General features: G+C 37.8%; 3 protein-coding genes across 4 annotated transcripts; 1 reads left to right on the forward strand and 2 right to left on the reverse strand.

The window, feature by feature from the left end:
* The first annotated feature begins 18,293 nt into the window (after nt 1–18,293).
* Nucleotides 18,294–20,817, forward strand: LOC145097012 (alpha/beta-Hydrolases superfamily protein). The gene is made up of 6 exons (XM_079034469.1): nt 18,294–18,720; nt 19,064–19,175; nt 19,272–19,365; nt 19,594–19,771; nt 19,860–19,929; nt 20,365–20,817. The coding sequence occupies exons 1-6, from the start codon at nt 18,323–18,325 to the stop codon at nt 20,674–20,676; spliced, it is 1,164 nt and encodes a 387-aa protein (XP_078890595.1). The 5' UTR covers nt 18,294–18,322; the 3' UTR covers nt 20,677–20,817.
* A 66-nt stretch (nt 20,818–20,883) lies between these two features.
* On the reverse strand, nt 20,884–33,578 carry LOC145097010 (histone acetyltransferase HAC1-like). 2 transcript variants are annotated; one of them, XM_079034468.1, is made up of 18 exons: nt 33,455–33,578; nt 31,541–31,871; nt 31,061–31,169; nt 30,589–30,901; nt 30,041–30,508; nt 28,271–29,931; nt 27,894–28,190; nt 27,502–27,780; nt 27,259–27,387; nt 26,832–27,032; nt 26,609–26,751; nt 25,453–25,765; nt 24,998–25,137; nt 24,169–24,247; nt 22,793–23,185; nt 22,467–22,684; nt 21,304–21,420; nt 20,884–20,971 (listed from the first exon to the last, which is right to left on the reverse strand). In XM_079034468.1, the coding sequence occupies exons 2-17, from the start codon at nt 31,726–31,728 to the stop codon at nt 21,309–21,311; spliced, it is 5,043 nt and encodes a 1,680-aa protein (XP_078890594.1). In that variant the 5' UTR covers nt 31,729–31,871; nt 33,455–33,578; the 3' UTR covers nt 20,884–20,971; nt 21,304–21,308. The 2 variants fall into 2 exon arrangements, with proteins under 2 accessions (XP_078890594.1, XP_078890593.1); XM_079034467.1 differs by having other exon boundaries at nt 20,884–21,420.
* Nucleotides 33,579–42,082: 8,504 nt separating this feature from the next.
* Nucleotides 42,083–43,665, reverse strand: LOC145099334 (uncharacterized). The gene is made up of 3 exons (XM_079036918.1): nt 43,203–43,665; nt 42,335–42,836; nt 42,083–42,269 (listed from the first exon to the last, which is right to left on the reverse strand). The coding sequence occupies exons 1-3, from the start codon at nt 43,663–43,665 to the stop codon at nt 42,083–42,085; spliced, it is 1,152 nt and encodes a 383-aa protein (XP_078893044.1).
* Between the last annotated feature and the right edge of the window lie 28,424 nt (nt 43,666–72,089).

The following is a 72,089-nucleotide window of genomic DNA, read 5'->3' on the forward strand; positions in this document are numbered from 1 at the left end:
GTTAATGTGTCGGTTAACCACACACGCCCCATCAACGACTTGGTTAGGTGCAAAGTGTAATTTCACTGATTAGCATCAATTTCACATTTTCCTAAAGTGACTAAGATTGGGAATTTATAAAAGGTTTAGTTACTTTATATTTATCATTATACTTTTAATGAGAACTATAGTATTTGTCCTACCCGTTCGGCAAACGACCATCCACTAGTCAAGGAAGTGGTGGGTGAGAGTGGACACCCATTAAACCACCATTTTATAGGCAGTAACCTTATACCCCCTTATAGACCGACTTTGTGAATGAGACCTACTAACGGTAAAACCGACTTGTCTTATACATATATATAAATATTTAACCTATAATATTATAATAGTATAATGGTTGAATTTTAACTTTTAAAATTCTAAGGTTTGGAATTAAAGTTTTATTTAGTGAGACTTTACAAATTCCAAAACTTGAGGGCACGTTTTGAAACTTGTCAAAACTTTTCAAATCCATAACATATGAGTTTAATGACATCTTTATTAGAAAAACCTTTCATGTTCCATAACATCCATAACTTGAGGACAAGTTATGGAGTCATTTAAACATTTAAAACATTTTTTAACTAACATAATAAAGAGCTCAATTTAGTGGTTTGGTCTAGGCTTTACGATTTAATAATAGGGAGTGTGTTGGTAGCTTGTTTTGTAATAGTTTACGGTTGTAATGAGTTTACGACCATAAACACCTTACGGCCGTAAACTCTTCTCGGTTGTGTGGTATATAAATAGTGGGTTAGCCAGACGTTTTGTCGTTGTTGATGCCTTTAGAGTTCACAGCTTCCATCAAGTTGTACCAGACGTTTATTGCTATAAAATGTGTGCAAGCTTGGTTTGTTCTCCTTTTGTGTTTATTATTGCTTTGTGCGATTGTATTTGCTTTTGATCTCTGGTAAGATTCGTTATTTGGACCTTACAATTGGTATCAGAGCAGAACCAGTGTCAAAGGCATTCTACAATCGATTTTGGAGCGAGGTTTTATTGGACTGTGAGCAAGTTCATGCTTTTCTGCAAAAGAATTTTTGCTTTCATCGAGAAACTGAAATAATCATTGTTTACGGCCCAAGCTTACGGTCGTAATCCCTATTTACGGCCGCAATCCCGTCATAGTTCTTCAACCGTGAATTGCTTTCTTGAACCGTAAACCCGAAATCGAAGACCGTATTCTTCAACCGTAAAACCTTGGACCGTGAATCTAAATTAAATTCTTGCACCATGAACCTTGAACCGTATTCTCCTCTCAACCGAAAATTTTATAGTTTACGGCCGCAAACTCCGAGTTTACGGCCGCAAACTCATTTTTGGCAGTGAACTCCTTTTGACAGTAAATCGGATTTTAACTAAATCAGTTTATATTTTAATTTGAATTTTAATTAATTGTTAAAAATGGAATCTCAAAGTCAAAACCACTTTCAAGAGCTTGATGTTGTCATGGGTACCACCACGTGAATTCCAAGGTTAATGTCTGCTGATGGGTTTCCTGAATGGAAGTACAGAATAGAGAAGTACATAAAAATGAAAGATTTCAAGTTGTGGAAATGCATCATCAAGAATCCAGTTAGAGTAACCACTACAGTTGCGGGACAAGTGGTTGATAAGAAAATAGAAAATTACACTAATGAAGACTTTGAGAGTGTGGAGGAGCAGGAAAAGGCATTGGCCATCTTGTCCATGGCCTTGTCACCAGACATTGCTCAAGGGTTCAGAGAGTATACGTCGGCTAAAGCTTTGTGGGAAGCCCTGATTGAGGTGTATGAAGGGAACGAAGATATGCGAGAGAGTCACCAGGACATGCTGCGACAACGTTTTAATATGTTTAATTATGTTCCTGGAGAGACCCTTGAAACACAGCTACAGCGGTTCACAACTCTCAATACAGAAATGACTGTGGCTAGGATTTTCTATACAAAGTCAGAAGTAAACAAGAAGCTGCTGAATGCTCTCCCAAAATCTTGGGACATGAATGTAGTTGTCATTAAGAAAACTAAGGATCTCAGCCGCCTCTCTCTCGTTGAAGTGATGGCAGTCATCAAGGCGTGTGATATTGATGACAAGTAGCGGGAAATTAACCATGTGAACTCATATTCAGCTGCGAATCTTGGCATCTCCTCTAACAATTCTCTTTCATCCTTTTCTGTTTCTCTTCCCTCTGCAGGTTCATCTTTTAATCAGCTCCCTTTGCAAGCTCAGATTCAGACTTTTCAAACTCCATTGGCTTCCTCTGCTTCAGCCATGCCCCTCTCGCAGAATCAATCATTTATGGCTGCTCACGCTGCTTCATCCTCAACCGGAGCTTCTTCTTCAAAGGGAAATGAGGGCGATGAGAATCTTGCACTTGCTTCAGGGCTTGTCAATTGCTACAATGCGCTTGTATCCGGGGATCATCCACATCAATTTTCATTTGCCGATCTTGATCAGATTCACCCTGAAGACGTTAAGGAGATGGATATTACATGGCAAATTGCCATGGAAGTCTTTAGGGAAAAACAATTTGCCAAAAAGACTGGAAATAATAACTGGGGAATGAGTGTTGACAAGAAGGTTGGGTTCAGCAAGGAAAGCTACGATGTTTCAACTGCCACGAGCCAGGGCATTTTGCTCGTGATTGTCCACATCCAGACAAAAGAGAAAATAATGATAGGACAATGGTTTCAATAGGAAACAATCATAGTGGTAATCAAATAAACAACGAGAAGGCTACGGTCACTCAGTCATTTGATTGGGAGGATCAGATGCAAGCCCTGAACCTGTCCGGACGTGAAACTGCCCACCTGGCATAAGTTTGTAATGATACCCCGGCAGAGATTGTGGCAGTTGAAGATAAGATGATGAAGCTGTAGTTTGCATTGATGGTATCCTCTTCTAATGAACCTAATTCAACCGAGGTAAATCTTCCATCATGCTCTCAAGCCTGTATTGATTATGTTGAAACTTCACATGAGAAAATTGAGACATTAGGCAATGAAGTAGAAAATCTTAAGATTCTTCGTGAACTTAATGACAAATTAATAAGGGACGTAGAAGACCTTAGATATGAAGGGTACCAACTTAGAAAAGGCCAGAAACCACTCAAAGCTCAATTGGAATCGAAAATTAAGGACTTTAGGAGACTTCAGGAAAACTACAGTAATAAATGTGAGAATTATGATTATGTAGTGAAACAGAACGCTGAACTAGTGGATGAAATTGAATCTTTGAAAGGGAAATTTGAAACCGCCAAGCTTGATGTTAGAAAATATGATTTTTCAAGTAAGGTAGTCGCAAATATGATAGACCACAGTATGCAATTTAAGAAGAATCAATCAAAAGGTCTAGGGTATAACCATGTGCCCCCTCCTTTCAATCATTCATATCTGCACAAGCCTCTGTCCAAAGAAGAGATTGCCAATGAATCATTTATGGTTTATGGCAAGCCATCTGGTTTTATTTCAGGAGGATTTATTAATGTTGAAAGTACTAACATTTCTACTTCTCCTGCAGATCAATCCTTGAATTAGTCAAAGCACGAAGTTGAAGGATATGTTTCTGAAAATAAAATCAAGTCTAAACCTGAAGTTTTAGTTTTAAATAATAAAAATATGTTTTCTGATGTTTCAAAAGACAATGTTTTTTGTGGTGGTGTTTCTATTACTTCTGATATTGTTTTGAATGGTTTGAAAAAGTCTGGTTTGAACAATTTGGTTGACAATTTGGATGTGTGTGATAATAATTTTGAGAAACCATCAACATCACAAACTTTTCCATCTAATGTACCCTCGCTTGCCTCACAACCTAATTCATGTTCATGTTCTTGTGAGAGAAGCAGGGGTGATAGTATGGAAAATAAATCTGATCAATGTAGCACAAGTTATAACAGTAACAAACAGATTTGTTTTAATTATGGTGTTGGTGGTCATATAGCTAGAAATTGTCAAAATCGTATTTTTGTACATTTTGAACATCCAAGAGGAGAGAACGAATTCAGAGGAAGGTCTTTAAATAGAAAGTCCTTTAGAAATCGTTCTCGAAATGATGATTGGGCAAATGAACGGAGTAGAAAACGAGCTGTTTTTCAAAAACATAAAAAGGTTTTTCATCACCAAGTCCCAGGCAGTTTGCCAAAACCGAGCACGGCCAAGCCAAGGTCAGATTCGTCAAGAAGCCACAGTGGGTCTTCAACCAACTCTGGTAGAAAACTCACAGGCTTTAAGCAGACTGATAAACATTCCATTTCTAAATCAACTGGGGTTTTTAGGAAACCTAATTATCAATGGCTGCCCAAACTTGCTCCCAATTTATCATTTGTGTCCTCTAAGAAATCCGAGTGTTATAGATCTGAAAAGGCATCGGGATCACCCAGGAAGGTAATGACCTGGGTTCCCAAAACTAATTAAACCCGCACATTTTGCAGGGACTGTTGCGGGGAAATGTTGTCAGACCCTGGTTCATCGACAGCGGCTGTTCCCGGCATATGACGGGAGATATCGCCCAACTGCACAACATTCAATTATTTATTGGGGGATATATCTCTTTTGCGGGTGGAGAAGGTGGTAAAATCACTCAAAGAGGAACTGTCTCAAATGGGGGTTTAAGTTTCGAGAATGTTAATTTTGCTCCCGAGTTGAAGCATAGTTTGTTAAGTGTTTCTCAGATCTGTGACAAGGGATATTCTACGCATTTCACTGACAAGGAATGCATGATTCTCAAGCCAGGATTTTTCATCCCAGAAGAGTGGATTCTCGTAAAATCTAAAAGAGATGGGAATACCTATATCATTGATATGAATAGCAATCTTCCAGAACAAGTTATGTGTCTTTTCTCCAAGATCTCCGAACAAACTGCAATGTTGTGGCAATGAAGATTAGGTCATGCTAATGCAAAGAACTTGAATCGTCTTGCGAAGAATGAGATGGTCTGTGGATTGCCTGTCAAGGACTTCATCACGTTTGAAAAATGTGTGTCATGTGCACAAGGAAAGCATCATAGAAAGCCACACTTGCCAAAACAAGTCAACTCAATTAGCCAAGTGCTTCAACTGCTACATATGGAATTGTTTGGTCCAGTAAACGTCCTCAGCATCAACAGAAGTTCTTATTGTCTGGTTGTGATTGATGATTTCTCTCGGTTTACGTGGGTTTTCTTTCTATCCAACAAAGTTGGAGTTGCTGATTTGATCAAGAAGTTCATTGTATTAGTTGAGAACCAAACTAACAATCGAGTGAAGGCGCTTCGTACTGAAAACGGAATAGAGTTTAAGAATTATGTTCTCGAGCATTTTTGCGCAGAAAAGGGTATACTGCGTCAATTCAGTTATGCTCACACACCCCAACAAAATGGTGTTGCTGAAAGAAGGAACAGAATGTTAAAAGACGTCGCAAGAACGATGATGTGTGATTCAAAACTACCAGTTTTCTTTTGGGCCGAGGCGATAAACACTGCCTGTTATGTTCATAATCGAGTGTTGATCAACAAAGCTCAGATGAAAACCCCGTATGAAATTTTCTATGGTCACAAGCCATCAGTCAGTCACTTCCGTGTATTTGGCTGTCCTTGCACCCTTCTTCACTTAGATGACAACCCGAAGCACAATGCAAAAGCTGATGATTGTTACTTTGTAGGGTATGCTACTCGCACGGCCTATAGAGTCTACAACAAGAAGACAAAGCAAATTGTGGAATCGTATGACGTGTGTTGGTTGGAAGAAAACGAGACGAACGCTAGAGTGGGTCCGGATTGGCTGTTTGATTACACATCCCTATTCAAATCAATAAATGTGTCTTCGAGTGGCTCATCTAGATCTGTTTCTGGTTTGAAGAAGATTTCTTAAGACGAAGACGAAGAAGTTGTTTACAGATCTCCATCTGAATCCCCCTCTTCATTCACAGAGAAGTCTCCGGTTTCATCTGAGGGGGAGCCTTCTGCTACACCTAAGGGGGAGTCCGCTACTACACCTCAAGGGGAGTCGTCTATGCAACATGATAGTCCTAAATCTTCAGTCCAAATTGATTCTCCAGATGCTGAAACTACACCTCATATTTCAATAGAGAAAGAGTTATTCCCTAATGATGCTTCCGCTGTCTCTTCAACTTTTATGGAACTACTCTTTCCTGAACTTATCTCAAATGAGTTTATAGCAGAGCCGTCTGGAGCGACTCAATCAGCAAATGAAGGAGGTATTGATATTCACACTCTTCCTGTCTCTCTCAATGACATCAGCCAAGAAATACCTTCAAGGATTCAACGCGATCATCCGATCGACAACGTTATTGGTCAGCTAGGTGATGGTGTCAGAACCAGAAGTCAGAGTGGAGATGTTAATGCTTGTCTTTACCCTTGCTTCATTTCTCAAATCGAGCCCAAGAATGTTGAAATGGCTCTAAATGAACCTAGCTGGGTAGATGTAATGCATGAGGAACTGCACCAATTTGAAAAATTCAGTGTTTGGAAGTTAGTTGAGCTGCCAAAGGGCAAGAAGTCTCTTGACACACGATGGGTTTATCGCAATAAGCAGGATGATTCAGGGGTTATAATACGAAATAAAGCTTGATTAGTGGTTCATGGGTTTCGACAAGTCGAGGGTCTTGATTACACTGAAGTTTATGCTCTAGTAGCTCGCCTGGAGGCTATTCGTATCTTCCTAGCATGTGCTTCCTACATGAACTTTACCGTTTATCAAATGGACATCAAGAGTGCCTTCTTGTATGGTAAGGTGAAGGAAGAAATCTACGTTGATCAACCTCCTGGGTTCGTTGATTCGAAGTTTCCAAATCATGTCTACAAGTTGGATAAGGCGTTGTATGGGTTACATCAAGCTCCTAGAGCGTGGTATGCAACTCTAACAAAGCACTTGCTCGAACATGGTTACTCTCATGGCACTATCGATCAGACCTTGTTTATCAAGCATGTCGAAAAGGACCAGATACTTGTACAAATATATGTCGACGACATTATCTTTGGGTCAACCAGTCCGCAGCTCTACAAGGAATTCCAAGGTGTAATGAAGAAACGGTTCGAAATGAGCTCGTTAGGAGAAATGACCATGTTTTTGGGGCTTCAGGTTAAACAGAATTCAACCGGAATCCTGCTACATCAAGCCAAGTATGTGGAGGATATTCTTGAGAAGTTCGAGTTTCACGATGCTAAATCTGCTTCAACACTAATGGCTGAACGACCTCTTCTGACTCTAGATCCTGAAGGCGAATCCGTAGATCAGACTCTCTATCGATCGATGATCGGATCGCTGATGTATCTTACTGCAAGCCGACCTGACATCATGTTTGTAGTTTGTCAATGTGCATGTTATCAGGCTAATCCTAAACTTTCACATCTTATTGCTGTCAAAAGAATTTTTCGGTATATCAAAGGCAGCCCAAAATTGGGTCTTTGGTATCCGAAGAATTCTGAATTTGATCTTTATGCTTTTACTAACAGTAATTATGGAGGCTGTGAGCTTGACAGGAAATCAACCTCAGGAGGATGTTAGTACCTAGGTGACAGACTAGTTTCGTGGCAATGCAAGAAGCAACACACTGTCTCAACTTCCACAACAGAGGCGGAATACATTGTTGCATCAGCTTGCTACTCTCAAGTTATCTGGATCCAACATCAGTTGTTGGACTACGGTTCGAATTATTTTGAAACCCCCATTTATTGTGATAATGAAGCTGCCATTCAAATTGCCAAAAACCCAGTCCAACACTCTAAAACCAAGCACATCGACATTAAAATTCATTTCATCAGAGACTGTTATGAACATTCGCTAATCCGGCTGGAATAGGTCCACACTGATAATAATGTGGCGGACTTATTCACAAAGCCATTTAACAAAGCTCGCTTCGATGTGCTTGTAGGATTTCTGAAAATGATACGTTTTGAGGATTAAGTTTTTTTATTTTTATTTTTTTCTTCAACTCAAATTTTCAATTTTATTTTTATTTTTTATTTTTATTTTTTAGCTAATTTTTTAATTTTATTTTATTTTTAATTTCTTTTTGTTTCTTGTTTCCTTAGGATAGATTAAATTTGCGCATTTTTTTTTCTTTTATCTTTATTCTCACCCATGCACAAATTTAGGGGGAGAAATAATCAAAAATCCAAAAACAATAAAAAATCCAAAAATCCAAAAACAATAAAAATCACAGAAAATTAATATATATATATATATATATATATATATATATATATATATATATATATATATATTGCTGACAGTTTCGTTTGTAGGTGTTGTGACGGGAAATGAAATTAGCAAGTGATAACAGGCAATCTGAATCGGCGTAACGTACTTAAGTTGAATCGTCTACGCTCTGTGATCGATGCGCTGGTAGGCACGAAAGATTTTAAATGGACTTGACTAGGGAGAGTTGAACCTAATGAATTTAAGGACTTGACAAATTTGGACCTAGTTAGATCCGTTTAACCTGATTTCACGACGCTCGGATAGGTTGAGCAGAGAGATATACATGGGAATCTACCGGTCACATTAAATAACCCGTATCTAGAACTGTGGATTCACTTTTCCTCGATGTGTGGATTCTGTCATTAATTCCGGTTGGATGGGGCGACTGGTAAATTCCGATAAATTATTTCTGTAGAATATCATTTTCTTTCTTTTTGTCTGTTAGTCATATGTTGTCTCCTTTGCGTGACTTCCAATCCGACCTGGTACACAACATATGCAACTCTATTTCTCTGCATGTTATATATATGAATTCCTCTTATCTGTTAGTCATATGTTGTCTCTTTTGCGTGACTTCTAATCCGACCTGGTACACAGCATATGCAACCTTCTACTTCTCAACCCCTTTGAAACAATAAGTAATAGAATTCTGAATCTATCCTCTCTCTGAATGGTTGTCTGCTCGCCCGGTGTAAGGAGTACTCTGGAAGTCCTTGATGGATGGGGCATGCCAGGAAGTGGGAAACACGTTCTAGTACACTTAAAATTGAACACATACAGATTGTCTGTAGATCTCGCTGCTCGATTTAGGTGGACAACAATATCCCTGGTTGTAGTCAGTTAAATGGTCATAAGAAAAAATTATTTAAGAATTAGGGCCAATCATGATAGTAATGTTACAATTAGATATATGCATGTATCATGTCATTGGTAAAATATCCAAAACTGTCACAAATTTTTTTCGTGTTTAAGTGGACCACAATACCGGTGATCGATCAGACGAAGATGTGAAGATAAGGGTACCGACAAGTAGAATAAGACTGTCCAACAACTTTGATCCCAACGTCACAAACTCAGTCACAATAGTTAAATTTTTGTGATTATGTTTTAGTCGAAGTTAAATTATTTTATTTTTTTTTTGGTTTTTAATTTTAATTTTATTTTATTTTTAGCAATTAAATTTCTTAAGTTTTTTTATTTTTAATTTTATTTTTACTTTCATTGTACAAAATTAAGTTTTTATTTTATTTATTTTTATTTTTTTATTTTTTCTTTAGTAAAAATAATCCTCAGAAAGTTTTTTTTAATTTAACTGTGTTGGAATCTGCTTAATACTGGGAAGTTATCAGGTAAATGGTAAAAAGGGTAAATAAAGGAGTTTACAGCCGGAATCTCCTCACTCTCAAGATTCCGGCCGCAAACTGCTCTCCCACCCTCTCTCTCTCCAAAAAAAATTTGTCAAATCTCGCAAATCTAATCCGACAATCTTGAAGGTAATGAGTTCTAGATCCTAAATATGTATTTTATAGCGTGTTTCACCGTGTCGTTTGAGCAGAAATCGAATAAAATGGTCCGACGGAGCTTACGGCCGCAAGCTTGGGCCGTAAACTTTGTTCTTCGGCCGTAAACGTATTTTGACCGTGAATGGATTACGACCGCAAACATTTATTGATTATTGTGTTGTTTTGTGACCATTTTCTCTCGTTTAAATGTGTTTTTTCAGGTGATGAACAAAATTGGTGTTGTTCGGCCGTAAACACTGTTCTTGGGCCGTGAACTGTGTGTGACCGAGAACATTAATTTTCACATAAATAATTTTCGTTTTGACCAAATTTTCTAAATAAAACTTTTCTTTGGATCAAAATAAAAATTAAATATTTTGGATGTTCATTTGGCATTATTTTTGTATCTTACTTATTATAGTTGAGTGCAGGAAAATGACAAACTTGAAATTCGCGGATATGCACAATCTTGCTATTGTGCTTGCAGATCCTCCAGGTGTTCATTCAGACCTACAATCAATGATTCACAGGCTTCGGGAGTGCTGTCTGGCGTCCGCTATCACAGTAAACCCTGTTGTGTATCAAAATTTAATCAGAGAATTCTGGGCAACTGCCAACGCGAGTATGGATAATGACGGTCATTTCACTGTAAAAGCTATGGTTCAGGGTCGTGAAATTGTGATCAACGAAAGCTTCATCAGAGACACGCTGCAAATTGACGATCAACCTAATTTCCCTACGGAGATTGGGATTGAAGACACACAAAGAATTCTCGAAAGGATGAGCTACGAAGGCACTTCACCTCCGACTTTAAAGAAGCTTTTGCATCCATATTGGAGGTTTTTGGTGCATGTGTTCGTCAGCTGTGTTTCAGGGAGAAGATCAGGAGCAGACGAAATTTCTAACCGAACTACTGGTGCACTTGTTTCTCTTGCTGCAGGGGTGAAATTCAACTTCTCAAGATTCATCCTGGATGAGTTTGTTATAAACATCAGAGCCTCAACTCGAGATACTTTCTTGTTATATCCCAGATTTGTTCAGTTGTTTATCAACACTCAGTTTCCAGAAGTGAGAACAGAGGGTGAAACTCTAGATATGAAGTCTTTGGGTCCTCACACAGTAGGACTCATCAAGCAAAATCGAAGAGGAAAAGTTGTTTTTCGAGGATTGTACCCTCTTGAAAAATTTGGAAAGTTCACTGAGCTGGATGAACCTACAGAATCTTATGGTTCATCTGATCAAGCTTCTTTTGAGCCAGCATCTACTGAGAAGTCATCTCCAAATAACATTGTCATTGATGTTTCTGAGGATGAAAGTACTGAAAATGAAGATACTCCCACTCCTGATGCTCATGTGGCTATGGAACATGACAAAGTGTGTGATCGTGCTCAAGATGATGATCTAGGAATGAATGTAGAGATTGGGGAGAATATTGGGGGAGATAAGAATGATTCTTTTAGTGACCTTGACCTCACCGGTTTTGATCACGATGATATTGCTGCTTCTTTAACCAGTAGTGCTAACTTGGTGTCAAATGAGAATCTTGACCATATCTTCAACAATGTCGATGATGTTGTTCTTCCGACAACTGAGACAAGGGAGACAAATTAAGTTTTTGAGACTACAACCCCTACTACAGGTCAAATGGCAAGTGTTTCAATTCTAATGGAGATGGTTATGGGATGTTACCCTCCTGTTTCTGTTTCTCCTACCACAGAGCCATTTGTGAGTGATTTTGCAACGACACAATCTGATCAACCCCCATTGAAAAGACAAAGAATGGATCCGAGGCAGGGTAAAGTAATTGCAAGACTTGTTAGCAGCCTCCCAGTACCACCTACTACTACCACTACTACCAGTCTCACCACAAAAAAGATGTTTGCTACGGGTTCGGGTACTGCTTTTTATGTTGGTGGTCCCTCTGTTCCACCAGGTTTTTCTACTCCTCGGTTTAATCGTGATGATGCTTCTAAGAGATTAGCCCTACATATGGCTGAGGAGCAACTTTTGACGCCTTCCCCTCGTGGTAAAGGTGTTTCTATAGGAGGTGGTGGTTCTAGAGGAGATAACCTAACTATTTTCGGACTCCAGAAGGAAATATCGGTACTGAGTCAGAAAAATATTAAGCTAGATATCCAAGTGTCAGAGCTTCGAGCTGAAAATGAAAAGCTTAGTATTCAAGTGTCTGAACTTTAGTCTGATAAGTCGAGCCTTGGTGTGCAAGTAGCTGATCTTACAAAGGATAAAGAGTTGAAGTCCAAACAGATTTCTGATCTTCAAGATCACTTCAATCTACTGACTTCAAGTTATTTTGAATTGAAAAAGAAGCTTGAGGAAGACTTTGGAGATAAATACCAGACATCTGCTGAAGAGTACAAGATCAATCTTCATGTCCAAGCCTTTCCAGTTGTTTTGCCTACCGGTCAATCATCTGGAGTTTTTAGTCATGTTGATAATGAGCCTCCTCAAGCCCCCCATGTGTCAGCAACCATTCGTAATGCTCAGGAGGTAGTAGTTAAGAAAGGACAATTATTGTTTAAAAGGAACCCTAATCAAAATGCCTCTTGGGATGAACCCTTAATTACAATGACTGACCTTGAAGTAGTTCATTTCAGGGATACTTTTGGTGATCGGTCAGGAATTGTTTCTTGGGGATTTCATGATCCCCTCAAGATGTGGATAGTGCTGCGGAAAAGTGGCAACTCTGAACTCTACAAAGATAGTCACGATTTCAGTTCATTGACTAGGGTTGATTTGACGGAATTGTCCCGAGCTCCCTTTTCAAATCTTACAAACAATCCGCAAATGACCCAGTTCAAGCATTTTCTTGAAGATCAAGTTAAAAGAGGGTTTCTTACAATGCAAATTGCTGAGTCTGTGATATTTGAGCATCTAGATGTTGTCGATCACGCAACTGATAAGCCTTTGTAGGTGGTGATGTGGCCTGCAACCAAGCAGGTCAAACAATTCCCAGTGCTTCAAACCTATCAAGACGGATCTCTCGGATCAATGGAGTGTTGGGTCTTTGATGAGATCACTTCTGGTGAGGTCATCAAGCTCAATAATGGGCGCTTTCGACGCTACGATCAAAGATATTTGTTGCAGTTTCGAAAATGGGATATTCATCATCTTAGCAATTTTCAGATTTTGGTTGCAGAAGATATTTTTGAAGATGGTGCGAAGGTGTACACAACGATGGTTGCAGAGATTCTCAACAAACGAATGTGGAATGGGTCGATGGGGCAGGCGGATGTCATGGTGGTTACCAAAGGTTAACTTCGAGCTAGTCCAAACCAAGGGGGAGATTAAAGAGCTCAATTTAGTGGTTTGGTCTAGGCTTTACGATTTAATAGTAGGGAGTGTGTTGGTAGCTTGTTTTGTAATAGTTTACGGTTGTAATGAGTTTACGACCGTAAACACCTTACGGCCGTAAACTCTTCTCGGTTGTGTGGTATATAAATAGTGGGTTAGTCAGACGTTTTGTCGTTGTTGATGCCTTTAGAGTTCACGGCTTCCATCAAGTTGTACCAGACGTTTATTGCTATAAAACGTGTGCAAGCTTGGTTTGTTCTCCTTCTGTGTTTATTATTGCTTTGTGTGATTGTATTTGCTTTAGATCTCTGGTAAGATCCGTTATTTGGACCTTACACACAATAATCAAATAATTCATAGAAGATCAGTCAAACTCATATGAACAAGACAATATAAATCAAAACAAATTTCATGTAATTAGCCTAACCATGTAAACTAATACAAAACATGAAACTTTTGACAATTATCTTTTAAATTGGATTAGCATGATCATTACCACATCAAAACAGGTTTATAAGTTCAAAAACAGTTTAGGGAAATGATCCTAGTTCAATTCCAGCCTTAAAACTCGAAAATCTGCACTCTGGAGCACCAACTCGTCGAGTGTATGAACCAACTCGGCAAGTTGGTCAAAATTGTGAAGGGACTCTGTGAGTTCCCCAGTGGAATTGGCGAGTCCACTGTCCAAAAAGCTGAAATTCAATTTTTAAAGCATTTCTAAGCAAGTAGCATCAAGTATATTGGAAAACAATCCTAGGCTCTGATACCATTGATGGGTTTTGAGCATTCTAACACTCTTATGGTGTACATGCAACCCTAGATGATTTAGATCGATGTTTTCTATAATATACATGCAAACTTTCAAAATTCCAAAGCATCATCCTAACTAGCATACAATGGAGTAACTATACTACAAAATTCTAGTTAGATGACATACCTATTAGTGTAGTTAAAACCTTGAAGCTTTAAGAGCCTAGCACGAATATTGTGAATGCCTCAAATGGAACCACAAATCACCACCAACAAATGGAAGAACTTGAGAGAATATAATATGCACTCAAAATCGGCTAGCACTCATACAAGAACTCTAGGTGCCAATTTCATGAACCAAAGGGCTTCTTATATAGTGTGGCTCCATTAGGGTTACACCATGCAAACCCTAATGTGCATGACTTTCCACATTCTTCATGCTCCATGGGTTTTAACCTACATGGAGTATCCATGGGTCACCACATGGGTTTAGTCCATCATAAGGAATCATGGATCATTAGCCCACTTTATAAGAATGAATGATTTACACAATCAATCCATATATATTTAATTAGTCTCTTTTGATCACAAAATTAATTCCAAATTAATTCTTGATCAATACTAATTAAACAACATGATTTCATATTAATATATTAGAACTTATAATATATTAATAAATCATAAATAACCTCTTCTCAAAAGTCTGTCCTTACAAATTGTTCTTGTGAAGTGCAACCCAAATGGGCCATGCTACTCTCGGGTCAAGTACATACCAAATATAGTTATGGACTTAGACACCTCATCCAAAAAAAAGTACACTTAGTTGGGTTTAATTTCATCTGCACTTTAGCTAGCGTTTTGAAAGTTTCTTTCATATCGTGGAGCAATGTTTCTTCATTACGACTCTTAACTACCATGTCATCGACATAGACTTCAATATTCCTGCCAATTTGGTTGGCGAATATCTTGTCCAATAGCCTCTAATATGTAGCACCTGCATTTTTGAGCCCAAACGGCATTTTCTGGTAGCAGAAAGTACCATTCTCGGTGTGGAAGGCAGTTTTTGCTTCATCTTCTCGTTTCATCTGTACCTGATGGTATCCCTTGTATGCATCAAGGAAACATTTGAGCTGAAAACCTTCATGAGATTGGACTTTTTGATCGATCTTTGGGAGAGGATAACAATCCTTTGGATAGACGTTATTAAGATCTGAGTAATCAATACACATTCGCCATGACCCATTGGCTCTCTTTACCATGACAGGGTTTGCTATCCTTATCGGGAACATTACTTCCCTGAGTATGTCATCATTAACCATATCGGCTAATTATGTGTTTATAGCCCTGTTTCGGTCTTCTGCTAGGCCCCTCTTCTTTTGTTTAACAGGATTGCTTCCAGGTGTGATATTAAGGTTGTGTTCTATAACCTATCGATCAAAGCCTATCATATCTGTTGGTTTCCAGGCAAAAACGATGGAATATTGCTTCAGGAGTGCTACCAGTCGCTCCCTGGTCTCGTCTGATAGATGAGCGCCAATTCGCATGAGCTGCTCCAGATATTCCATGTTTATTTGGCGTTTTTCGGTGGAACATCCCTCCTTCGACTTCTTTGGTGCTCGCACCAACTTGGGAGCGGCTATGATCTGGTGGCAATGTTGCGCCCTGGTGTTTGCAGCGATGATTGTTGCTAATCCCTGACGCGTGCTAAATTTAACTATGCCATGGATCGTCGATGGCACGAAATGCAGTAAGGAGATTGCCGACCGTTCAAGAAAAATATTGTGTTCTGTTGGATACCAGATCACAGAGAATTCGATTGTTCTTGTGATACAGTCCTTCTCGACGTGACTGACCAATGTTAATGGCATCCGAATAGTTCCCAACAACCACAAACTATGTCTGGTGAACCCTACCAATGGCCCACCGGTTGGGGGATGTAGCCCCTCCCTCCATGCATCTAGTATTTGCCTGAAACAATGCTCATAGAGTATATCGGAGCAACTACCATTGTCAATGTATATTCAATAGATTTTCATGTTACGAATGAATCCAGATATGAGGAGTGGATCTCGCGGATCCCAGTTCGATGGTCTGGGATCGCTGCTCAAAAAACTAATATTGAGTAGATTTCTCGAGATTACCTCTATCTCGTCCTCCACTTGGTGATTTGTGTTTCTCTTATGAGACTTAGAGATAGTGAGTACCTCTGCACCGTCATATGGAGACTTCTACAACAGATCGCGATGCGATATCGCTGTCTGAGGCAGTGAACCATCCAACAGCAGTTGCCGAAGACTACTCTGGAGTACTGGCTCTGCTATTTCTGCCGTAATCGGTGGGATTTGTGCCATTGGCACCTGAATTGGGGCCTGTGTTCTATACTAACTGTGGCGTTCGTTGTTTACCGTCACTGGTATTCTGAACAGGTCTCCCACTACAATCGCAGATGTTGTTGGATTTAGATCCTCCTTTTGCAGATGACCATCGTTGTTTATTGGTTGTATCACTCTGAGGATACGTCCGGATGGCGCCAAATGTTGTAACATGCTCTTCAAGGGGTTGAATGTTGGATGATGTATCAGACCTCAATGTTTTCCTGAGAATACAACACAGAAGAATCGTTAAAGGACGTCCGGGAGTTCTCACGGGACGCCTCTCCTACGATCAAGTTAGTTTTCTGAGAGAGAGTTTTAGGGTAAATTCTGTGAGGAAGAAGATGGATCCCTTCCTTGAGCTAGAAGAGATCCTTTTATACCTGTTACTAATGGATCGTGTGGACCTTGTCCAGTGAGCGTGAGACGTGGCCTCCTCTTACTGGGAGTATTATGCCCATGCTAACTAACTACCATGTGACGTCAATTATGGGCTTCACCTAGGCTTTTTGTCACGTCCTTATTGGTCGTGAGCGAATGAGAAGATCACATGGGATATTCTTTCCTCATGAGGGGAAGTGAACTGTCACTCCGGTGTTGGATCACTTAGGCCAAGACCGGGTCTTGGCTAAGGTTCTAGCGTGATAACGTCTCGTTTATGCTTTCTGTTATATTTAACGTGGTCATACAAAGCAACATTATATATATATATATATATATATATATATATATATATATATATATATATATATATATATATATATAACAAAATAAAATAACTTTAAATCGAAGTATATTTAAAAGTAGACTGGAGTATAATAAAAATATATACATATCCATACGATTTGTACAAAATGGTGTTACTCTAAGACGTTAGTAATGAAATATAATCCAAAGATAATGGTTAAATTATAGGTAAAATATTTAAAAAGGTAACGAAGTTTTTAAAATGTATAAAAAATATCATTGTTGTTTTTTTAGTGTACAAAATACCACTGAACCGACTATTGTAGGTAACCATCAGGTTATCCGGTTTCCAAAATGTTCAAAATATATCATTGTTGTTTTTTTAGTACAAAAATTACAATAAAGTACACTGTTTGTAAACAGAATACCAACGAAGTACATATGTGTTCAAATAAAACTTTAGGGTAACCGTTACATCAGGTAAATGGAAAAATAACTTAAAAGCGTAACGAAGTTTCCAAAATGTTCAAAAAATACCGCATTTGTTGTTAACTTCGTTGTTGCCGGATTATGTAGAACACGACCACCAGAGATCATGCACCGTCATATCAGTTCACAACAGTTGTGCAATATCTTTTATTCCCTCACTCGATCGTTCTTGTGGTAACATGAGAAGTAAGTTGGTAATAACCTTAGTTAAACGTTCTTGCTTCTCAATCGCATTATATGCCTCAAACCTGAAACATATATATACGGTATATAGATACACATATTGTACATCAAAGTTAGACATTCATTAGTGTTGCAGCACAAGAGAAGCACAAAGGAGAAACAAAGGTGACGTTATGTTATGAGAATTCCTAAATGTAGATGTAGAGAATAAGAGTTATGTGTTTTTTTATGATTGTATTTAGATACAAATTGATCGAGTAAGGGAATGAAAGAGGGTACACAACTTTTGTGAACTCGTACGATGGTGAATGATCTTCGGTGATCGTGTTCTATATAATCCGGAAACAATGAAGTTGACAGAAGTTGCTCTGAAAAAACAACAATGGTATTTTTTTGAACATTTTGGAAACTTCAATGATATTTTTTGTACTAAAATGTGTACCTTGTTGGTATTTTATGTACAAATGGTATAGTTCAATGGTATTTTTTGTACTAAAAAATAATATTAGTATTTTTTGAACATTTTAGAAACTTCGTTACCCTTTTAAGTCATTTTTCCGTTTACCTGAGATAACCGGTTAGCACAAGGTTTTATTTGAACACATATGTATTTCGTTGATATTTTGTGTACCAAAAATGTACTTTAATGGTATATTGTGTACTACAAAGAAAGCAACAGTCTTTTTTTTGTACATTTTAAAAATTTTGTTACCTTTTTAAGTCATTTTCCCTAAATTATAACGTCCTTTATTCTTAGGGGTGTAAAATGAAACATACAATTGGTACTAGAGAAAATGTTAGGAATTAACTAAATAAAAAAGAAACAAAAAATGGCAGTGGCGGTAAAGGCAACAGCTATCCTTCAGCGACAACCACCAGTTCCGATACTTACACAACGCCGTGCGGCAAACTTGCTTAATGTTCGCCGGAAAATCATCGGCGGAAGTTCTTTCGATGGAATCAATCTGAGTAAGAGTTATTCTATCTCATCGGCTTCTGGAATTTGCAGGAGTACAAGCGCGAGTGCTACCAGCGATGAGATAAGAGACGATGAGGTTTTGCCAATTACGCCGTTGGAAGTGAATCAAATCAAAGATAGGTGCAGTAAGTGGGAGTGGAGAGGTTACACTATTAATTACTTGAAATATGAAGGACAAAATTGTCAGAAATCAAACCCTCCGCTGCTTCTTGTTCATGGTTTTGGTGCCTCTGTTGCTCATTGGCGCAGGTATTTGACGGATTTTCTCTTATTCTGATGTATGAATGTTCGATAATGATTTGGATTTGGTATTTCCATTTCATCTATGGAAATGGGGCTACCGTTATCTTAAACTCCATATTTACCAGGAAAAAAAAAACATAGTGTGGATTCTTAACATTATGGAAGAAATTGATAACTAGTTCTACAATTTGAAATTTGGTTTGATTAATGATTAGCTAGTAAGTGATTAATCAAATTCCTAAATTTGTTTCTTCGTTTCCTATGGTAAGTAGTTAAATTTGCAATTCTCCCTTACTGGCTGTTTTAGCAAATGGTTGAAGCTGTCTTTTAAAGTTTGAGATTGTACCAGGAATATCCCAACTTTGGGTGAGACCAATACAGTTTATGCCATTGATCTTCTTGGTTTTGGTGCTTCTGACAAGCCTGCTGGCTTCGAATACACCATGGAAGCATGGGCAGAGGTATATGTTTAATTGGTTGAAGTTTGGTTATTGTTGTATTTACAAGATTCAATCTTATGCACCACCTAATAATAATAATAATAATAATCATAACAGTTGATATTGGATTTCGTGGATGAAATTGTCCAAAGGCCTACAGTGTTGATTGGGAACTCTGTTGGAAGTCTTGCTTGTGTTATTGCTGCTGCAGGTGTGTTGTGTGTTTTTTATGTGCTTTTAGGGCCCATTTGTTACACAGTGAAGACAAAATATAACATTTTGCACTGTGTTTGGACTGGATTGATGTCCGATGCGTTCATAAGGGAAAAAAAATGAAAGTGGATTGTTATAATAGAAAGAAAATGAAATTACGATGCTTTAAAATACTAATAAATAAAAGTTGCTATTTCTTCACCTGCATTTCATTTTGTTGAAGTAGATGGTCAGCAGTCACAGGTTGAAGGGCTTGTTTTGCTCAACTGTGCGGGTGGCATGAACAATAAGGCGATAGTTGATGATTGGCGAATTAAGCTTATATTTCCTTTATTATTGTTAATTGATTTCTTGTTGAAGCAAAAGGGAATTGCATCATTCTTCTTTGAACGTGTCAGGCAAAGGTTCTCTATTTTCTTGCTTCATGGATCTGTCATTCTCGAGAATATTACTCCTTTTTTTTTAATATAAGTTATTGTGCATTTTATTCAGAGAGAGTCTTAGAAACATCCTATCATCAGTTTATGGAAACAAGGACTCTGTGGATGAAGATCTCATACAGGTATTATTTGATTTAATTTTACTTAATGCAGGAACAACACTTTCTTTATCCCATCTTTGCAATCCTTTTCCTTTTTTCCTCTTTGGTATGATTGAGTCGTGAAAAGGATGAAAAATGGTTCATTCCGATGATACAAAGTTGTTTGTGTTTGTCTGATTGAATGGAATGAACCTTTCGTTCCTTAGGGTCTTTTCTTTTTTGCATTCCATCATGAAATGAAATAGAAAACTTGCGGTGTAACCAACTTCCATTTATACAACTTTTAATAACCTTTTAAAAATAAATAAATTGAAATTTTGTTTTCTAAAATGAAGTAGAAAAATATGCTTCTATTACAAATCTTATTTGAGTTTTAAAAACATCTGGTTAACTTTTTATATTTCTTAATAAAAGATTAACTGATGATAATTAAAAAATTTGTTAAACTTGCAACAGATAATCAGGGAACCAGCACTTGATGAAGGGGCACTGGATGCGTTTGTGTCCATTGTGACAGGGCCACCTGGGCCAAGCCCGGTCCAATTGATGCCAAAAATTAAACTGCCGGTCCTGATTCTATGGGGCAATGAAGATCCGTTTACGCCTCTTGATGGGCCGGTTGGTAGATACTTTTCATCATTACCATCTCAAGTTGAAAATATTAGTCTTTATGTATTAGAAGGTGTGGGACATTGCCCTCATGATGATAGACCAAATTTGGTCCATGAGAAGCTTGTCCCATGGCTTGCTACTCTTCCTTCTTCATAGAAACTTTCTTTGGATTCCCTTCTTTTAACTTGCATTTGTAGGTATTTATACGTGTGTGTATAAATGCATCAATTTGTATATCAAGCTTCTTGTATTATATATATGTGGAACTCCACGAGAAATTAATAATATGAAAACAAACACAGCCCACCCTCAAAAGGTAACAAAATACATTTATGTTATGGGAATACAAATATAATCATAAAATGTCGAGAAAATGTAATAATGTATTAGCACCACACCACACCATGACATGTCATGTAGTGTCCGTTGATTCCTTTTCAGCTTTAAACATCTACAACAATTGTTTCAAATCAATAAGTACAAGTGAGTGTACAAGTACAACAATGAACAAAGGGAAGGGAATGGGGACCATTTCATTTTCATCATTATCTTGTTTGTTTCTATGCGATGCGTGCCTATACTATGCTTTTAAAAGCTCTCTCAGTCACCTTTTTCATTTGGTTCATCAAATAGACTTCAAAATTGTTCAGATAACAATATGATACATACAACCTGCACTTGGGAGTTGGAAAACAAGCGAGATGCCTTGCCTTGCCTTGCCTTGCCTGCTGATAAGCATTTTTTTTAATTAATTAATATATATATATATATTTACAAGTTTACCCTCTTCAGCTGCCATCAGCAACTTCGGCCGCACGCTGCCTCATCATCTCCATTACAGCGGCCCTCCGCCGGCTATCAGACTGTTGTTGCAGTCTTCTCAAATGTTCCTTCAGATCTCTGTAATGTGGAATCAAATCAATGTATTTATTATACATATAAACAACAGGGCCAAGCCCAACATATATATATATATATATATATATATATATATATATATATATAGCAACCTAGTTTACTAATTGCAGGGAATAGCAATCTACTTTACTATGTACTTAAATTGTCCACCCATAATACCAACCTACATGCACTTTATTTGTGGATAACAAATAGCAATGTACTTTGTTGTTATACATAATAGCGATGTAATTATGATATTTTACCCATAACAGTACCAAGAGTTTTTGGTGGATAATAGCAATGTACTTTCTTATTATACATAATTATATTTCTTTACTCATAATGACAACATACTTACATTTTGCAACCATGATGGGTAATATACAATACTAACTTTATTTTTTTTACATATTGCTATCATCATTATAAATAAAGGGTAAAGAACTGTAGGCACATTGCTATAAAATATTAAAAGAAATGTAAGTAAGTTGCTATTATACAACATACTTACATATCACTACCAATATGGCAATATGGGTAATATACTTTAATATGCAACTATCGATACAGAAATGCTTAAACATTGTTATAATGGGTAGAGAATTATTGCTATTATATTATAGGATTAGGAAACATATTATGGGTTACAGCTATTGCTTATTGTTGGTAATAGTACATTGTACATGCCTATTATAGGTTTACTCTTGCTACCAATATGGACAACATGCTTCATTTTCCACCTATAATACTAAAATAGTAGTCTGCTTATTTTTTATCCATAACAGCAACAAACTTATATTTCCTTACCCACAATAGCAACATGATTGCAGTTTGCCACCAATAATGATAATATACATATTAATATTATCCGTAAGTACATTGCTATAATGGCCTACCAATATCGGTAAAAAGATTAAAGTTGGTTGCTTTCTTTCCTTTTTGAAACGTCAACTAAGTTGTTGTACTAGTTTAAGCAAATTTGAAAATGTTGTTGTAACGAAGAGGGGGAGATGGAGAAAAAAGAAGAAAGATAAAGAATTAGAAACCTGCAGCGGGGTACATGACATTGGGATTCTTTACATGCTCGGGCATGGAGTTGAAGAAGATACCACATTTTCTTACAAAGAACACACCCACCGGATGCACGTACTTTGCACTGTATCCCATGTCGGAAAAGTCCCTTCACCTTCCGACAATTCGGGTACTGACAAAGCGGAGACCGACACTGAGACGCATGTACAAGCAGATCAAGCATTTTCCTAAGCTGCAATGCAATAAAATAATCATCCACAACAAAAGATTAGCAAGTAAGTAAGTAGATGCAAATTGCTATAGCCTATAAGGAGATTATATTTATATTTTATTTTTATACCTGAACAACTCGTAGTTGTCGGGCTTCTTTATTTTGTGCATCACGTTCGGCAATGGATGGATGAGTTGTCAACTTATGAGGATGATCGACACCTCCATCTTTATAATAGCAAGCATTGCAGACGTCAAATTCTGGGCAAATCTCACAGCGCCAACCTTGACCTGTTTCAATGTCGTTATGACATCGGTTGCATGTCATTACGAATGCAGGAGCGGTTGGATTGTGAAGATGGTATAACACCATCATTGAGGAATGTTTTGCACGACGAAGGGTGTCGTATTGGTAATGGTTTCCTTGGCACAGGCTCAGAAAAGCTTGTCGCGTGTCGAAAAATTCGCTTTCCAGAATCTCGTCTTTATCTTTTGTATCTGCTGACACGTCGTCGATTTCAATCTGCACAACACAACGCGCGAATGGAATTTCTTAAATCACTTTCGTCCGCAGGAAATGGAACGCAATTCCATAATATATATATATATATATATATATATATATATATATATATATATATATATATATATATATATATTGTGTTTATCTATTTAATGGGTTAATGTCGTATATATGGGCAAAATAATCACCATTGTTTGTTTTTAATTACTATCCAAGGTAAGCAACTGGAACCTTTTGTTCATAAAACACTTAAAAATAAGGGTATTTTATGAACAGAAAAACAATCTACTTGGTTGTCTTCTGATGCTACTTTAAAACAATTTGAACACCAGAAATGCTGTTACCCATTCATATGACATTGACCTTATTTTAATATATATGAGGATATTTTCGTCTTTTAACAAAAAAAAAAGGAAGAATGTTCCTTCCACTCCCTCAGGAAAGAAGAAATCCATTCCGTCCATTTGACAACCAGACACACCATGGAATTGAATCTCAAATTTCAATTCCATTCGAATCCACAAACCAAAGACATCTTTATAATAAGGGAAAATGGCAACCAATAACACAAAATTTACTCGTTAGGTCACTCAAGTTTTAATTGCATTTGCACCCAATAAGGAAACAAACTTTCAATTTGGTTTTAAATACCAACTTTAACCGGTCACATATGAGACAATGGTATTTTAATGTTTCCGCAATTAAAACTTAAGTGGCCTAATGGGTAAATTTTGTGGTATTGGTTGCCATTTTGGATCATTTTCCCTAATAATAAATGTTAGAGCTGACAGCCTGTTTGTTATGCAGCACAGGATGCATTGTACTACGACTGCATTTGGCAGGGAATGGAACTGGACAAAATTTGCAATTTTTTATTTGTTTTTTGTCCCACCCAAAGACTTGTTCTTAATCTTTTGCACATGCCCTCCTCGTCAAAAATAACTATAGAAAGCTTTTCCTGTCCCATGTAAGGAGAAACTTACAGGATAAAGAGGATGTTTCTCCCTATGATGAATAGGATGTCTCTCCCTATCCTCGAGTGTTTGTTCAATTTCATAACACCTGCAAATCATAATCACAACCAAACATTACATACATTTTAAAAACAAAAACAAACTCCCATTATGTATTTATGGAGAAATATTAGGGTTTAGGTGTTTATGGATTAGGATTGAAATGTTAGGAAATTCTATAAATAAATGGGGCTTCGGGTGAGGAACTAAGGATTGAACTGTTTGTCGATTTTCTGTTCATGATTACTATATTTCTGTCTTATCATTCACTCTTTCTATTTTCACATACTCCCTCATCATCCACAGATAATAAATAACTGATAAATATATATAAGTTTCAAGCTGACCACAATGCTAACTTCATATATATCTTATTCATTTTATTTATTAATGAAAAGCTGGCATGGAATATATTGTCTTTGTCAAAATGGAAATAGCGTAAATGCAAGAAATAGCGGTGTACTTCCATTGATTTTTTGATTATAAAAGCAACCTAATTCCATTATTTCCTATGACAGAATTCTACTTGAAATATCAAACCCAGTTAGAGCAATGTCATCCAATTTACAAAGCATGTTCAATACTATAATTGGGTCGATTGTCTTATTAAGAAAAAAAAATGCAGAATACAATCCTGTAATAGAAAGAGATGAAAGTACAATTCTATAATACACAAATAAATAAAAGTAGAGTGTTATTTTTTGAATTTATCCCAAACCGGAACTGGTTAAAATTATAACAAATAAACTGATGCACCAGAATATGTCAAAATGGAAATAGTTCAACCGAAAGTGCTTACTTATCACAGAGCTGAAACTTTTTGCACTGATTGCAAACCCAACGTGTTCCAGATACCATGAGGATGCAGCAATGAGTGCATGCATGCTGTAAGTGAACCATAATGAAATCTTCCTTCATTGGGGAAATTGTTTCACCAAGCTGTACACCAAACAGATTACAACAACAACACAAGTGTAAGAAAAAGAATATTCAAATTTTGCACTCTGGTCCAGAAACAAATTAACGAAAGTAAACAGATTTATTTTAAATTTTAATCTGTCGGTTTGTTATCTTTGTTTTTTTTAATCCAGCATGTGTGCATATTAAGGGTATCATCGTAAGACCAATAATAAATTAAATGATATTTTAACCAAAAAGCTCTTTATTTCAAGGGTGTAGTGTTAATAGATTTTCTTAGAATTCATGCTTGTTAAATAATAAATAGGTTTAGTATAAGATATGATTGAGAGTTACCCTATGCATGAGTAGCAGATCTTTGGATGCGTTCCCAGTAAGATCGGTTTGACCAGAAGCTTTGAGAGCTCTTTTGTTTAGTGTCTTCTTTATGGATCCTTTCCTATTTTGCTTTCTTCCATCCTCTTCCTGACGAAGCTGATAGATTATATCCTCAGCAGCACCAGGCCAATAGTCTCCATCAAAATATGGCAATCGAGTTGCAGTCACCTTGGCTTTACATTCACCAGAAGACACAAAGAAATGATCGTATAGATTAGTCAGATCTACTACAATATTTTCCTTTGTAGCTTTTCTCAACATTGACAGATACCTGATAGTCATACACAAACAAACATAATCCATGTCACATAAATGCATCAGTAATACTACTAACTTCCTGCCTCTGTTTGCTTGGATGGAATGAAATGAGTCAATTACATTCCATGACCATGTTTCGTTGGCTTATAGGAAAGGAATGAGTTTTTTAAAGCTCTACTCTATACATTATTTAACTCTAATTAATGGAACTTTTATTTACAAACTAAACATACTAAAAGCTCACTAAAATCCAAATAAAATTAATTAAAAAAATGTATTTTCTAGTTATTTTTAGAAAATAAAATTGTAATTTAATTTAAAATGCAAATAAGACACTGAAAGCTCATTAAAACTGAAATAAGATTATAATATAAAAACAATGTATATTTGTAGCTCTACTTTGTATATTATTTATTACTGAAAAAAAAAAACTGTTTACAAACTAAAATTTTAAACATACCATTGAAACACCCCAATATGATTATAATAGAAAATACATATTCTAGTTGTTTTTGAAAAAATAATAATTTGAACTATTTTATAAAAAGATATTCTCTTACATAAATAGAAAAAGGGCACAAATTTTTTCTGTTTACAAACTAAAATTTTAAAAATTCTAAAAGCTCATTACAACCATAATACGATTGTAATAGAAAATACATATTCTAGTTGTTTTTAAAAAAAAAATTGCAAACCTTTTAATAAAAAAAAATATATCTGAAAAGTTTACATAAATAGAAATGGAAGGAACCACATTTGCTAAAAAAGTGATCCATTCCATCAGACTTCCAATGAAATGAAGCATTCCATTCCTTTCCCAACTCTATCTATCATACCAAAAGAAAGTAACACTCACCATTCTCTTAGTTTATCAGATTTTGGTGTCTTCTGGATTTCAGGATGGCAATACAAGATATAATCTTCCCCCTTCAATGGAGGGCATGCCCAAATATAGCAACTTGTGAAACCACGTAATTTGCAATATTCTAGGTAACCTATCTGGAAACAGAATGAAATAAAATTGGTTATTTTTTAATCAACCTAATATGCAAGATCTAACTCAACAGAGACTTACTTACCAGAATTTCATGATATACAAATGTACGAAGAGCCTCCCCTGTCACAGCCTTAATCTCAGGCCTGAAGTACTTGACTGAATCCAGATAAGAAAGATAAACACGCCGATGGTTTGGCTGCGGACACTCTGCTCCAAATTCTTGAACATACATACCAAATAGACACACTTCTACACCTTCAATTTTCTGAAACAACAGAACTACCTAAAACAAGAAAAGCCTAGTTTAGGGATTCACATACATACCAGAACCACAAGATAACGGAATGCGTAATTTGAATTTAAACTTTTTATTTTTTTTTTTCTTATTAAGTCACAAAACTTAGAAAAATCCATCCAATGATAGCTGTTTGGAATTTGGGTAGATTTTAGGAAGAGATGCTATAATAAACAAATCAACGAAAGTGGTACGTTGCTTGCAGTTGAAATACCTTAGACTTATACCCAAACTCCACAGGGTAATTTTCCTCTTGAAAGATCTCAAGAAATCGTTGCTTGACTTCCAACTTCTTGTCCACAGAAGAGACCACTCTGACAACAAGTGCTTCTGCTCCAGGAACCTGACAATAAAGAAAATGTAAGATACATACTTTGTTCATTCACAATGTATGGTATGGAGTTGTCTTAAATAATGTCCTGGTTTCTGTTTTTGGGATTATAACATCACCATTCACCTCATCATAAGTTTTCCCATAGAACCTTGCACGCTCTAGTCTCTCCTGCTTCAGTTTTCCAAACAACCTGCTCTCTATGTGATCACTGAGTATGGTTCGAGGTAAATCTTTTGCTCCAAGCACAGCACTCTGTGGTAGAGGCATCCGCTCTCCTCTTTCAACTTCTTCCATATAACAATTTGGACAAGTATAATCTGCTTGCCCCCCATCATTTCTTCGACCATTAAATAGCGCACATATTTGATGCTGCCAGGCTTCACACCTGTCACATTGAACCCACTGCAGTGCAGATGGGACCCCACAAGAAATTAGAATATATATATATATATATATATATATATATATATATATATATATATATATACACTTATATATAAGGGTACACAACATACCCATTCTTCAGTCTCCTCATCATTTTTCTTTTTCTCAAATCTAGCTTTCAAAACATTAGTTCCATCAACATTGATAGTGTCTCCACGGGAATCGTTATAGCATGGAATGCAAAAGTAATGTCGGGTATCACCAGTTCCAACAGTGTAGAACATAGCATTTCTCTTGATGCGAGCACCACAAGGTGTGCAATATATAGGCGGGGGTTCAAAACTGAGCTTTTCAACAGCACATAGTTGACACGAGTTCTCACTCATCGAGTGTTCCAGAGCTTGATTCTTTTCTACTTTTGCTTTGCTCTGTATAAAATGAGAGATTCAAAAACAAACACAAAACAAACACAGCTCCATTATCCATAAAGTAAAATGCAGATTCTGACCTGGCCAACCCACTGCCTGAGACCTGTTATATGCTCACGAACCTGCTCTGGTGTAAACAACTCAATCATTGATACTCCCTTTATTTTTGGCTTCCCAGACTTGGTTCCAGTAGAAGGTTCTGCAGGAAGTGATGTACTTTCCTGTATAATAGGCTGGACCACCTCCACCTCTTTCTCAGTCTTAACAACCTCCTGCTTAATGTTAATGGGCACAACAGAACTCGCAGGAATTTCCACTTTTACCCCAGTAACAGTTGGAGTATTCGTGTCACCAATTTCAGCTTCTTCTTCTTCATGGAATACTTCCTCAACGACAGGAGGTGGTACTGGTAATGGTAATGGTATGACAGGATTTTCACTTTCGGAAGCTAGTGATTGTGATGATGACTGCTCTATTTTCATCCTCTTTAAAGTTGGATGTAGATCTTCTGAAGTTTCAACAACAGATGGACTCATCTTGGTATTATTATTGTTATTGTTATATCTACTGGTGCCACCATTAGGATGTTCACAGGATCCATTGCCAGAATTAGAATCTGTACGGTGGCTCCCTTTCAGTTGCACAAAACGTTTGACTGGGACACAAACAGGACAAGTTGAATCCCTACAGTGCCTATGATGTTGAAGTAATACCTTTGTCCTAGGACAACGAGGATATTGACATTGAACCAAATCATTACATGATGATATATGGTTCAACAGCTTTTGAGCAGTGATGCAATTGACTTCTGGACATTTCCCTGGTGGGTGTGAGCATTTACGAGCATGCCGCAAGAACAATAGCCACCTTTGTTGATTCTTGAACTGCAATTCACGGTTTAAATTAGCAGAGTTTGGCGGATCTACTGATCTATTGGTGGTGATTTGATGTGTGATGGATTCTTCTGAAGAAAGATTGTTCCTCTGAGCTTGATCTTGCCCTGCTATTCTTTGATTAAATTCTTGTTGGACATTATTATTATTATTATTATTATTATTATTCTGGTTTGACACGTTGCCCACTACGTCTACGTGGGCCACTTCTTGAGATCTCGAATGCCATTGGCCCTGCAGCCCAGTTTGAGTGTCAACAAATTGGTGTTGTTGAAGCAATTGCTGCATCTGCTGTGAAGTGTCAGACACCCCCTGAGAGCCTGGTGCAAGATTCTGCAATTGGCTACCCATGCTATGGTCTTCCATGGAGTTGTGTTGGAAGTGATTAATTGTCTGGGAAGACTGAAAATGGTCAGAGACCTGTGGCTGTAAAGCTTCACTGTGACCCCCCACCATTCCAGGCTCAGATTTTATTTGACTGACAGGATCATGTGGCTGTGGCAGCAGCTGAGACTGACCATATGACAAATGCTGATTCTGCTGCATCTGTTGACTTTGATTTTGAACAAGTTGTTGTTGTTGTTGTTGTTGAAAATGAACAGCCTGCTGAGATTGCATAGGAGTCTCATGTAGTGAATGTTGAGACCTGAAATTCATCTTTTCTGCCTGCTGCTGAGTATTGAGCAAATTTGACTGATTCACCATCAAAGGAGCACTCGTGTTATGTAGTGCATGCAAGCTTACTGGATTCATGTTTTGATTATTCATCATTGATGTATTTGAGGTTGTGGGAACATAAAAGTTTCCGGTTCGAGAAGAGTCAGTGGTGCTACTCCCATAACCATCACCTGCAAAGTATACGTATTAGGTACCCCATCAACATTAAGGAGGATACTACAGTGGCAAAAGCAAACATGTCAAAATATATGTATATATTCAGAGAGAGAGAGAGAGTACCCTGTGACATGTGTTGTTGATGGACATTCATGTTCCCATAATGAGAAGGTGTCACATAGCTTTCTGAGGTTCCTGAACCATTCATCATAGGTGAATTATTGGCCATCATTCCTAATCCATTGTTTATTGAGCCATTTGAAAACCCATAAGCTTTCTGTTGTAAACTAGACCTGATTCCACCACCCATATGGCTCCCAAGGCTATGTAATATGCGACTGTTCTGGCCACCAACTTGGTGCTTCTGGTTCATTGGCTGAGATACCATTGTTGAGTCGATAGTCGATAGCCCAACAACATTGTTGGACATATCTGTGTTCATGTAAGACTGATTACTTGCAGCGTTACTATTATTAAATCCAGGAGTAGGCATCATCTGGCTGCCCATTCTTTGTGCACCCATTGATGAAATCAAACTGTTTCCACTGGAAAACTTTGATGTTGACTGTTGATAACCATTCATCAAACCTCCTGCCAAAGTGGATCCAATGTTTTGATACAGAGTAGAAGAAAAGTCGATAATATATAAAATAATGAGAGGCAAAAATTACCATCAGATGACCCCAAGGAGCCATTTTGCATCCCACTGGAAATTCGGGTGGTATTAGGTAAAAGGTTTCCTGTGTTCACAGGTGATGACATCATGCTATTACCACCACCCACAACAAAGGAGTTATCCATAGATGATGTGGCCATTATATTTGAGTTCCCACTTTGTGGCATACCCGGATTTGGAATCATTGTTCCCATGGGAACAGAAGTATTGCCTTGTTGCTGATACTGTTGATTTTGGTTGCTCAACGGGAGGCGTCTGATTAGAATATGTAAACGGTTTTCCAATGTATCTAAATTCATGTATTCCTCCTAAAACATAAAATAATAATTCATAGTTATTACTAAAAAGTGAGTAAAGTTCAACTGTATATTTTAGTCGGATATGTTTCCTGCTATCGACTACATCGCACTAAAGAGATGGTCGGATTCTTTCAAAATTCAATGCAAAGAAAACTAGAAAGATTTTACCTTTGTGGTTGCAGTCTTGAACAGGCCTTCTTCTAAGCGTCTAACAATGTCCATCACCTTCTTTGGAGCTATCTCTTGTGTTTTTTGTCGCTGCATTAAGAATTCATAGCTGGAGAAGAAGATTTAAAAACATTAAGAGTAGAAAAAGATCAAATTAGACACACACACAAAAAAAGATCAGATCTACCAAGCAGGCATGATGGATAATAAATCAACACAAGGAGGGGAAGGGAGGGGGGGTGTAACTATAATCACTTGGTATTGAGATGAAAGAGGGACTAGTCACATGCCCTTACAGGAAACCGAACCAGGGCTAAGCTTATCGAGTCTAAAACTAGGTCAGCACTAAGACTAAGAGCATAGAAAAACAACAACTTTTGGTGAATAATTTAAAAAATAAAATAAGGGAAGTAACAAAGAGAAAGGAAAGGAACAAGCAGGCAGACATATAGTTTGTTTGTTTGTAAATGAGAAACTTACATTCTCTCCTGTATAAACTGGCGAGCCTTGACAAAACCAGGCTCCATACTAAGATTATTACGCTGACTTCCAGGGTTCTGCATTATGTTCTGCTGCTGTGGATGTGGTATGCCAGGCAATGATGTCCCACCTTGGTTGGGTATCTGCCCAGAGAACTGTCCCGATGATATATGTGTCTGCAGATTCATTGTCACCTCACCTACTAGATATGAATATGATATGCTTCATAACAAATGTCACATCTCACATTCAATCCACCAACACTTGCTTGTGAATTGTGATGCCTATCTATGTATTACGTACTTTCAGCTTCAGTTTTCCTGAGTACAAACTGAAAGCCAACAGCAAAAGAAAAACTTATGAGTGTCTTTCCATTATTATTACAAGCCAATTGGGAAAGTTAAGGAAGAAATAAGCATACTACTTAGCCAAGTGTTGATAAGTACCATACTTGTATCATGTGAATTATTAGTTGTTTTTGCACTTTACAAAAGCAAATAATGGGTAAAACCCAGCCTAACATGCCTTCTGAGTTGGATAAAGCTCAACTTTTACACCTCTAGATATATCCAACATTGAATTTTATTTTATAAATTTAAGACATAAAGTCTTCTAACTCTCTAGTCTCTAGCAATTGAATATTAACATGCCGTCATCTGAAACCAACACCTTGTAACCTTGTGCAGTAAACTTAATGCACACATCTATCTCATGTTTTATTTGCATGCCTGTTGCTAACAGTGCCACTTTAATAAGTTCAGAATATGATGTTATGGCTGAATTATCCAGCTCAATACAACATTAGAAAGAAATCAACAAAGCATTTCCCATCTCATCGCAATTAACTGCATCATAAATCAAACCTCCAACTTATGAAGTTGTCACGGGAATGCCAAACAGTGGTGAGTGCTAAGATCACTCCACTCTACCATGGGTAATGGGCCAACTCTTACGATTCAAAACTACAAAAAAAAATGTTTTTTAAAGTAGTATTATTGTTAAATATTACACCCTTCTAGCTGTGTTTTTTCATATCCTGAGTGATCCGAAGGCATGCATCACCTTTCAAAGATAAGTCCACAAAAACTGAGATACATCAGATTCCATGAGTCCTTAGTGGACAGTGGTCAGTTAAATCCACAAACACTCATCCTTCCAAAGAGATAAAAAGTACTACAAAGCACTAACTACATATTTGATTACTTCTATATCCAGCAAAACATGATAAACATCTCACGTTAACAACCCCCAAAATAATTACATTCCCTTTCTTTTCAAAAAAACTACACTTCAGACTTCAGGTGCCAAACAGGTTAACGTGATAAGGATTTTCAAGTTTTAAGGAATAAGCTGCTAACTGCATTGACCTTCAAAAAGGTATAAAAATTATTTTTTTTTCACTTGAAAAGTATTAGATTTGGCATTAAAAATGAAATTCGCTCTTGTTTTTGGAACAGAAGTGGTAACCAACTTTAATCACTACACATTTGAATTCACATTCAAGTTTTGAACTCATTAAATCCTACACAGCAAGTTCCCAGCAAGTTACATCACATCAATGACACCAAGAAAACATATCTCGCAATCTGATTTCCATGAAAAATGTCAAACACTAGACTTCAACGCGAATCTTAACGACTAAGCACGATAAATCCCAAAACTGAACCTCCAAACCCCAAAATCCACATATAGCAACCCTGGATTAATCTTTCCTTACATGAGCTAAAATATGTTATCAAAATTATTGAAATCAGCAAGCAAATATATTAAAGCATCCTTCTATGCAACAATTACATTCAATTACAAGAAACCCTAATTAAAGCAATTATTCAGCAAATTGGAATGATGCAAATGAAAAGATTCACAGTAATGAAAGAATTATTGAAAACTTATGTATAGAAACAGTGCACATACCTTAATTTGTTGTTGGAAGTTGAGCTGTACGTTGATGAGCAATTAGAGACGCATTTGGAGACTTGCAAAGACAAGAGAGAAAAGGGGTGAAAATTGTCGGGCATAGTTATAAAAACTTATAACCCGATAAGTTTACCGGTTTTCCGGGTTTGGATTCAAATATCACTTTGGTTGCTGCATCGTGCCTTACTCCAAACGACCCGTCACCCACTTCGAGAGACCTATTATTTTGAGTAAACTACAACATTAGTCCTTGAACTATTTTCTTATCTACAGCTTTAATGCACTAAAATAATTTCTTGCTACTAAAATCCAAGAGAACCATTTTTAAGACTAAATTACAAACATGGTCCATATAATCCTTAATTTTATGATTTGTTTTTCAGCGGTCAAAGCAAATCATGTGTCTCACACATAAGGGTAAATTGGTCTTTTTGGTTCATATACCTCTATTACCGTCATCTTTAATGTGTAATATGTAGGGGTGCAAACGATACAAGTTACTCGTGAGCTAATCAGGATCAGCTCGTTAAAAGCTCGACTCGAAACCGATTTTAAACGAGCTCGAGCTTAATATTAAGCTCGTTTATTAAACGAGCTCGAGCTCGAGCCTATGTCACACACTCAATTAGTCTCGCGAGCCTAAATGAGCTTTTATATAATGTAATTTTTATTATTTTTATATATTAAAATAAAAACATATTTGGGGAATTAGGAATTTAGAGTATTAATAAACAAGCTTCTTAACGAGCTCGAGTCAAGCTTAAGCTTATTTAGGCACGTCGAACAAAAACGAGTCGGCCCCGAGCCTGAGCCAAGCTTGTATAATTATTTACAAGCTCGAGCCGAGCTCAGTACAAGAAAGCTCGAATCGAGCCAAGCTCGAGCCTCGTATAACTTAAATGGGCACGAGCCGAGCCTGACCAAGCTCGGGCTCGGCTCGGCTCGGCTCGTTGGCACCCCTAGTAATATGCATATAGCTCTAAGATTATATTACATCAATCCACGATCCTTAAGTTCTAATTATGCATATTCTAAAATATTACAAGGATCGCCAATCTTAGTTTCGGATAACCATTTCTTGTAGTAGATAAGTGGTTGTTGATTGAAAATGGTGTGTAAGATACGAGGTGAATGGATGTGAAAAGTGTGTATAATATGTTAGATATATCTAAAATATTGATTTTTTTCTTATTTTACTTTGATTTTTTTAGTAAAAGTTTTGTAATTAGAAAAAGGATCTTGTTAGTTTTTTGTTGTGTTTATTTTTTATCTGTAGATGTCAATGACAATATTCTTGGCATTCATCATAGAGGGTTTTTCTTCGACTCACTAATGGTTGATTTTTTGTCCCTTTTTGTTATTAAGTTATATGCAATTTTGCATCAAAACTAGGTTATTTTAAAGAAACCTCTATGTTTTATTATCTAAAAAAACAAATGAAGATTTAGAATAGAGACTTATTGCTCTTAGAAATGATGGGGTGCCCACTACTTTGTGAAGTATGTGGTGCACATAGAATATTTTTAAGTGTGCATAGAAAGAGGAAAACATAATCTTAACATTTATTACTCACCCTACTAATATTATCATTAAGGAGATCAATGAACTCATGTCTTTATAGCTTAATATGAAACATTTTTATTTCATAGTGTTAACATCCATAAAAAAATCATGCCATTTTAGAACTTTGTAAATCATTCAAAACCAATAATTATTACAAATTTGTTTTCAAAATGTTTTCGTGCCAGATATCCCATAATCAAATCATAAAAATATAAGGAGGTGCACGATCACGGCTTCGCCTTCCCGCGATCATCAGAATTAAACAAAATCAACAATTGTAAGCCCGAAGCTTAGTGAGTTCCCCCAAAATACCAACGCTATACAGTCATAATCATATCATTGCAAATAAACAGCATGCATAATGAGTCATCAGCCTGACCGAACCGCCTCGCATGGCCATCAGTCTATCTTGACCGCTCTCCAAGGCATCGACACCTCTGGACCGTCTCACAAGGCTTTTAGCCTATCTGGATCGCTCGCCAGGCCTTCGGCATGACTAGTATGCCCTAATTGGGCTTGTATTGGTGCCTTAGACCCTGTTGATACATTTATTAGTGATAGTACACTAATAGATTTGGATGAACCTAATAATTACAAGGAAGCCATGGTAGGCCCTGAGTCTGCTAAATGGAAGGAGGCTATGGACAACGAGATTCAGTCCATGTATGACAATCAAGTGTGGAACTTGGTTGACAATGTACCAGGTCGTAATACAGTTGGGTGTAAATGGACCTTTAAAAAGAAGACCGACATGGATGGGAAAGTACACACCTACAAAGCAAGACTGGTGGCAAAGGGCTTTAGTCAAATTCTGGGAGTTGACTATGATGAGACCTTTTCACCATTAGCAAAGATTAACTCTATTAGAGTTTTGTTGGCCATAGTTGCGTTTCATGATTATGAAATATGGAAAATGGATGTCAAAACCGCTTTCCTTAATGGAAAGTTGACTGAGGATTTTTACATGGCTCAGCCAGAGGGTTTTGTCGATGCAAAGTACCCTAATAGGATGTGTAAGTTTGAGAAATCCATTTATGGATTGAAACAAGCATCTCGTAGATAGAATCTTTGCTTCGATGAGAAAGTCAAACAGTTTGGTTTTTTGAGGAACGAAGATGAGTCATGTGTGTATGTTAGGGCTAGTGGGAGTACAGTTAGCTTTCTGGTGTTGTATGTGGATGACATACTACTCATAGGAAATGACATCCCAACTTTGCTGGAGGTTAAGTCCTGGCTAGGGAAGTGTTTCGCTATGAAGGACCTCGGAGAAGCTGCCTATAACCTAGGGATAAGGATAATGAGAGACAGGAGTAAGAGACTAATTGGACTTAGTCAAAGTACCTACTTGGATAAGGTGTTGAAAAGATTCAACATGAAGAATTCCAAGAAAGGGGACTTGCCGATCCAGTACAATGCCAAGCTGAGTAAGACTCAGAGTCCGAGTACAGAGGCTTGGATAGCTGAAATGAGTCGATTTCCATATGCTTCCGATGTTGGCTTGATCATGTATGCTATGACTTGTACTCGCCCTGATGTAGCCTTTGCTTTGAGCATGGTTAGCAGATTTCAGGGAAACCCTAGCATGGCGCACTGGACTGCGGTAAACAATATTCTCAAGTATCTACGGAGGACTAAGGACTGGGTCCTTACCCTCGGTGGCAGTAATGACTTGAGAGTGGAAGGATATAGTGATGCTAGCTTTCAAACTGATAGGGATAATTTATGCTCTCAGTCAGGCTGGGTCTTTATCCTAAATGGAGGAGCAATTACTTGGAAAAATTCCCAACAGGAGACAGTAGCTGATTCTACTTATGAATCAGAGTACATAGCAGCGAGTGAAGTAGCGAAGGAGGCCATATGGCTGAAGAACTTCATCGGAGACCTTGGAGTTATGCCAGCTAGACAAGAGCCTATGGAAATTTTTTGTGATAGCAATTGTGCGGTTGCCTTAGCCAAGGAGCCAAGAGATCACGGTAGATCCAGACACATTGACAGAAAATACCACTTCATAAGACACAAAATAGAAGAAGGACTCCTCGTGGCAAAGAGGGTATCGTCAGAAGAGAACCTTGTAGATCCCCTCACGAAGGGACTGACTAGGGTTAGGCATTTGCAGCATGCAAGAAGCATCGGGCTGAGAGACAATATTAATTTTAATAATTAGATTTCTGAAACTTGTAAAATGTAATTGACATTTGATGATTAAATAAAAGTTGTTATTTATTTATGAGTAAAGTGTTACTATCTTATGTTGATCATTTTCTGTTGTTTCAATTTTGCATGTTTTGACTTCCAGAATAATTATTTTATTCAAACTCTCCACAGTCGGTCATATGTCGGAAGTAGATATGAATCAAGACTGTCATGAAATTTGGCTTGTAAGATTTGTCTAAGGTGCATTAGACATAACAATGGTTGCTACAACATTCATGAGTGCTCATAAGTCCTGAGTATTAGATTAAACCCACGCTCGCTTGTATCACTTCATTGAATTTATCTCGAGTGATCGCGAGACGGTAATATCATATACATCTTCAAACCTATAGATATGAGTTGTTGATTGTGATTTGGTTATCCATTGATTGTACGAAACCGCATCAGTAACTTGATGTCATAAAACGTGCTTTTGTGCATAATTCAACAAATAGTTAGTACAAGCATATGAGTCGAAGTTTATTTGTTCCTTCTAGCGATAGAAGCGATATTTGGGCCTCTCGATGATTTGATTTTGACTTATGTGTCGGGCCCGGTCAGAACCTAATTGATGTGTTCAATTTGGTTCTATGTTAGACAAATCAGAGTTCGAGAAACAAATGTTGGACAATAAGTTAGACCATGTTTCATGTGTTTGTCTGGCTGATATCTTGAGAACAGAGAAATATAAGATCACTTATCTAAAATGGCGCTTCATAGTTCGACAGAGTTTTAAAGAGCTACGATTGCTGGTTGGTTCCTAAAGTTATACTTGCAACTATAGTTATCATACTTATCCAAGTGGGAGACTGTTGGATAAGGTGTCTAAGTCCGTAACTATATTTGGTATCAACTTGACCCGACCCGACATGGTCCATTTGGGTTGCACTTCACCTAACAACTTGTTTGGATATACTTTTGAGAATAAAATGCATGTGATATATTAATATCTTATTGGTTATAATATATTAATATGATATCATAATTATTTAATTAGTATTGAGCGAGAATTAATTTAGTGATCAAAAGGAGCTAATTAAATATGGACTCTTATTTATATATATGGATTGGGCTAAGATTTATTTAGGATGGGCTAAGAGTATATGGAGTCCATGGATAGACCATGGAGCTTTTAACCCATGGATCCTAGGTAAATGAAGAGTCATGGGTATTAGGTTTTAACCCTAATCCTCCATACTATATAAAGGAGTCCTTGGTTCTAGAATTGACACTAGTGTGTGTGAGCATAAGTATGAGCCAATTTATATAGTGTTCTTATTCTCTCAAGAGTTTCCAAATTGTTTTGGTGATTTCTGACACCACTTGAGGCATCCACATTATTGGTGCTAGGCTCATAAACTCCAAGCTACTCACTACAAGAAAAGGTATGTAATTCTATCTAGAGTTTTTGTTATTTGTGTACCTAAGATTGCATGCTAGATATGTGAAGGATTTGGAAATCATTTTGCATGTATAATAGAAAAAGCATAGTTCCAAAGCTTCTAGGGTTGTATGTGCACCTTAAGGTTGTTAGGATGCTCAAAACCCATCAATCTAAGGGGTTGTTTTGGTTTAGGGAGAGAGTAGAGCTGATTCAGGGTAGAGACATTTCAGCTATCATCCGACAGTGATGTGAGTTTCCTTCTGGTTTGAACGTGTCGAAAACACCAAGGCCGGTCTGTATATGTTATTTGTATACTAGTACAAAAATGACTTACGGTCACACTTTCCGAAAAACGGCATGTCACACTTTTTATTAAAAGTGTGGCCAAAGGTCATTAAAAAATTTTACAAAATGTTTTTGGATACATTTAAATTAGTTTGTGTGGTCATTGTATAGATAATCAAAACTTTAACCACACTTAATTATACAAAATGTGACAAATATTAGTCACACTCGAACATTGAGGCCATAGGTCACAATCAGCCACAGGTATCGATTAAGATTGTCATACTTTTTTTTATAAGAGACAATAGATAAACGTATTGTGACATGAGGCAGTTGTATGTGTGTCTATAACCTGGTGCATTTTTAGACACATAACTGAAAAAGTAGCTAAAAGGCGATACATATGGTCATACTAAATATTTGTGTGTCTATAGGGCAGTTCAATAGGGCAGTTCAGTACTAGTTGTACTTAGTTAACGCAAGAAAAGAAAACAAGTTAGTATTGGTTGTTTATGGTCACGTACCTTTTTTTATGTGTGTCGAAATATGATGAATTGGCTTTGAGAAGAAACAAATATTGTGAGTGTATGTAGCATTTAGTTATGATTACAACTATTATATGTGTCTATATGTAAATATAGTTATAAAAGAACAATAATGTCTTATCGGTATAATTTGGGGTCGTTCGTTGAATATGTTGCTATAATTATGTAATGTTCATTCTGGTTGTACTATTGTATTTGTAAGTTTAAAGAATAGTCTTCATAAAATGAAAATTTGTTGCTATTAAACTGAAATTGTTTTCTAGTTAAGTTATTATACAACAAAATGACAATTTTAGACTTTTTGGAAGACTCATAAATTTGACCATTTTTATCTTTGATATCATTTGGCAGAATAAAAAATGAACAAAAAGGTCAGTCATGCCATTTAAAAAAGTACATTGCTTTTTTTTTCCAATTAATGTGTTGTATAAATTAATAAATAAAAATTGAATGGTAGTTTTGTAAAGTTACCTTAACAGAAATAATTTTTGAAAAAACCAAAACAAAAAATAAAAATAATAAAAACAAAAACTAATACCAATATAGTTGTATTGAATAAGAGCCATAAGAAATGACTAAATTGCCCTTTTTGTCATATATTATTTTAATTGCACCAGATCATACACCATTAAAAAATGAAAAGACTACAACTTTCTTTAACAGAAAAATATGATAAATAAATGAAAAGAATACAACTTTGTCTAACATTGCATAACGAAAGTACATTGCTATAATATGCGGTTTATGTTATAACATGTCATCCACCATTACAGTAAAAAACTGAAAAAATTAACTTTGTGTTATAACAATATTGCACCAGAAAAGTTTGATCGTATAATATGGTATAAAGATATTAAGGAAAATGCATCGTCATTTTTTTGTCATTTTCTTATTCTCCACGTAACGTTAGGATCAAGGTTTGGCCTTTCCCTTCTACAAATAAAAATAAATTAAGATCATTATATGTTAAAAGAAGGAAAAATAGTATCGCTACAAATGTAATTCATGACATTAAGAAACACATATCGTACGTATAAGAATACCATGACAATCAGTACGAAAATAATCATTTTCCTTCTGCAAGTCAAGTGTGTCTACACATGGCAATATATTATAAGTATGAGGAACTACAATACTAAATTCTTCATCTACATCCTCATATGTATCTCTGTAATTTTTGGGAGGTGTGTTGAAGAAAATAGACATTTTTTGATTGAGCGGGTTTGTCACGTAAAATACTTGTTGTGCTTGTGAGACCAATATGAAGGGATCACCTTTATGGCCTAATCTTTGTAGTTCAACTAGTGTGTACCCCAATATATCCTTTTTTTTACCCCATTTCTACTGTCAACCCAGTCACACATGAAAATTGGAATTTATTTAAAATGATAATCTGGTACCCATATCTCTTGTAAAACACCATAATAAGTGTTTTTGGCATATGTTACAACTTCTTCACTGATGTGTGTATCAGTTGCAACGACACTAACCCCACTGTTTTGGTAAAATTTATCTTCACGAGCTTTTGTACGAAAAGTATATCCATTAATAGCATATACATCGTATTTAATAATGTTCTTATTGTGTCCATGTGAAATCCATCTCATTGTCTCTGTTATACTTTCTCTATAGACCCCTAACTCTCTCTCTACCTGAATAGTAATTAGATTATGAATTTAAGATATAAAGAAATACATAACAAAGAACACAACATATATGAAAACAATATACCTCCTTTCGTAACCAATGACCAAATGTATTACTGTGCTCTTGTTCTAGCTGTGCCTTTTGTTTAGTAGGGTGTTGATGTTGCAAAGATTCCATGTGTCGTCTGTCAATACATTAATGTTAATATTATAACAAAAAAAACATACATGTAAAAAAAACTTACTTGATATACGAGAGTACTTCATTTGTATTTTGCAATACAAAGAAATGTGCTTTGCTGAATAGTTCTGTAGATACTTCTACCGATTTAGCAACTAATAGAGGAGTACTGTCCGTAATAGAACTACTATCTAAACCTTTCTGAATTCCACATGTGTTATGATTGTCGGGTGGAATACCAACATTATCCATCTTTTTGAGGAATTCACTAAAAAACTCAATCGTCTCTTCTGCAACGTTCTCTTCTGCAATGCATCATTCTGGTCTATTTTCCTTTCGCACGTGCCCCTTAATAACCTTCATAAACCTTTTGAACAGGTACATCCATCTAAAGAATATTAGACCGCATAATTTTACTTCCCTAGTTATATGAACGGTTGAATGAATCATCACTTCAAAAAATGATGGTGGAAAGTGTTTCTCAAGAAGGCATAAGGTTACACATAACTCCTCTTGCAACTTATCGAGCTCATGTAGTTTGATTTCCTAGCTACATATTGCTTTGAAAAAGAAACAAAACCTTGTAATAGCAACTCTGGTGGGTGGATGCATAATAGATCGAATTGCTATGGGCAAAAATTGTTGCATTAGCATGTGATAGTCATGTGATTTTAGTCCGATCAACTTCCTATCCTTCAGACTCACCAAACTGGAAAAATTAGAACAATACCCTTGAGGAACCCTTAAGTTGTATAAAGTCTCACAAAATTTGTCTTTTTTCTCTTTTGTCAATGTACAACCTGCTGCGGGAAGTGTTGTGTTGTTCCCTTATATCTTAGGATGCAACTCTGGTTTTAAACCATAATGAACCAAATCCAATCGAGCTTTATAACCATCTTTCGTCTTCCTAGGAACGTTCAACACAGTTTCGGTTAAACTCTCGCCCATGTTCTTTTCGAGATGCATAAAATTTATACAATGTGGAATCAAATTGTCGCGCCAATACCTTAGTTGTCTATACCATATATTAAATTTCTTACATTATGTATTATTTTGCTGGCCCACATCTGAAGTACCCACTTGGTTTGATTTTCTCTTTTTTTTTTATTAATCTTCCCACCTCTTCCAGTTTTAGATTGTTGGATTTCTACCTCCTTGCCCTTAGACACCTTTCCCCATTTATTAATTATAAATCTAACCCTGTTATATATTTCATCCCCATTCATAGGTTCTGGAGAGGGTGAAAACTCTTGTTGTCCATTGAATGCCTTTTTTTGTCTTCTGAACGGGTGATCATATGGTAGAAATCGTCTATGACCAACATAAATTTGCTTATTCGATTCAGGGAGTCTAATGCAGTGTGTTTGTTCGCCACACACAACACAACCTTGAAATCCGTTGTAAGGACAACCACTTAATGTACCTAGAGTAGGATAATCATTAATAGTCCAAAGCACAAATGCACGTAGATTAATCTGCTCTTGTGCATATACATCGTATGTTTCAACTCCAATATCAAATAATAATTGCAGATCATCAATCAAAGGTGCTAGGAACACATCAATATCGTTTCCTGGTGTTCCTGAAATCAATAACGAAAGCATGATGAACTTTCTCTTCATACACAATCATGGTGGAAGGTTGTAAATGACAGTTAAAATAGGCCACACACTATGATTCCTATTTCCTCTATTCACATCGACCCCGTCAAACGAAATGCCTAGCCGTAAATTTCTTGGTTCGCTAGCAAAGTCAGGATATTTGTTATCAATGGCAGCCCATGCTGGTGAATCAGCTGGGTGACGTAAAACACCAATATCCACCTTTCTGTATGTTACGTGCCATGTTAAATCTATTTCAGTAGTCTTAGACTGAAAAAGTCATTTCATATGTGGAATAATTGGAAAGTACCACAAAACTTTTGCAGGAATATTCTCGTAAATTTTACTTTTTTGTTCATCGACCTTCAATCTTGATTTACCACAAGTAGGACATGATGCCATGTCTTTGTATTCGTTTCTATAAAGTATACAGTTGTTGACACATGCATGTATCTTCGTATACCCTGAACCCATTGCTTTGAATGCTTTTTTGGCCTCGTATGTACTACTGTACATTTCGTTTCCTTCTGGTAACATATTTTTGATCAAAACTAATAATTTTGTAAAGCACTTATCTGATACTCCATACTTACTCTTCAAGTTGAGTAGTTGTATGATTGCAGATAACTTTGTGTAATTAGGACACCCTTTATATAGGGGCTTCTCGACATATTCTATCAATTCTCTAAACTTCTCAGGGTTCCCCATAAAATTTTCTTCTACAGCTTCAACCATATCTACTGTTTCTGCAGCATCTGCTGGCATTTCTATATTCATGTTCGTGGAATCAACAACGTATGACGTGTCCATGTCAAAATTCTGTTCATATATATAATTTCTGGGTGGTTCCTCTGTTTTTCCATGCTTATTCCAATTCGTGTATGTTTGATCAATTCCATTCCTGAATAGGTGATCATCTACCACATCCACAGAATGAGATATGTGGTTTACACACTTGACATATGGACATGGAATTCTTATCTTTTTTTGGTATCTACAGGATCCATATTCTTAGAAATCTTGTAATTGTGTACTGCATATTTCAAAAATTCTGTAACACCCTTTACATACGTTTCTGATGTTCTGTAGGCTCCCATCCAAGACTTATCCATATTCAGTTTACAACAGCATCAACAAGTAACGTATGTTTTCTGTTCATTGAAGTATTTTAAAAAACAGTTGGTGTGCATAAACGAAAAATATCACATTACAAATAAATCCAATAAATGGAAACCAAATACTTGTTAATTCTAGAATATATAATGATACACATCATGACCAAACGAAATAGCAAAGATTCATATTATGAGGATATTTTGTTTTTTATGTCCCTGTAGAAATTAATGTTGTATGTGTACCTGTATGAATTTCAGGTTGAAGTATCAATTTCTGGTTGAAGTATAAATGTAGTTGCAATGTATTTGTAGTAAGCAGATAATGTTTCGATGGGAATTCATATTGTCTCAAAATTCATATTTACGCAATGGGTGTGGATGATCAAGGAGATATCGAGAAAAAAAAGAGATATTTGCTTAATGATTGTTTTACCGTCTGACATATTTAAAAAAGTTATGTACATTATAAAAAAAATTGTTACTAGTGGGGTTCGAACCCATGCTATTTCGAAATATACCATTAACTACATGTACACTGACCAACTAAGGTGACTGGTTCTTTGTAAGTTATTAGGTTACGAAAAAACAAAACAATTATTTAAAAGAGAAACATTTGATGAAAATACCTCTGCTTCCTCAAGAACTGTTCTAACACAAACACAGGTAGAATCATGCATACTTTCCTTATTTGATAAAATAAATGTAATTGTGGTTGCATATTGTTTTTAATTAGCCTTCACAATTGGAAATAAAAATAAATGACAGAAATACCCCTGATTCCTCTCACACTCATTTTGTTTAATTTTAGTATATGTATCCAAGATTAACATATTTTTTTTTTATAATTTCTATGTGTTTGATGATGCATACCTTTAGGTGTCGTTCCCTTTTTCTTTTCATTTTCTATACTGAATGACCATTTTACCCTTACATCTCAAACATAGTTTTAATAGTATTCATTAATTTCTAATAGTAGTTCGGAGTGGTATAACATTTCCATTAACATAAATATAGATATTATACCCCTGCAGACACAAAAGCATCCTCAAATGGAAAATTATAACATTTTCTTTGTTTTATGATAATAACAAATAATTGATGGATATACCCCTGCTTTAGCATAATCTCCATATGTTTAAAACATATATGGGACATAGTAACTGATCTAACCAAAAACATAAGTTTAACATGGAACTTAGTTGCATACACTTAGATGTTGTTTCCTTTTGCTTATCCTTTTCTATACGGAATGACCATTATACCTTTACATCTCAAACACACTTTTAATAGTATTCATTAATTTCTAACAATAGTTTGGAGTGGTATGAATATAGATACTATACCCATGCAGACACAAAAGCAGCATACAATGGGAAATCATAACATGGGACAAACTAACTAATCTAACCAATAACATAACTCCAATATGGAACTTAGTTGCAAAGTACATTGCTTTTTTTACAAAACAATGCAGCAAAACAGGGACAAAACTCATGCAGTTAAAAGTTAAGGTACTCACATCACTTGTTGAAGCAACTTATGATGAATTCAAGCCACCATAGTGCAAATGTCGGATATACCCATGGAACTTAAATCTGACCTGGAACTTAGCCTTAAAACCCAATTGATAAGTATGAAATACACTCAAGATTACAATATAAAATTAATATTTTTTTATTACTTCCCATTTTGCCCCTAAGACAGTTAGAGTCAAAACAACATTAACATATAGACACATCATATATAACATTAAACAAAAAAAGAGTTTCATATTGCTTACAAAATAGGATGTTCTATTCCATCCAATATATACAACATATATACTCTGTCTTAAACATGAAATGGATTACAAAATAGGTCGCCTACACTATGTTTTTCCATGCAATCATATTCTCCTTGGCCATGTCCATTGCATCTTCCATTTTTCCTCTGAGAATGGTCATGTTTAGCATATGCTTGATGTATGCTATTCCATCATCAACTGTTGCCATTGGGTGTTGTGTTACAAATAGATGAATATGCTTCTCAAATCTTTTGGATGGTGAGTTCATCATGAAGTGGAGGAAATTGATTGGAACATATACATGCCTATGTTCAACATACAAATGTCAATCTCTTAGAATTGGTGTAACCTAATGATCATTTTGAAAGTTCCCAAACAATCATCGTTTAAAATTGGAATCATGGAAAAACCACAATTTTCTTCAGTTGGCATATGATACCAGTTACCCATAGCTGTATAACCCAAGCTTTTTGAAAAATGACCATGCATTTCCATGTTGAGCAAATCGATGTTGACAAAAGTAATAAAGTGAACTTTTGTCTTTTCATACGATTTACCTGGATAGTCGGTAAAATACCCGCCATGAACACCTCTAATGGAGAATATCCTATCATTTGCTTTCCCATACTCTACTAATGGTGTGTTTTTTGGTGGTTCACTATTTACACTCCAGAGTTGGAACCTCGGATTTGCCCATGGATCAACAGTCATCTTTGTTTCCATTGATTGTCGGATTTTTTTCACAGAGGAGGAGGAAATCGAACTTATCGTAGGTTGGTAATGAAGATGTAAGAATGACGATTTTGATATAAAGGGAGGGTTTAAATGGATTATCATTCAGAGCTAAAGGGACATCGATGCAGGCTATCACTTCCGATTACTAGCAGGCTACAGGGGAGGTGCAATTTGAACGACGGCTGTGATAATGATTACCGATATAGTGTTATACATTAATATAATACTTACATTAATATATATAATATTAAGCTTTGTTTTTATTATTACCATACAAAATATAAATTAATTAGAAATGTATAAAATCATATTTTTAATTAATAGGGGTAAGGGTTGCAGGTGGTCGGTTGGTGGTACGGGTTGACCATTACTAGGTCAATTTGGGGTGTTGGTATGGGTTTGGGACCAAAATTGGTAGTATAATAGGGGTACGGGTTGCAGGTGGTTGGTTGGTGGTACGGGTTGACCATTACTAGGTCATTGTCACACCCTCGAACCATACAACGGAAACGTCTGAGGGCTCGTGTGACTATAAATAGAAATATCATCACAATGAATATACATGAAACATAACAAAATCATCACCAAACATTAATAATACAACTGGTATTGTTCACATCAAGTACATTGTCTTAGTTTACATATTCCAAAATACTAATAATTGTATAATGTTTGACATTACACAAAATAAATCCACACACTTGAAGGTTCTTCTGCTTAACGGTTATTTGAGAATACAAGTTATTTTGAAAACGGTCAACATATATAATGCTGGTGAGTTCATAAGCATGTTTGAATGAAAGTCTTTGTATTATTTGTAAAACCCAGAAAATCCGATATTTTATGTAATTAGTATGAAAATGATGTGAAAATCGAGTATAGATGCATGTATGAATTTCATAGTAAAAATATGTATAAGTATGCAATCTAGATTCGTTAAATTCTTTCTGTTGTAAGTAGAAGGTAATTGAATAATAGTGTTTTCCCCAGAAAATCCGATATTTTCTGCTATTAAAAGTGTCGTGATCATATAATCCCAAAACCAAGTATCGATGTATGTATGTTTTCGAATTGTCAAGATTAGTATGATTATACCGAAATCTTTGATGGAGTTAGTCTCTAAGTGAGCCGTTACAACCATGCTTGATAATGACTAATTCGTCTGTCATGTCGTTTTGGACACCAGATAGGTAAGGTTTGTCGCCCTATACTGGCCTAGTCTAGCTGTAGCGAACAACTAAGGCGTGGGGGTGTCCTCCCCGTATAGATCTATACACAAACTCCCGCTCTCCCTCCAGGAGACTCTGGTTATAACTACAGGCTACGATCGTACACTCAAAGGTGTCAACCGACAAGTCTCACTAGATCCTCAACTTTTCACGATTGTTATGTTTTTCACCATGTATAATGTTTACGTGTATGTTTTTAAGTTTTCCAAATTCCAAGAGTAAGTGATGTGTAGTCCAAGCCCAATTAGCATGTAGATGGGCCATTAAGGCCCAATAGACATGTAAAAGGGTAATTTAGTCCCAATAGGCATGTAAATGGGCCACTAAGGCCCAACGAACATGTGATCCATAACTCAGGCCCAAATTAACATGTAAATGGGCCACTAAGCCCAATAAACATGTAATGGAAGATATTGGGCCCAATATACACTTGAATGGACCACTATGACCCATTAACCATGTAATGAGAGTATCAGGTCCCAATAAACATGAAATCGTTGTATTTTGTTTATTCGTTAAGATATTGCTCATTTTAGTTTGAATGTTTTACCAAAGTGATGAAAAAGCCCACTATTATTAAATATGGCATTTTTGGCTCATTAAATCATAATTTTACGATTTGAACTCGTTTTTAATAAAATTTTCACTTTAGGTCCCTTAAGACCTAAAATATACATTTATGGACTTATTTCTAGTAAAATCACATTTTTGGTCCTTTTTGATGAAAAATAACATTTTAGCCCATTAAATCATTAAACTTTGTATTTCGGCCCAATTATCAAATAATTTACAATTTTGGTCTAAAATGCATTCATTGACAGCCCTTATTTCATAACAAATGACATTTTCAGCCTTTATTTTGTAAAGATTTACATTTCATCCCTTATTTTCTATAAATGACATTTTCGGCCCAAATTTTATAAATTTAACATTTTTGGACCAACTTTGAAATAAGTGTCATTTTCAGCCCCTAAATTTGTAAGTTTTCCTTTTTGACTCAAGTTTTGATCAAATAACATTTTAGTCTATAAAAATTTATATTTTTGCAATTTGGGCCCAAAAAGTTGTATGGCCCAAATTAAGGCCCATAATGCAAAATTTTACACTTTTGGTCCTTTGGAAGGTATGGTTGTTATAAAAACTCATTGTTATACAAATGTGACCCTTTTGATCCTTACAAAACCGTAAGTGTCAAAATTATCCCAATCTTTTGTTTACTTGTCAAAAATGATCCTTATACAATATTTTTGTTTTGTTTTTCACATCTTAGGGCATCACGACAAATTCATAATGACCGTAGCGAGTTCGAAAAGCAGTCTTTGGAATGTCCTTATCTCAGACTTTGAGTTGATGATAACCGGATCTCAGATCTATCTTCGAAAAGTAACTAGCCCCTTTGGTCAATTAGATCATCGATTAGTGGATACCGGTTTTTAATGGTGAGCTTATTCAGTTCCCTATAGTCAATGCACATCCTGAAGGATCCGTCTTTCTTTTTAACGAAAAGAACCGGAGCTCCCCATGGAGAGAAACTTGGTCTTATGAATCCTTTATCTAGGAGTTCACTCAGTTGGCTTGATAATTCTTGCATTTCAGCGGGAGCCAACCTATAGGGTGATTTGGCGATCGGAGTGGCTCCAGGCACGAGGTCATTTCGGAATTCGACTTGTCTTTCTGGGGGTATTCCTGGAAGATCTTCAGGAAATACATCTGGAAAGTCGCACGCCACTGGGATGTTATGAAGGTTTATTTCTTTCAAGGTTTTATCTATAGCGTGAACGAGGAATGCATGGTTCTTTTTGAGTAGGCACTTATGTGCCTTGATGCACGGGATGAGACGAAGGTTTGTGCCGGGTTTATCTCCATATATTATTAGGGTTTCGTGGTTGGGAAGATGAAGGCGAATGGCCTTCTCGTGACACATAATATCAACATGATGAGGGCTTAACCAATTCATGCTAATTATCACATCAAAACTCCTAACATTTACAGGCATCAAATCTATTTGGAAAGAGTGATTGTTTAGTGTTAACGTGCATCCTATATAGATATCTTTAGTTGATTCAATCTTCCCATTAGCCATTTCAACCATGAAGGTTTCATTAAGCTTCTTGGGTCGTTGATTTAGTAAATGTTTGAACTTGTTACTAACAAAACTTTGTTCTGCCCCACTATCAAATAAGATGCATGCATATGTGCTGTTAAGTAGAAACGTACCGGTGACAACGGTAGGGTCCTGGACTGCTTCACCTTGTCCCAAAGTCAAAACTCTTCCCGATCCTCCAGCTCCTTGATTGTTAACGTTGGGGTAATTGCGCCTGAAATGCCCGGTTCTCCCGCATCCATAACAGGTATGACTGGCCCCATCATTGATGTTGTTGTTGTTGTTGTTGTGGTTGTTGTTGTTGTTGTTTGGTGTCTGGTTCTATTGAAGCTGAGTCCTACGTACTTTGCTGTATGACCTTTCCGATTGCACCTTGTGCAAATCATCTCTCTGCATTCCCCATGATGATGGAAGTTGCATTTGTTACATTTGGGGAGATTTCCTGAGTACTGCTTCGGAGCATCTGGCGTGGATGAGGTTCGAGCATGTGGTGTGGATGAGATTTGAGTGGTAGTAGCATGAACTGCCACTGTTTTTTGTTTCTTTGACAACTCTGAGCCTTGTCGCCCCTTCCGCTTATTGTTATCACTCTTCTTGTTATCACTTTCCTTATTGCCTTCGATTTCTCCTGCTTTATCTCCCTTCTTGTTGTTGTGGTCATACAGTTTCTTGGCCAGTCTTTTGGCACTATCAAAGGTTTTTGGATTTGCTACTATCATGTTTCCTTGGATTGGGGAGGTCAATCCTCAGATGAACCTTTAAATCTCCTTTCCCTCAGAAGTAATCATTCCAGGGCACAATAGAGACAACTCACTAAATCTGGATATGTAGGCATCGATGTCGGAGTTTCGAACTGTGAGATTACATAGTTCTTGCTCCATTTTATGGACTTCTCCGGGGGCAGTATTCAACCATCAACATCTCTTTCAACTCCGCCCACAACATAGAATTGGCTATGGGGAGTGTCATGGCTTCCACATGTCTGTTCCACCAGGAAAGAGCTTGATCAACAAATGTGCAGGCTGCAAATTTGACCTTGCACTCTTCAGGACATCCGCATATTTCAAAGACTGATTCAACCTTCTCGATCCATCTATTCAGGGTTATTACGCCTCCCGTTCTGTTAAAGGTACGCTGTTTGGCGTTGGTGAAGTCTTTGTAAGTACAGGCCTTGGTAGGCCCTTGATTCATTCCTTGATTGGAACTTCCAGTTCCATTCCCATTGCCTACACCGTTGTTTCCGTTGTGGATGTGTGACAGAGCTGTTGCAACTGTAGCTGAAACTGCTGCTTGGAATGCAGCTAAGTTCATCTCTACAGTAGGTGGTGGCGGCGGTAGTGGTGGAGTTACATCGTTGTTCACTGGTGGGTTCCTTTGAGGCATTTTCTGTCTTAGAACAGAGAGATGATGAGCGCATAACGTATATTAGGGTTAGAGTACTACTATCTCAGTGATTCGATTTGTGCATGTAATTAACTTCATAATTTATCATGAAACAAAGAAATAAGTCACATAGCAGATAACAACATTACGATAAAACATGTAATATTTCTACTAATAATATCCGTTTTCGTACATGAAAATTTTGCCTTAAAGGCATACAATACATAGGAAAAAGTGTAAAATCTGACAGCATGACGACCATATGAATAATGTAATCACTTAAACATATGGTCGGTAGTATATAAAGTAGCATACATATAAAAGAAAATCATAACGATACTAGTAGGTGATGGAGTGGGTCCTAGTCGTGACGAGATGCGTCAGGAGGTGGTGTTGAAGAAGTGGATGCACCGTAAAGTCGAGCCACCTGTCGCTCGGTGTCCCATAGTCGGGCCACCCACATCTCTTATCTCATGTGAAAATCTCTGATAACGTCCTGCGTTTCCTGCTCCGCTCTCGCAACCGCAACTCGCATCTGGTGCATTTGGTCAGCAGTGTTTTGGGCCAAATTACCAATATCCCTCAATCATCTTACCATGACCAGAAGTGCTCTATCAGTTGGCCCTCCATCCCTTAGGTCATATAATTCTCTCGCCATACCAAACGGGGGTCGCTGTCCCTACTGCCTACTCGACCTCCAAATATCGACACCTCATGGAGGTGTAGGGCCATCAGGGCCCATTCGGTGTGCTAGCACTCTCACTGGGAATGGTGGATTGATGACTACGGACTCTGCGTCCGAATCACCGTCGCTGTCATCACTAGACTCTTCTCCTCCAAAGTCTGCCACGGATTCTGCAGGTCCACCTTCGATTTCTTCTGCATGTTCTTCCTCTTCTTCGGGGTCTTCTTCAGATTCCTCTTTTGGTTCTTCCAGCCACCCGTTATTTCCCTGATTGGGAAAATAAGGATCCCTGGGGTGGTGAAAACCAACCATAATGTCTGAACGAAAGCGTATAAGTAAATCATATTTAGATTATTCCTATATTATTTTAATTATTTTTATGTTTGATTTGATATCCTCCTTTTTGGATATTAAAAGGGTAAGCTTTTGGTTCATTGATCACCGCAATTATTCCTGTACATATGTCGGTCGTATTCTGAAGGAATGTAGTTGATCAGGCTATACTCATCCCTAATACGATGACATGTTGTCCGTGTTTAATTGCAACGTCGAATTTCCCCAAAGACTTATGTTAGTTATTTTTATGTTGGTTTTCTAAAATGCACAGATAAATGTGTATTTTATTTGTTTTGTTCAGAGTTATTATAGTCCCTGTGTGTTTATAGTTGCATATCATGTATGGTTAGACATGTCAGTTCACTATAAACAATGCTCTGATACCAACCTGTCACACCCTCGAACCATACGGCGAAAACGTATGAGGGCTCGTGTGACTATAAATTGAAATATCATCCTAATGAATATACATGAAACATAACACAATCATCACCAAACATTAATAATACAACTGGTATTGTTCACATCAAGTACATTGTCTTAGTTTACATATTCCAAAATACTAATAATTGTATAATGTTTGACATTACACAAAATAAATCCACACACTTGAAGGTTCTTCTGCTTAACGGTTATTTGAGAATACAAGTTATTTTGAAAACGGTCAACATATATAATGCTGGTGGGTTCATAAGCATGTTTGAATGAAAGTCTTTGTATTATTTGTAAAACCCAGAAAATCCGATATTTTATGTAATTAGTATGAAAATGATGTGAAAATCGAGTATAGATGCATGTGTGAATTTCATAGTAAAAATATGTATAAGTATGCAATCTAGATTCGTTGAATTCTTTCTGTTGTAAGTAGAAGGTAATTGAATAATAGTGTTTTCCCCAGAAAATCCGATATTTTCTGCTATTAAAAGTGTCGTGATCATATAATCCCAAAACCAAGTATCGATGTATGTATGTTTTCGAATTGTCAAGATTAGTATGATTATACCGAAATCTTTGATGGAGTTAGTCTCTAAGTGAGCCGTTACAACCATGCTTGATAATGACTAATTCGCCTGTCATGGCGTTTTGGACGCTGGATAGGTGAGGTTTGTCGCCCTATACTGGCCTAGTCTAGCTGTAGCGAACAACTAAGGCGTGGGGGTGTCCTCCCCGTATAGATCTATACACAAACTCCCGCTCTCCCTCCAGGAGACTCTGGTTATAACTATAGGCTACGATCGTACACTCAAAGGTGTCAACCGACAAGTCTCACTAGATCCTCAACTTTTCACGATTGTTATGTTTTTCACCATGTATAATGTTTACGTGTATGTTTTTAAGTTTTCCAAATTCCAAGAGTAAGTGATGTGTAGTCCAAGCCCAATTAGCATGTAGATGGGCCATTAAGGCCCAATAGACATGTAAAAGGGTAATTTAGTCCCAATAGGCATGTAAATGGGCCACTAAGGCCCAACGAACATGTGATCCATAACTCAGGCCCAAATTAACATGTAAATGAGCCACTAAGCCCAATAAACATGTCATGGAAGATATTGGGCCCAATATACACTTGAATGGACCACTATGACCCATTAACCATGTAATGAGAGTATCAGGTCCCAATAAACATGAAATCGTTGTATTTTGTTTATTCGTTAAGATATTGCTCATTTTAGTTTGAATGTTTTACCAAAGTGATGAAAAAGCCCACTATTATTAAATATGGCATTTTTGGCTCATTAAATCATAATTTTACGATTTGAACTCGTTTTTAATAAAATTTTCACTTTAGGTCCCTTAAGACCTAAAATATACATTTATGGACTTATTTCTAGTAAAATCACATTTTTGGTCCTTTTTGATGAAAAATAACATTTTAGCCCATTAAATCATTAAACTTTGTATTTCGGCCCAATTATAAAATAATTTACAATTTTGGTCTAAAATGCATTCATTGACAGCCCTTATTTCATAACAAATGACATTTTCAGCCTTTATTTTGTAAAGATTTACATTTCATCCCTTATTTTCTATAAATGACATTTTCGGCCCAAATTTTATAAATTTAACATTTTTGGACCAACTTTGAAATAAGTGTCATTTTCAGCCCCTAAATTTGTAAGTTTTCCTTTTTGACTCAAGTTTTGATCAAATAACATTTTAGTCCATAAAAATTTATATTTTTGCAATTTGGGCCCAAAAAGCCGTAAGACCCAAATTAAGGCCCATAATGCAAATTTTTACACTTTTGGTCCTTTGGAAGGTATGGTTGTTATAAAAACTCATTGTTATACAAATGTGACCCTTTTGATCCTTACAAAAACGTAAGTGTCAAAATTATCCCAAACTTTTGTTTACTTGTAAAAAATGATCCTTATACAAAATTTTTATTTTGTTTTTCATATCTTAGGCATGTATAACACTTTATCTTTGTAGTATGATGTTTAGAGTGTTTCAGTTTATGAATCTCACCCGTATTTGTTATAGTTTTCGAGATTCATCAAGTTTTATCACATAATCACGACATAAACCAAGAAAATCACACATAACATGCATAAATACATAGATCTACACATAAACACTTGTATTCTCCCCCAAAAAACATGTAAAGTCCGAAAACAAGGGGTATGAACTCACAATAGGTTGATGATCTCGGTTGTGAAGAAGTAAATGGAAAGATCTAGGCCTTTAGTAAGCTTTCTGGAGTGGATTTTGAACTTAGGAATTTCTAGGAACCAAAATCACGAAAACATGTGTTGATAAGGAGTGATTTAGCTAAAGAATGGAGTAAACCAACTTAAGTTTACAAGATCTTACCAAGGTTTGATGATATTAGTGAAGGATCCTCTTGAAAGCACTCTAGATCTTCGAAAATTTGGATAAGGAAGGGGATGTTCTTGAGAGTGTTTGAGAGAGAGTTTTGAAAGTGTGTGTGTGTGTGGGTTTTGGGCTTGCTCTTGGCCGAGAGTGATAAAGAGAAGGAAGAAAAGGTTTTGCATGGAGGGTAATGATCTCATGGATGTATGTGATTTATAGATATTTGATATGTAATTATGAGTTGTCATTAGCTTAATCCATGCTCTTTTCATTTTTTTTTACATATGGGCCGAAAATTTGGGCTAGAAAAAAAAAGAAGTGGATTAATTTGTGCCATTAATTGCCTTGGATCGAAATTATGAGGCCCAAATAAATACTTTTCGGCCCATTGGGCCCTTAGGATGGTTCACGGCCCAATAAAAATCCATTAGGGTAAATGGATTCATTTATGGCCCAACAAGGCCTAATAGAAGTAAACCAATCCATTTTAGGTCCATTATTGCCCAAAATGTTAAGTTTTATGAATGTAGGTCCAAATAGAGCCCATTTAAGGGTTCTAAGCCCAAGTTAGTCAAATTGAATGCTTATTGGTCCATTAGGCCTAATAAGAAAATCCTAGTCCGTAATGAACTTGAACTGGGATTTTTAGGGTTTTCAACTCCCAATTGACTTTCTGAAATGTTTTGTATAGAGTTTTGAACTTTTCCGGGTGAACCTTGATTGAATTTGTTGTCATTAAAATGAACATAATACATATTATCAAGTTAGAGTTACAAGTATCATCAAAGATTGTGTTTACATGAGCACAAAATTTCCTAGCAAATTGCTAGTTGTGACAGTCATGTAGGGGTGTTGGTACATGTTTGGGACTGAAATGGGTTTATAACAGGGGTATGGGTCCCAGGTGGTCGGTTGGTGGTACGGGTTGATTGTTACAATGTCAGGTAGGGGTGTTGGTACGGGTTTAGGACCACAATGGGTTTATAGTAGGTGTATGGGTTCCAGGTGATCGGTTGGTGGTATGGGTTGACCATTACTAGGTCATGTAGGGGTGTTGGTATGGGTTTGGGGCCAAAATGGGTTTATAATAGGGGTGAGGGTTGCAGGTGGTCGGTTGGTGGTACGAGTTGACCATTACTAGGTCGTGTAGGGATGTTGGTACAGGTTTAGGACCGAAATGGGTAGTATAATAAGGGTACGGGTTGCAGGTGGTCGGTTGGTTGTATGGGTTGACTATTACTAGGTCATGTAGGGGTGTTGGTATGGTTTTGGGACCGAAATAGGTTTATAATAGGGGTACGGGTTGTAGGTGGTCGGTTGGTGGTACAGGTTGACCATTACTAGGTCATGTAGGGGTGTTGGTACGGGTTTGGGACCGAAATGGGTTTATAATAGGAGTATGGGTCCCAGGTGGTCGGTTGGTGTGACAACCCAAGTTGTTCCGTTACATTTCCCCGTTACCGTTAACGGAATATTCCAGTTTATAAAAGTTCCGTTAATTAGAGGTCGTCAATTTAATAAACATTCCATTTGTTTACATTTAATATGTCGTTAAGTCGTGATAAAAAGAAATAAAAACACATAACACACATTTCCATTTATTTGGAAAATGTTAAGTTTTATTATTACGACCACTAAATCGGGTGCGACCAAAAGCCCCGTATAACGGCAGTATTGGGTAGATTCCCACTGAGCTTCAACTCTCACCCATATATAAAGGGGAGTAAACCCCATTTGGAGACTTTTTACACTCTCTCTCTATACTCTCTCTCTAGACTCGTTTTCAACCCGAATCCGCAACCAAACGCTTCCAAATTGTAAGTCCGCTTACCCTAGCTTATTCTAAACATTATGATTCGTGTTTATAGCTTAGAAATCGGACTTGGAAGTTGTGAAAGAGGAGTTTACGGCCTAAGCTCCTCCTTAGGCCGTAAACACCTTAAATGAGGCCAAAATGACCCCAAAATGTCCCTAAAAGCTTGGAATTAAATTGAGGAATTAGCCTTGGAGTGTTTGCTCATTTAAAACAATCAAAATGAGGCATAAAAGAGAGTTTACGGCCCAATCATATGCTTAGGCCGTAAACACCTCTTAAACATGTCAAAAAGCCCCAAAAACACTTCCAAACCACCCTTGGACTTAATATATAAATTAGGGGCTTATCATTTCGGGTTTAAACCATTTAAACACATCAAAATGGAGGGACAAAAAGAGGTTTACGGCCCAAGCATGTACCAGGGCCGTAAACACCCCTAAACATACCCAAATGATAGTTTTAATCCCCCTAAATGGCCTCACACTTCATTATAAATTACTAGCAAGGTATTAGGGGATTGAAACTTCAATAAACTCAAGGAATGAGAGCTTACGGCCGTAAACTCCCTTAGGAGTTGTCCCTGGGCCGTAAACTCCATTAAGATGCCCTTAAAGACCTTAAACCCACTCATGCCTTTTGGAATTGGACCTAGAAAAAACCCACTATCAAGATTGAAGCCTTAAAACACACTAGAACCCCTCACCATGAGTTTACGGCCGTAAACTCATGGTGAGTAGTCCCTGGGCCGTAAACATGGTGTTGAGAGTTTACTCTCAGAGAGTAAACTCCATTCCTAAGCCATACACACCCTTAAATGTTACCCGGGACACCCCAAACACTTAACCAAAGTGTTTTCTGCTCCTTAGAGTGCGTATACTTGTTTAATTGGTATATAATATACTAATTGTATGTGAACACATGTTATCATATGTTAAATAGGTCTTTAAGTGTGTCCAAGTCTTTACTTGACACCGAACAGCCAATCGGCACCCTCGTCGGACCTACTTACACCAGGTGAGTTCATACCCCTAAATGAACCTTTTAATGTTTTTACATGTTTTATAGGGGGGGGGGGGGAATACAATTTAAACATGCCAGTTATCATATCAATCACATGTGATTGATAACCCGCATGCACAATGATTTACCACACTGTATACTGTTTAACCGAGTAGGACACTATAATGGTTTTCAAAAGGGATTTCAACTGTTTCAAAACTCTTACTTATACTGTTTTACCTAAATTCATTTTAAAATGGTTTATGAAAGATTCCAAAGATTTCTAAAGGTTTCCACACTTATTTTACCAAAGAATACCAAATGCGAGTTTTCCTGAGTATAAAGGTTTTTCCAAGGTTTTCATCAAAGTTCCATTTCACGTTGTATATTTTTACTTGTTAGTTATCGCTGCTTCGCTTTCATGTATTTTAAACTCCTACTCGATAACGCTTTCACTTCGTGATGCGTTTATACCTATTATTGTCTCTATTTCACTTATACTTGTAGTCGCTTATACCTGATAGACGCTCTTACTTCACTTGTTGTCGTTTCCACTTCGGGATACACTTATACTTGGTACACTTATACTTCACGACTCAGATGTTCCACTGTACGCTTATACTTCACGACTCGGATATTCCACTATACGCTTATACTTCACAAGTCGGTTAATCCACACTATACACTTATACTTCACGACTCGGATGTTCCACTGTACGCTTATACTTCACGACTCGGATATTCCACTGTACGCTTATACTTCACAAGTTGGTTATTCCACACTGTACACTTATACTTCACGATATGATTCCACTTGATACACACTCAAGCGTAGTTAGATGTATGTCTGTGCTTGTATAGATGCATATAAATAATGATTGAAGGACTTAGGAAGGCTTGTCCGCCCTATTTCCTTTTCTTCGTTGAGATGTGGTCTGGTGGGATCGGATGTTCGTCCGAAGGTCGTTTGATTCATTAGTTATATATTATGTACACAAACATAGACATATGGGTTTACTTCAGTCAGTTCAGTTATGAGTCTCTATCTCTAGTTCAGCACTTACATTAGAAACCCACTATTTGGAAGTCTCTACTCACTATTTGGGATGCATCTTCAGGACACGACCTTCTCTGTCGTCTAGTTGGTAACCAGAGTCTCCTGTAGGGAGAGCGGACATTGTGTGTATAGATCTATACGGGATTGACAACCCCGCACCCAGACTGCTAGCTACAGTCCCGGCCTACCAAGCCAACGGGTGACAAATGTCATATTTTTGACGCTTGTAGGGCGTCTGGTACTCTAGTCGGTATGGTTACTAGTATCCCGCGTTACCTTATAATTCATTGGCCTTAAGGTAACGGTATTTCGCCAACAATTTACACTGTATGCTGGTAATACATTTTCAGAGTCACACTGTTTTGACCTTACAAGACGTATCTTTCATTTGATACTGTCTGGGGTCTGCTTTCTCTGTTTTGACCTTACAAGATGTATCTTTCATTTGATATTGTCTGGGGTCTGTATTCGCTGTTTTGACCTTACGAGACGTATCTTTTATTTGATACTGTCTGGGGTCTGTATTCATTGTTTTAGGCCTTACCAGCTGTACCTTTCATTTGGTACCTTCTGGGGTCTGAGTCTCTATTTGTTAGACTGAACCAGGCGTGTCGTTTGTTCGATACTCTCCTGGAGTCTATGATTCCTTGCCTTAGTCAGCAGTCCTCACTGCTGAGGCATATGTTATTCCCTGATGTCGTTTGCTTTCCTCAATAATCAAATTCAATATTTTGATAATGATAGCAATTTAGGGAAAATGGCCTTTTACCACATAACACTAACCAGTCTTGGTAGAAGGCTGCTTTATTAAAGAAAATATAGGATTTTCTGGAAAGAACTTTAATACACAGTAAACACTTAAACTACTACTTTATAAAGTTATTTGGATAAATGTCACTAAATACTTATGAACTCACCAGCATTTGTAAAAATGCTGATACTCGCTTTTCAAATAACTTGTATTCTCAGGTTAGCATTAGACAGGTACACCCCCGGAGCTGTTGATGAAGATGGCTTAGTACCTTGTTGTACTTATTATATTTGTGTGTATACTTTGAATTGTTGTAATGTAAACCATGTAAAACTATTACTATTAATGCAATGTTTTGTTGTACATTGATTACTATAATGCATGTGTTGTGATACTTGACATGACGTCATCCACCCCAGAACGTTTCCGCCGTTCCGGTTTTGGGGTGTGACAGATTGGTATCAGAGCATTGTTTATAATGAGCTAAGTATATCAATTCATAAAAGATATACAGCCTATAAATATAATGGGATAAAACACTCTGACCAAGAATTATACTTTAAAATATAACCATATTTTACCAAAGTATAATAACATCCAGAACCTAAACACTCGAACACAAGTATCACAAGAACAACAAGAATAAAAGTCTTTGGATGTTGAGCATTACCGTCAAACCTGGGCAGTTATGTAATCGTAAGCTGGGATAAATGTAACCTGATTAACTACATTTATCCGAGATGCGATGAACATGTGCTTGGGAGTGATAGTGTGTACAACAGGTCTGAAACTTACCAACTAGGAATGTTAGAGCCAAACACTAAGATAAAATACTATAGGAGTATTTTGGAACACTAAAAGATCCACACTAATCCCAGAATGAAACTCAGAAGATAAGAAACAAACAAGAATTAAAATACCATAAGGGTATTTTAGGAAACATAAACAGCCTTGCGTGAAGAACAAAAAGATCCTTATTGATATACCTACGACTACAGAGGGTGTACTCCCAAGGTTATATATAATAAGGATCCCATAGGCTAAGAATGTGTGGTTTCGCTCTACTTCCTTGTCCTCGTTGGGATGTGGATATTGTCACAACTGGAAATTTTGTGTCATGTAATCTATACATTCAAGCTAATGTGAATCAAAAACTTCAATCAAATACATCATGCAAGTACTACAAATAGTCATCAAGAAATTGGAAACCTTAGAAGTCCTTGTTTAGGTCCATTTTGGACTAGGACTCCCTTATTGGATCCAAATGGACCAATAAGCTTCCAATTTGACTATCAAGGGCTTAGAACCCTAATTGGATTCAAATTGGACCCACATTTATTTAATTCAACATTTTAGGTCATGTTGGACCTAGAATGAAATGAACTAAAAGCCTTGATACATGAATAACCTAAACTAGTCCAATAAAAATATGAAAATCCTACCACATTCTTTTAGGTATAAAACACACCCTAACTAACTCTAATTTTGGGCTTAAGGGGAAAAAGCCCAAACTTTTCTTTTCCCTTTCAAATTCTCGGCCCAAGGCCCAAACCCAAAGAGAAATGGAAGTGTTGACTTTGGATGCCACCTCACTATTACCCAAAGGATATCCATGCATTGTATCTCATTCTTCCATGCAAGTATCACTTCAAAGATCACCTCACTTCTTCCTCTCTCTCACTCTCGGCCATACACCCACACACACACCCACAAAAATCTCTCAAATTCTCTCTAGATCACCCAAGAACACTCCTTCCTCCCCTCTCCAAAAATCTCGAAAATTAGGGGCTTTCAAGAGGATCTTGCAAGTTAATCATCATCTAAGGTAAGATTATGCTTGGATCTATGATTTAGATTCTTTTTGTTATCAAAATCCTTTCCTAATCTATGCAAAAATCGTGATCTTGCATCCTAGAACCATCTCAAACTCGAGATCTACCAAGGAAAGGTGCTAAGGCCAAAAATCATCAAGTTTTCCTCCATCTTTTCTTCCAAAAACCGAAACCACACCCAAGGTGAGCTTCATACCCCCTATTTTCTGTTTTTATGAGTTTTGTGGGGGGGGGGGGGAATACAAGTGAAAGTGTAGATCTATATGTGTTTTGTATGCCTTGTATGATTTCCATGCTTATATGTATGTATTTGTGTATTATAATGTTGGATCTAGCCATAAAACCCCTCAAAACCGAGATATATCTTGTGTTAAATGATTTTAGCTTCAAATATATTTCTAAATACAAAGTGTTTCAAGAAAAATGGTTAAGTGGTTTAGTAACAATTTTCTTTGGGTTAAAAACACAAATTTTGGGCCTAAAATGCGAAAAATACAAAATTAAGGGTCCAAATTGACATACTACGAATTCTGATGGATGAGGTGTGCCAAAACAGTTTCAATAAAACAATTTCTGGAAATTTACTCATTTAGAGGATTAAAAACATAAATTTCAAGCTTAATGGGCTAAAAATGACATTTTCGGCCCAATGAGGCCCATTATGCGAATTTTTCTGTTTTGGAGGGCCAAAACTGTGATTTTCTGTAAAACAGTGGACCATAAGTGATCCAAGTCCTTTTCAAAGGTTTAAAATGCTTTTTAAATTAAAAAGGACCAAAGTTGCAAAAATTTTACAATTTGGGCCAAAATTGTCAAAACTGCGAAAAAGAAGGGTTATAACCGAGAAAACTGAAATTTCAGGGACTTAAACTGTTTTCTATGAAAAATATGCTGAAAAATATAAATTTCAATAATTTTTGGTGTTAAAATGTCAAGAAAATTGATTTAAGGACCAAACCGGAAAGTATTTAACTAAAGGGTTGAAAAAGTAAATTTTACGAACAATGAGGGGATGAAACAGAAAACTTTCAAGGCTATTTCAATACATGCAAACAATGGTACCACGACTATCGACGAAATACAATACATTACAATACCAAAAGTCGTTGTTAAACGAATTGGCTCGGTCTCGAACCAATAGAAATCTACAACTACTAACACTACGACACTACGATACTACGATTCATACAAGTAACGTTTGGTAATTCATCATACATGCGAGTGTGCACAGACGTCTACGCACCATCTTTGGGCCCCAAAAGTGTAAAATCTTGTTCGTTGAGCCTAGCTAGCCCAATGACCTGATCTTAAGGCCCGAAGACATTTTTTTCTACGAAGTGTTGGGTTTCACCGACTTGGCACAACGTAGAGGGACTTTCAATGGCTTGTATACTACTGGTCCCCAAGGGTCCTTCGGTATTGCTAGTAAAGTCTACATTTCATGCGAGGCGGGTCTGGGACCCCTCGTACATTTTTATCCCCAACCGGTTAATGGAGTCATCGAGGCCTTCGTGTCCTCTTTCTCTTTGGATGTGGGACTACACCTAGTCAGGGCGATTGGATAACGTGATTAGTACGGACGATACCTTCGGGATCGTTAGTATAGCTATGAACTGGGCGTTTGTGTAATGCGGGTTTGTAGTAATTAATCATGCTCAAAAATAATCCAACGTCGCCTGGGACTGACACTATACGCTATGCAATGGTTTCCATGTAACTTCATGTAATTCAAGGAATTAGGAAAACATCGGGTTTTCCTAGGGTTTTCAATACATACGGAATCGAAATGCATACAATTTTAATGAACAATTTTTACAAGTATAGAATCAAACAAGCATACCTATGGATCTTCACACCTTTTTTTTTTACTATACTATTTTCAGAAAATATCGGATTTTCTGGTGGTTTTCAAACAATACAAAACATTGGATTTCAAACACTACTTATGAACTCACCAACATTTCATATGTTGACGTTTTTCAAAATACTTGTATTCTCAGGGAACCAGTGAATCAAAGGAAATCATGTTCAGTGATGGCTGACAGTTTATTTATGTACGAGTCGAACAATTTAATTTTTGGGAATGTAATGTTTAAACAATATACTTCCTGTAAACGCTACTGGTTGTACTATATTAATGCATGGTGACGAATGTTGTTATGTTTCATATATATTCAATGTTATGGTATTCAATTGAGTCACGACAGCCCCCGGACGTTTCCGCCGTCTGGTTCGGGGGTGTGACAGGTTGGTATCAGAGCTTTGTTTATAGTGAACTAGCATGTCGAGCCACACATTGATATGCAACTATAAACCAAAAAGAGGGACTAACATAACTCTGAACAAAACAAGTTAATAAAACACACTTGCTTGCATTAGGGATAAGGACCTAACGCTGAATCAAACACAATAACACTGGTATCTCGGTTAATTCGGGACTGTTCTTAGTGATACCAAGGAATGAATGTAGCCTGATCAACTACATTCTCTCCAAGGTAAAACTAACACACGTCTTGATGAGATCGGGATAGCTAGGGAACCTAAAACTATACCCTTTATCACCCAAAAAGAGAATGTTTGCTTAGTCTATACAATAGTCATAGCACCCTAGGAATAATGTTAGCATATTTACGTACTCGCGCAGACAGCATGGCTGGTTTTCATCACCCAGGAGACCCCTACTTCTCTAATCAGGGAAACAACGGGTGGCTAGAGGAGGAGGAGCCTGAGGAAGAGCCTGAAGAGGAACCTGAGGAGGACCCCGAAGAGGAATCTGACGGGGAACCGGAGGCAGAAGTCGAGGGCGAGCCGGCCGAACCCGAAGAAGACGAAGAACATTTCGGAGAGGATCTCGATGACAGCGAAGGGGGTGATTCGGACGCAGAGTCCGAGGTCATCGACCCCCCTTACCTGATCAGGGTGCCTGCTTACCGTGTGGGCCCCACTGGACCTACCCCTCCTTGGGGCATTGATCTCTGGAGATGGAGCAGACATCAGGGACAGCGACCCCCGTTTGGCATGTCACGTGAGTTCTTCGACCTGAGGGACGAAGGACCGGCCGACCGAGCCCTACCGGTCATGGTGAGACGATTACGGGACACCGGCGACCTTGCTCAGGGCACTGCTGATCAAGTACGCCAGTTGTGGACTAGGGTCGAGCGTGCGGAACAGGAGACGCGTGACATCCTCCGGGAGTTTCACATGAGGCAGGTAAGGTGGGAGTCTCGACTTCAGGACGCAGAACGCCTAGTGGCTCGTCTTCAGGGAGCGTCCACATCTTCAGCACCACCTCCTGACGCAGCTCATCGCGATTAGGGATAGACTTATCATAGTAGGTCATTAGGAACTATGTTATGTACTCCGACTCTATGTTTAAGTGACTACACTACTCATGGAGCCGTTATGCTGTCAGATTAGTGTCACATATGTATGCTCCTACGAGCAAATTTTCTTGTATTACATGCGGATAATATTAATGAACTTTTGTGTATTTTGCTATGACATTATCAGTTGTTATGTGTTGAGACGTTATGATTGTATGCTCGATGGTAGTAATGTTTAGGTTCGTATCATACACCTAGTTAGTAGGATCGCAACCTCACAGAAACCACGTACACTCAACATCTTTCCGTTTCATGACAGAAAGATGCCTCGCCCAGCTACTCGTGGAAATCCCGAACCAACCCCGCCCGAAGTTGACACCACTGCTTTCCAGGCAGCCGTGTCTGCTGCGGTCACAGCAGCTATGGCGCAACTTCACCGAGGGAACAACGGAGGAGGTAACGGGCAAGGATCCGGAAGTTCGAACAACGGGACGAACCAAGGACCCACTAAAGCGTGCACCTACAAGGATTTTGCGAACGCCAAACCCCGAACTTTCAACGGCACTGGAGGAGTGATTACCCTAAAGCGATGGATCGAGAAGGTAGAGTCGGTATTCGAGATATGCGAGTGCCCCGAGCAGATGAAGGTGAAGTTCGCGGCCTGCACTTTTGTGGACCAAGCACTCACTTGGTGGAATGGACACGTAGAAGCCATGACACTCCCTGTCGCCAACTCTATTCCCTGGACAGAAATGAAAGAAATGTTAATGGCGGAGTACTGCCCCCGAGGCGAAATACAAAAGATGGAACAAGAACTATGGAATCTCACTGTGCAGAATGGGAACATCGATGCCTACATAACGAGATTTAGCGAACTATCTCTGTTGTGCCCGGGTATGATTACATCAGAAGGAAAGAAGATTGAACGATTCATCTGGGGACTGACATCCCCCATTCAAGGGAATGTGATAGCTGCGAACCCTGAAACGTTTGATAGTGCAGAGAGGTTGGCAAAGAGGCTATATGATCATAACCACAAAAAGGGCGAGAAGCCAGTGGAGACTGAGAAGAAAAAGGAGGGTGATGGTAAGAAAGGATGGAACAACAAGAGAAAGGGGCGTCAGGGCCCTGAGGCCTCTAAAAAGCAGCAGACAGTGGCAGTTAACGCTGTCACTGCGCCGGTTCCAGCCACACCACATGCTCCAGCCTCAGCTGCTTCAAATGCTTCAAGACCCTATTCCGGTAATCTTCCCAAATGCAACAAGTGCGGTTTCCATCACCAAGGAGAATGTAGGGAGTTCCATTGCACCAGTTGTAACCAAAGGGGACACACTGCAAGGTTCTGCAGGACTTATCCTTCTCAGAACCAGAGTCAGGGAAACAACCAGAACAACAACAACCACCGCAATAACAACAACACCAATGCCGGCAACAACAATACAGGGCCTAGCCACACCTGTTTCGGGTGCGGAAGGACGGGACACTTCCGTCGGGATTGCCCTAACAACAACAACTCAGGAAACAGAGGAGCAGGAAGAATGCTGACTATGGGTCAGAGTGATGCAGTTCAGGACCCCGCAGTTGTGACCGGTACGTTTCTCCTAAACCACACTTATGCATGCATCTTATTTGATACCGGAGCGGAGCGAAGTTTCGTAAGCGAGAAGTTTAAACATTTATTAAAACAACAACCCCAGAAGCTAAATGAAACCTATACGGTGGAAATGGCCAATGGGAAAACCGAATCCACTAGGGAGATCTACATCGGATGTACCCTAACCCTCAACCAACACGTCTTACGAATAGATCTGATGCCAGTATCAATTAGGAGTTTCGATGTGATTATCGGCATGGATTGGTTAAGCCCCCACCATGCTGAGATTATGTGCCATGAGAAGGCCATTCGCCTTCGTCTCCCAAATCACGAAACCCTAGTAATTTACGGAGACAAACCCAGTACAAATCTTCGTCTCATCTCGTGCATCAAAGCACAAAAACACTTGCGAAAGAACAATTTGGCGTTCTTGGCTCACATAGTGGACCAGACCAAAGAAGAAACTAACATCCAAGACATTCCAGTAGCATGTGAATTTCCAGACGTGTTTCCCGAAGATCTTCCAGGAGTACCCCCAGAGAGACAGGTTGAGTTCCGAATCGACCTCGTTCCAGGAGCAACTCCTCTTGCTAAATCACCATATCGATTGGCTCCTGCTGAAATGCAAGAATTGTCCAGCCAACTCAGTGAGCTTCTGGACAAGGGATTTATCCGACCTAGCTACTCGCCATGGGGAGCTCCGGTGCTCTTTGTCAAAAAGAAGGACGGATCTTTCAGAATGTGTATCGATTACAGAGAGCTGAATAAGCTCACTGTTAAAAACCGCTACCCACTCCCACGAATCGATGATCTATTCGACCAGCTCCAAGGAGCTAGTTATTTCTCCAAAATAGATTTACGGTCCGGATACCACCAACTAAAGGTCCGAGAAGAGGATATTCCTAAAACCGCTTTCCGAACCCGCTACAGACATTATGAGTTCGTCGTAATGCCCTTCGGTCTAACAAATGCACCCGCCGCATTTATGGACCTAATGAATCGAATCTGTCGACCGTTCCTGGACAACTTCGTCATTGTGTTTATCGATGACATCCTCGTCTATTCTCGAAACAAAGAGGAGCATGGCCAATGTCACACCCCCAAACCAGAATGGCGGAAACATTCAGGGGTGGATGACTTCACGTAGTATCACAACCATTGAGTATTGTAAAGAAAGTAACACAACCATCACATATATAATGAAAACGTATGTTGTTGCGTTATACATAATAGCAAAAGAATATTACAATGAGATGATAAATGTTCCATAATAAAACATCCTTAGTGTTCCTTTCTCCAAAAGTTGGTGGTTACCTGTATTACTGATTTCCTGAGAAATACAAGTGGTTTTGAAAAAGTGTCAACAATTAAGTTGGTGAGTTCATAAGTGTTTTGCATTGAAAAGTATGTCCTTTTTGATAGTAAACCAATGAACGAGGTTTTCAGAAAATCCAATATTTTCTATAAATGATTTGAAAAGTTTCTCGTGTTGGAGTGCGTTTGTGTTTTCCATATTTGAATAATAGTGATAAAATTTGTATTAACAATAAAATGGAAAACTGAAATGCATATATGAATCTCGTAAATCAAACTTGTTTTTATACTTTTATGTGAGTTTTATAACCATACTATTGACACTGATGGCCTGTAACAACGTTCTTCAGGCGTTGGAACTGTTATGACATTTGTCACCCCAGGCCTGCCGGCCTAGCTGTAGCTAACAGCTTAGGTGTGGGATTGTCAATCCCGTATAGATCTATACACAAGTATCACGCTCCCCCTACAAGGGATTATGGTATATAATACAGGACTTAATAATGCATACTCGAACGTACGTGAAGCTGTCTCACATTACTAGGTATAAACAGATTTACGATGATAAAGACTTTACTTCATTTGAAAGTATTTCACTTGTCAAGATGTATACGTAAAATGTATGAATAACTTGTTAGCTATGTTCGTTATAGCTTCTCAAAAGTATGTTTTCATTTAGTAAGAATAACTTAGTGATATAATAGCCTTCTAAGCATAAAGATGTTTATAAAAACGATACTTTGACTCATAATGTACTTGTATTTTCCCCCCTTAAAACATGAAAAGAATTAAAAGTAGGGGTATGAACTCACTCGTTAAGTTTGAAGAGAGAGGCTAGGTTTGAGCAGAACTTCGATCGCGGATGGTTGCGTCGTCGGGCTCTTCGGGGGTCTCTGCAGCGTAAATCTTTCGTCGGGGGCTCGAGTGCGGAAACCGAGGTCTTCGGGACAACTTCTTGTGCTTGGAAGTGTGTGAGAGTAACTGGAGATTTGAGAAAGTGTGCCTAAACTCGTAGCTGATGCCATCTATTTATAGTGCTGGAAGAGTGAGTACGCGGGGCGTAATTTTGGAGTACGCTGGGCGTACTCACGTACGCGGCGCGTACGTCGTTACGCTGGGCGTACTCACGTACGCGGCGCGTACGTCGTTACGTTGGGCGTAATATGGCGTCATGGCTTACGACTCCTGGCTAGCTAAACGTAGCTTGGGCGGGCCGATGGGACTCGACTCTGGGTCTAGTACGCGGGGCGTACTCCCAGAGTACGCGGGGCGTAATCCCTGCTTCCGACTTCTAAATTCCGTAACTTTCGCGTACGATCTCCGTTTTTCGCGTTCTTTATATCCACGCGTAGGTGAGATTATGCTCTACAACTTTCATTTAGACTCCGTCGGCTAGTTTTGACTTTATTTTTAATGATATAATTTTAATAGGCCGGGCCTCCTAAAGTTCGTTAAAAATTCATAGGTTCTTTATTCGACGTCGGTTTTCGTCTGTCTTTTTATCGTTTTATTACTACTGAGGAGATCTTCAACTTCCGTTTAGGTGGCGATAGCTAAATAACACTCGATCTTCAATCCGGGTTTTTAGCCCTCTACTACTGTTACGAAACTTTGAAAATCCGTAACTTCTTCATACGAGGTCCAATTTGGGCGATCTTTTTATGCACGCTCACCTTTCAACGAGATCTACGACCTTTGTTTAGATACTTAAGGCTAAAATGCATTTTATTGGGATTTTACTTTTTACGTCAAGTAATGTTTTAACGTCGTGTCGTAAATATACGAGTGGTTATAATTTCTTCAATATAACCCGGTTTTGAGCGTTCTTTATGTTTTTGGAAACCTTGGCATGATATTTAATATTTGATGCATCCCAACTTAGATACTTGAACACTTTATTTTCGAGGTTAATTTCGTTGTATTTAGCTTTCGAGTGTTTACAATGCTTTTGGAAAATGTAGGGTTGTCACAGCCAACATCTCCGACAGATCCTAGAAACTCTGCGAACGGAAAAGTTGTACGCCAAACTCTCCAAGTGCGAGTTCTGGCTCCGGAGTGTGAATTTCCTAGGCCACATAGTTAGCCAAGACGGAATTCATGTGGATCCCTCTAAGGTCAAAGCTGTGGAAGGATGGGCAACTCCGACTACGCCCACCGAAATTCGTCAGTTCTTAGGCCTAGCAGGCTATTATAGGAGATTCATCCAAAACTTCTCTAAGATCGCCAAGCCGCTTACCTTGCTTACGCAAAAGGGCGTGCCATTCAAGTGGACAGACCGACAAGAGATTGCGTTTCGAACCTTGAAGCAAGCTCTCTGCAGCGCTCCTGTACTATCTCTACCTGAAGGAACGGAAGATTTTGTAGTCTACTGTGACGCGTCGAATCAGGGCTTAGGTTGCGTTCTCATGCAACGTGGAAGAGTGATAGCATATGCGTCCCGCCAATTAAAGACGCACGAAGTAAATTACACGACCCATGACCTAGAACTGGGAGCCGTGGTCTTCGCCCTAAAAATTTGGAGGCACTACCTGTACGGTACAAAGTGCACCATCTTCACGGACCACAAGAGCCTCCAGCACATCTTGAATCAGAAGGAGCTGAACATGAGACAACGAAGATGGGTGGAATTGCTAAACGACTACGAATGCGAGATCAAGTACCATCCAGGCAAGGCCAACGTGGTAGCCGATGCATTAAGTCGGAAGGAGTACTTTAATCGCCGTACGAAAACGCACTCGATAACCATTCAGTCTCATCTGGCTACCCAAATTGCATCAGTCCAGGCAGAGGCCATGAAAGCGGAAAATAGAACTAGCGAGGCATTACGCGGGATGGAGAAGAACCTAGAAGTCAAGGAGAATGGGGTATACTACTTTATGAACCGTATTTGGGTCCCAAAAATCGGAGGATTTAGGGAGACCGTTATGAAGGAAGCCCACAAGACACGATACTCCATTCATCCCGGTTCGGACAAGATGTATTTGGACGTTAAACAACACTATTGGTGGCCTAACATGAAGGCGGAAATCGCGACTTATGTTGGTAAGTGCCTTACGTGCGCCAAGGTGAAAGTGGAGTACCAGAAACCTTCCGGATTGTTACAGCAACCGGAAATCCCTGAGTGGAAATGGGAGGGGATTTCTATGGACTTCGTGACCAAGCTGCCCAAGACGTCGGACGGATTGGACACCATATGGGTAATAATCGACCGACTGATGAAATCTGCCCATTTACTGCCAATCAAAGAATCCTACAAGATGGAGAGACTGACGCATTTGTACCTACGAGAAATCGTAAGACTCCATGGAGTGCCAAAATCTATCATCTCGGATAGGGACAGTAGGGTCACATCGCACTTTTGGCAATCACTCCACAAGGCAATGGGAACTCATCTTGATATGAGCACTGCGTATCACCCACAAACGGACGGTCAAAGCGAACGAACCATTCAGACGCTTGAAGACATGCTTCGTGCATGTGTAATAGACTTTGGAAAGTCTTGGGATACCCACCTGCCGTTGATTGAGTTCTCATATAACAATAGTTACCATTCGAGCATCAAGGTGGCCCCTTTCGAAGCACTGTACGGGCGTAAATGTAGATCACCGTTATGTTGGGCTGAAGTAGGTGACACCCAGCTAGCAAGAACGCATACGTCGGACAGAGCACTAACAGGACCGGAGATCATTCGCGAAACCACAGAAAAGATTGTCCAGATCAAAGCTCGATTACAAGCATTGCGCGACCGACAAAAGAGCTACGCTGACAAACGGCGAAAGCCCTTAGAATTCCAGGTCGGTGATCGAGTATTGTTGAAAGTCTCACCCTGGAAAGGGGTTATACGTTTAGGAAAACGGGGAAAGCTGAACCCGCGATACATTGGACCTTTCGAAATCGTCGCCCGAATAGGCCCAGTAGCATACAGACTACAACTACCCGCGGAACTAAACGGTGTACACCCCGTGTTTCATGTCTCTAATCTGAAAAAGTGCCTATCAGATGAAACCCTTGTCATTCCTCTTGACGAAATCGAAATCAATGAGAATCTCCTGTTCGTCGAAGAACCAATCGAAATTATGGACAGGGAAGTGAAGCGTACTAAGCAAAGTCGCATCCCGATCGTGAAGGTACGGTGGAACGCAAAGCGTGGGCCAGAATTCACGTGGGAACGCGAGGATCAAATGAAGCAGAAGTACCCTCACCTATTCTAGCATTCTCAAATCTAGCTTTCAAACAGAATTTCGGGACGAAATTCCCTCTAACGGGGGGATGATGTCACAACTGGAAATTTTGTGTCATGTAATCTATACATTCAAGCTAATGTGAATCAAAAACTTCAATCAAATACATCATGCAAGTACTAC

Source organism: Lactuca serriola, chromosome 4 (assembly GCF_051521515.1).
Source record: "Lactuca serriola cultivar US96UC23 chromosome 4, Lser_US96UC23_V15, whole genome shotgun sequence".
NCBI classification, from domain to species: domain Eukaryota; kingdom Viridiplantae; phylum Streptophyta; class Magnoliopsida; order Asterales; family Asteraceae; genus Lactuca; species Lactuca serriola.

Excerpts from the sequence above, each read along its gene's own strand:
- LOC145097012 (XM_079034469.1), top strand. The coding sequence starts at position 18,323 with ATGGCAGTGGCGGTAAAGGCAACAGCTATCCTTCAGCGACAACCACCA. Across the intron at positions 18,721-19,063 it reads TCTGTTGCTCATTGGCGCAG|GAATATCCCAACTTTGGGTG; the intron begins GTATTTGACGGA and ends AGATTGTACCAG. Across the intron at positions 19,930-20,364 it reads TGGATGAAGATCTCATACAG|ATAATCAGGGAACCAGCACT; the intron begins GTATTATTTGAT and ends AACTTGCAACAG.
- LOC145099334 (XM_079036918.1), bottom strand. The coding sequence starts at position 43,665 with ATGGACACGTCATACGTTGTTGATTCCACGAACATGAATATAGAAATG. Across the intron at positions 42,837-43,202 it reads GAAGGTCGATGAACAAAAAA|GAACACCAGGAAACGATATT; the intron begins GTAAAATTTACG and ends TATTGATTTCAG. Across the intron at positions 42,270-42,334 it reads AAAAGAGAAAATCAAACCAA|ACAACTAAGGTATTGGCGCG; the intron begins GTGGGTACTTCA and ends TATATGGTATAG.
- LOC145097010 (XM_079034468.1), bottom strand. The coding sequence starts at position 31,728 with ATGAATCTGCAGACACATATATCATCGGGACAGTTCTCTGGGCAGATA. Across the intron at positions 27,388-27,501 it reads ATGGGAAAACTTATGATGAG|GTTCCTGGAGCAGAAGCACT; the intron begins GTGAATGGTGAT and ends CTTTATTGTCAG. Across the intron at positions 26,752-26,831 it reads TTGTATATCATGAAATTCTG|ATAGGTTACCTAGAATATTG; the intron begins GTAAGTAAGTCT and ends TTCTGTTTCCAG.